The sequence below is a fragment of the Camellia sinensis genome, chromosome 11, assembly GCF_055761805.1.
Source record: "Camellia sinensis isolate YWXY chromosome 11, ASM5576180v1, whole genome shotgun sequence".
NCBI lineage: Eukaryota > Viridiplantae > Streptophyta > Magnoliopsida > Ericales > Theaceae > Camellia > Camellia sinensis.
Window position 1 is genome coordinate 9,491,178 of NC_138971.1, and position 72,089 is coordinate 9,563,266.

At 38.7% G+C, this 72,089-nt stretch overlaps 1 protein-coding gene and 1 pseudogene across 2 annotated transcripts in view; both read right to left on the reverse strand.

The window, feature by feature from the left end:
* Nucleotides 1-2,307, reverse strand: part of LOC114257435 (thioredoxin-like protein YLS8) — a 7,731-nt gene extending 5,424 nt beyond the window's left edge. The window contains exon 1 of the mRNA XM_028197195.2: nucleotides 2,064-2,307. Within this exon, the coding sequence (XP_028052996.1) occupies nucleotides 2,064-2,183 (120 nt within the window). The 5' untranslated portion in view covers nucleotides 2,184-2,307. The remainder of the gene's footprint in view (nucleotides 1-2,063) is intronic.
* Nucleotides 2,308-6,105: 3,798 nt separating this feature from the next.
* On the reverse strand, nucleotides 6,106-41,080 carry LOC114257451 (uncharacterized; annotated as a pseudogene). Its single transcript, XR_014344534.1, has 6 exons — nucleotides 41,068-41,080; nucleotides 40,873-40,973; nucleotides 40,121-40,756; nucleotides 15,508-15,620; nucleotides 7,307-7,550; nucleotides 6,106-6,210 (listed from the first exon to the last, which is right to left on the reverse strand). The product of XR_014344534.1 is annotated as an uncharacterized LOC114257451 (transcript).
* Between the last annotated feature and the right edge of the window lie 31,009 nt (nucleotides 41,081-72,089).

Genomic DNA, 72,089 nt, shown 5'->3' on the forward strand with positions numbered 1-72,089 from the left:
AAAAAAAAAAAAATTCATTCTTATTTGATGACGTGCACTCTTTGTCAAACATAATAAGGAAGAATGCAACTGTGTAGAAGTGCCCTCTCTATTTTCCTCAAATTACCTAAAACAGGCCCCAATTCAATCTTCGCATCTCTGGCCTGTCAACCTTGAAGATTCACAACAACTTCATGCCAAAAAAGCACATTCATACAAAATAAATTCATAGGCTTCGTTTGGGAAGAAGGGTTGGGTTGGGTTGGGTTTGGGGCTGTTTTAGCCACAAAAAGATAAAATAAACTTTTTAACCCAATAAGATAAAACATCACATCCAACCTATAATCATTACATTCTTTCTTTTACAAAAAGTCCAAAAAGCTAAAAAACCCTTCCCAAACAAGGCTTTTTAGCCCCAGGCTAAAATAACCAAAAAGCCAAAAGGCCAACCCACTTCCCAAACGAACCCATAGTATCCCACATGATATAATTCGCTTATAACGAAGTTGCAACCTATTAACAGGCACAGTGCTTTTCTCATCTACTTTGCACCTAAAATACACCATTGTAACACAGGGATGTACGTTTGAAACAAAACAGATAAGAGGGGAAAGTTAGTTTCCATTTTTTCCTGGCTACTCTATGGAGGATGAGGTCATGCAAGTTACAAAATAAACAGAGATTGGGGCAATAAGAGATGGGAATGGGCAGGTTTATTAAGGATAATCTAGCGCAGGCAAGGTGACACATTCTTTAGGAGCAAGTATTAGGAGTAGAGCAGAGCACAAGATTAGGTTGGTAAAAGATAAACAACCTAAACATAAGAGAGAATTTCCAATCTTGGAAATGGGAGAAAAGGGTAAAAAAAGTTCGGCCAAGTACATTTCCACTAGTAAAAAATAAAATTAATGCCATAGGATTCTTTGGAATTGCTGAACTATCCAAGACACCACTATAACCTATATTCTGGACCAATTTGATTATTCAGTACCGCTACCCAATTAATGGTCATTCTGAGACCAGATGATATAGATGGAAATTCACAAAATTACTCAACTTGAGACTTCCATTACAAAAATTAGAGAAAGATAAACACAAGGCAAAATCACACCAACACAGAACATGAATCATATTGGGCTGTGTGCTATGGCCAGGGAAAAACCAGCTTTTGCCAAAGCAAGGCACAACTACTCAATACATTTAATCTACAGTCCATTGCATTAGCAAAAGCATGTTCTGCTCTGGCAATAAGGCTTCCCTTTTCAGGAACACAAACAAATCACAATTGTGATGGAAGGTCCAATTCAGCAGAGAACAAGGACAACCAAACACAAAAGAAACATTTATATGCATGCTAGGCAGTGGCTCACGCGTGCCAAATAAGATATCTTTATGAGGATGAAATAGTTGGATAACATGCTGCAATCCTAATAAACAAACTCTTTAGTAAAAATTTAAGTGAAGATTTACATAACCACCAAGTAAAATTTACTTATATAAGTTTGCAGGGTATCATACCCACTGCCTCTACAATAAGGTAGTTTTTGGATCTTCAAAAGGGTAAAGGGAAAGAAAAAGTCAATGAAGCATAAGCTTAAAAAACAAAAAAAAAAAAAAAAAAAAAAAAAAAAGAATCCAATTTTCCCTTTTCCTTTTTATTTCAAACCCCTCCACAAATTCAAGATCCAAAGACACCAGACCTTGTTTCTCCACCATTCAGACAAAGCTACATAAATGAATAAATAAAGTGATAATAATAATAATTGTGAATGATAATTAGAGGTGATAAAGAATGAATTTTTAAAATCCATAGGCAATGAGTCGGTAGGTATAAATTATAGAGAAAATGAAAGGATCCATACGAAGAAGAAAGTGGTATGTGAAATTAGACCTAGAAAACTAAGCAAACTAAACCCTAAAGAAGAAGAAGAAGAAGAAGAAGAAGAAGAAGGTGGGTATGTACACAATTAAACTGAAATTAGACCTACAAAACAAAGCAAAACAACAAAACAAGGAATTCACATATCTTCAATACCTCATGAAAATTAGAATTCATACATACATACATATATGTATAGAGATACCTGCATGCAGGTTTCGTCCCAATCATGGCCGAATCGGATGATGACGAGGCGTTCTTCTTCGGCCAGGATCGCCTGATCCACCGCCCATCCCGAGTGCAAGTGCGGCAGCAAGTACGACATCCTCTCTCTCTAAATCAATCTCTCTCTCTCTCTCAAATTTCTCTTTCTCTTAAATTTGTTTCTCAATTCAATTCCACTTTGATGCAAAGAGACTCTTGTCGGTGAGCATCCCTACGCAACTAAAACCTAACTAGAGTTGTGGCTTTGTATGTTTATTTTTAAATTATTTTTGGATGATTTTTATTTATTTTTTAATTTTTTTTATATATACATTAAGATTAAATGTATCTAAAAATTGAAAATTTTTATTTAAAATATGAAAAAAAAATTACTAAAAATAAAACGAAAACTTGAACACAAATGCACACATTTTTGTTCTAATTTTTGTTTGTTTTTAGTAATTTTTTTAATATTTTAGTCAATTTATTTTACTTTTTAAATATATCTTGATTAGATTCATTTAAAATGAAGAATTTATTAGAAAATTCTTTTGTTAGTATTTGTATCCTAATTAGAAAATTCTATAAGATATTCGGGCATGTTTGATTGGGTGGATTAAAGTATGGGATTGAGATTATTTATCTGTGGGCCCAATTATCCTATGTTTGTTTTAACATTTTGGTTTAGCATAATTAATCCAATGGATAATTAATCCAACAAATTTGTAGGATTATTAGTAATGGAGTAGGGGTGGGATTATTAATCCAATGGATATTAATCCAATTGGATAGTGAATACCACACTAACTTAATAGGATTATTAATACTTCACTATTAGTTTTGTGAATCAAACATGACCTTCGTGTACTCTAATAAATTTTATTATTTTGGACATTTAATCCACCAAATCATAATTATCATATTTAAGATATTTTATAGATAATTTTATCCTTACAAATATTTTTTGAACACTTAGCAACTTGATAATGTAAACATTTACATTAAATAAATTTAACAGTGTGTGTGTTGACAGTGTGTGCGTTCACATTGACAATGTGAACATTTACACTATCAATATGAATATTAATACGCATTTCACCATATTATTAGAGATATTTTGGTAATTATATTACTCATAGAACTTATTAAAATATAAAAAAATAATTTAGACTAAATAGAACATAAATAGGTGAAGAGGGATTTATGAATAAATGTTTAATTTTCCTAATATTTTAGTCAATTTATTTTCCTTTTTTAAATACATCTAGATTAATTATAAAAAAAAAATTGATGAAAATATATTTTCAAAAAAAATTACTAAAAATAAACGACAACTCATCTAAAATCAATTTTTACAAAATCAAACCAAACATGATTAATTTTTTAGTCCTCAAATAAGTTATGCATGCCATTTTGTTCTTGTATTAATTTAATTTCGTTAAAAAAGAGTGTTTCAATTTAATTCTTAATTAAAAGGGGAATTTTTTTTAAGGTCTCTAATAATAGTAATTTAGAGGATAAAGGATACCAAAAAAAAAAAAAAAGAAAGAAGAATGATGTCTCAAGTCTCTCAACTAATAACGCCCGCTTTTTATTTACTTCTTGGACCAAAATACCCTTCACTATTAACGGGGAACTTGAACTGCATTCTGACGACTAGTCAGTTCCACACTTCACATCCAACTATCTTCACGAGCAAGAGAAGAGCAGAATTAGGGTTTTTGAATTATCTTCACTATCGACATTAGGGTTTCATCATCTTCTGCGAAAATCTTTGGGCATTCCTTCCTCACAAATTTTTCTGACCCATTTTCACTGTTCATCGTGATCACAGTTCATTTTCATCACAGTGTATCTTCATTTCAGGATATATCAGTTCGTAATTAGGGTTTCATACTCACTCTGGTAAGTTTTTCTACAATCCAACGAGTTTTTCTCTGGAAACACAGTTAATTGCATTTTATATTAGCCTTCCATTAATTAGGGTTTCAATTTCGTAATAAAAGCTACATGAATTTGAAAAATGTTATTTCTCTGTGTTTTGAACTTATTCTTGAACATTGTTGTGTGATTTTGTCTGTAAATTTCTCTAGTTTCATAATTTCTCTGGCATTTGCTTGATTTATGTTTTTTCTTTGAATTTTTTTTAGCATGTTTATTCCCCCATTTTGTCTAGCATGGTTAATTTCTTTGTATTTCTCTGTGTAATTTTCAAATTCAGTTCATTCAAATTTCTCTACTCTATAAATTTCTCTAGCATTTTAATTTTCTCTGGAATGTGTAATTTTCTCAGGCATTTTCATTTTTTATGCTTGCTAAATTTATGTTTCTTTTTTGAATTTTCTCTGGCTATATTTTACATCTATATGTAATTTTACTCTCTTGTCTGTGTCTATGTTTCTATGGCATTTATAATTTTCTCTAGCAATATCACTTTTCTCCCTTGTGTGTGTCTCTCATGTTTAATTTTCTATGATTATGTCTGTAAATTTCTTTGCCATTTTCATATTATGGAATGGAAATTTTCTCTGGCTTGCCATGTTTAATTTTCTCTGAAATGAGTAATTTTCTCTGTCATTTTCATTTCTGTGCTTGCTAGATTTATGTTTCTTTTTTGAATTTTCTCTGACTATATTTTACGTCTATATGTAATTTTTGACAATTATTCAAAATTTCTCTGTGATGTTTATGTTGCTTTGTTTATTTTCTCTGGAAATGGAAATGAACTGTGCTTGCATGTATTCGACACTACTTCTCTCCCTTGTGTCTGTCTTCCATGTTTTTAATTTTCAGTGTCTAATTTTCTCTAACATTTATAATTTTCTCTGGCCACCTTAGTTTTCTCCTTATGTGTAACTTTCTCTAGCATGTTCAATTTTCTCTGGGATTTAATGTTGACATCTTTATGTTTTCATTGTCTAGAAATGGCGAAACGTAAAACCAGCAAAACACCAAAAACACCAAGAAATAAACAGAAACTCTCTGAGTCTTCTTATGCTCTTAGATCAAAAAGTAGCAAAACACCACAAACTCCTCGCCAAAAAACACAAGTCCAAGGTGACGAAGTAACAAGCATCAAGATGAGTACTCCAACTTCAAAAGACTCAAGCTCAAAGGGGAAAAAACCTATTAAACTCTAAAGAAAGAGAGCTCATGACAGCATTCAATACCGATCCAACCTCTTATATGTTGTCTCCTTTTTTGAAACACATAAATTCAATTCAAACCACCTTGAAGAGCTTCAAAAGACTCCATTCTGGTATTTGATCCAAGCTCTAACCACTGAAAGGATGGATCCAAGGAAGTCTAAGAAATCTGATGATGATGTAATTTCAATAATCCAACGTTACAATGAAAAAATGAATGCATTCATAATTGGTAAAAAGAACTTGACCTTTACAACCAACGACATGACCTTGATTTCCAAAGGAGCCATGTCACTAAAATACTCAAAAAATCCAAACACTGCATTCCTAAGGTGAAGATTCCCAAAGGACACAAGGCTCACTGGTTATGTTCTTAAGAATGCCTTGGTCAAAGCAATGAAAGGCAAGCAACCAACTAACTTCAAAGATGTAGCAATCATTGTTACCTTGTACTTGTGTCTCACTCTATTTTTTGCAACAAGTGGGAATTTAATAGTGTGGGTTTTTATCAAGTACGTCGAACCTCTTGAATCAATAAAGCAGTATGATTGGCCAGAACCAATCACAGCAACATTGATCGATTCTATTACAGCATTGCACAATACTCCGAAAAAAGTTACGGGATGTGTCATTACATTGCTAGTAAGTAGAATTTCCATTCAAATTTACAGTTATGATACTTACAAATTTGTGTATTTAGAAAAATTAATTACTTCAATTACCATCACAGTATTGGCTATGTGAACATGCGAATATCATTGATTAGGAAGACAGTAACACAACTGAATTCCCAAGATGTACCAAGTGGAACCTGCAAAGCTTGACCAAACAGCTACAAAAGACACCAGTCTACTCTCTTGCACCTCGACAGGTTAGATTCCTATCACCACTAATATCTCAATGAAACTCCAAAATTTCTCTAATCACTGATGAGAAGAAAGTTGAAAGCAGGAATCCAAGAAACATATCTTTAGACAAGCATTTGGCATCGTTTTCAGTTTTCTATCTTAAGAAACAGAAAAAAGCTGAAAACACATTTGGCAAATTGTTTTTGGAAACGTTTTCTGTAATCACTCCATTTTTTAGGAAACAGCTATAGTTGTTTTTGTGAGTTTTGGATAACTGTTTTTGCAAAAACAAAAAAAATGAAAAAAATATAAAATGGATGGGTGTTCTTCAATGTTTTATTATTTTGTTCCCAATGACGTAAAAACAAAAAACAAAAACGAAAAAGATGAACATGATACCAAACAGCCCCAACTTCGAAAAGAAAAAAAACATGGTACTCAACTAGCCCCAACTTCGAAAAGAAAAAAAACATGGTACTCAACTTGTTCATGTAGCTTGTACTATAAATGATTACTAGTATCATCATGACAAAATTTGAGAGAACTTATATTTATCCACTAGTATCATCATGACAAAATTTGAGAGAACTTATATTTATCCACAAAAAAAAAAAAAAAAAATGTGATGACTTTCATCATTATGACAAAATTTGTATCTAGATCTCACTTTACTAGCCAAGAGGAATGTACAGGTAATGCGACTGATTTGAGGAAGTCACCAGTGTCCCCAATGACATTTATTATGGGAGAGCAACAGTAGCTATGGCAAAAAAAAACATTTGATGAATTGGGCAGGAGTACAAAAACATTCATCTAAAATACAAATATCAGGTTTTATTTATTTTCTTTCTTATTCTCTCTTATCCTTTTTTACCCTTAATCTACCAGAACAGTTCAGGAAAAATCGGGTTGAATATCATACCTTGAAATTATCTGAACTACCAGCAAGAAAAACTAGCAAAATCACAAAACTGAGGCCATGTTTGTTTGGGCAGACTAGATTAGCATTCCCATGACTAATAGTCCTAGGACTACGAATCCGTTGGATTATGTATCCTATCTTAACTAATAGTCAAGTTTAAAATAATTAGTCCATACTTCAATTGTTTAACCAAACATCGGATTAATAATTTTATTGGACTATTAATCCAATCCCAAGCTCATGTCCACCCAAACAAACATGGCCTGAGTGTATGCTATCATAGCTTTTAATAATTGTATATAACATTGCGAATTGAGAGGCCAAATACCTGTGGAAGTGCAGCAAATAAGAGAGCTCTAACTTTCAGTAAAGTAATATTTCCAGCTTGTATTAGAGATTCAACTTGAGCAATGGCTTCTTGTAATGTCAGCAGCTGCTCTACTGCATTTTTATTTGGGGGAATGGTAATTTTAAATGCTTCCACTGGCCTCTCTTTCTTTTTATGCCCATACCAGAGCATGAGAACTGCAAGAATTACAAAAATGGAGGGCAATATATACCTGATCCATCCCCTGCAAATCATAATGAGTCATTTTATTAAATTTTCTTTCTTCAAGAAGAAGTAAATAGACCAAAAAAACAGTCCACCGAAGGGATATTAGAAGGATGTCAAACCTACATCAGTAAAATCCCATCTTAGAATTAGCATGAAAAAGGCCAATTTCTTTAAACTAACTTCCTTTTTATACTTTAAAATTAGAAGGAAAGGAAAAGAAGTTAAATTCTCAATTCCACCATTTTGAGGAACATTTTGGCCTGCAATCTGTTATCCACAAGCATTAACTGTAGAATTACAACACAAGGCTTCAAAATATATTCTTTCACAAAAGCAAAAAAATAAAATAAAATTGGGGCTTTCTAGGGAAGGCTTTCTGTTGACTTGAAAGATCTTTGATGGAAGTTAACGAAGATAAAATACAGAAGTATGATAGAATATCTATCATCCAAATAAATCATTTTTCGTACTTCAGAAAAGGCTTTAATCCAATTACAAATGACTTCTCCATTCATAATAATGTCAATAGCAAGTGAAACACAATTGCTTAATCTTCCTATTCTAATTTAATTGATATCAATTTCCAACACCAGGGGCCTCCCCTGTTTTTGTGTTATTACTACACATCTTTCTAACGAGAAAAGAGAACACTTCAAATAAAGCCCGAGGAAAGAAAGTTCTGTTTTACCAATTTTATCTTTATTCGTCTACTATAAACTAAAATTCAATCTCCCAGCAATGAACCTTTAAAATTGTTAGCCTTATAGCTATTCTACAAATAATAAATATAGAATTCAATTTTGTTCTATAATATGCCACACACTTCTCCACTTGAGTCAACCTACTTTGATTCTATGAATCAAATCATCTCTAACCTCACCATCATTATTATTAATCAAACTTAAGTAAAGAAAATGTTCACTATATCTGATCTTATGGCTTTTAACCTAACTTCTTCATTATTTCCAGTTCTATTGTTGCTGAAGTCACATTCCATATATTCAGTTTTGTTCTTACTAACTTTAAACCATTTTGACTCGAGTGCTTCGGACTAGGCCTGTCATTATTTGTTAGCTTTTTAGTTGGCTGATTTCCGGTTGACAAAACGTCTGAGTCTGTATTTTTGGATTTTTCTTGTTTTGGGGTTTGAGTCTTAGACTAGTTGAGCTCATTTTGTTGTGCTTGGGTTCTTGTTGGTGGAAGAATCTTCCAAGTCTCAAAGGTTTGTGACCCAGCCACACTTCACAAACTGGTTTTATGGTTTGCACTCGCTTTCCACCCCGTTCGGTCGCTCAAGCTCTGGTTTTCCTACAATGCCCCGCTCGATTCAAGCTCGACAGTCGCTCGAGCGCTACAACCCCTGAGTTGTTCGCTTGTTTCGAGCTCGACAGTTACTCGAGCGCTTTCATTGCTTCATGTTCTGCTCGACACGCGCTCTATAGTTGCTCAAGCGCTGGAACTCCTGTATTATGCGCTTGCTTCACACTCTACAGGGGCTCAAGCGCTGAAATTCCTGTAAAGCGGGATCAATAGGCGCTCAACAACCATTCAAGCACCAACGACTTGTAGCTCGTGTGTTTTTGAGCTTTTTGTGACTCTTTTGCCCCTTAACTGTTTCTTGATCAAATATGATCTCATCGTTTTGGTAGAGATTCGAGAATACAAGCTTAGATACACTTTCTCTCTCTACTTGGTTGATTTAAGCTTGTGCTCCAAGAATCCATGGATAAGGGTTTCAACCTAGAGATGGGTTCAAGATTTCTATCTTTATTTCTCTCTAGATTGATTGTTTTTCAACTCATTTTTCTTAAATCATACACGTACTCTTTTTATCCTTTAATCACCATGGTCAATTGAAGATTGAAGCCATTGATTTGGAGATTGGAGCTCAAAGGTTCATGGCGATTTGTGAATCAACAGTGCCTGTTCTTGCAAGGCCGCTACGGAGCAGAGATCTAGCTCTTGAAGCTTGTGGTGAGGCTCAACTATAGGGAGGCTAGTGATTTAGTCTCCTTGTTGTCTCGCATTGATCATTTATCAATGGATTCATCCTCAAGTGATAAATTGGTTTGGCTCTTGCATATTTCCGGTATCTTTTCTTGCAAATCCTTTTTCACAAAAATCATTGAGAAGCCAAATATTCCATTTTTTTCTCTACACAAAAGAATCTGGAAATCTTTTGCGCCTCTCAAAGTGAAGTTTTTTATATGGTCTTTGATTCATGGAAGCATTTTGACCAATGATGTCCTTCAAAATAGGAGGCCTAATCGTTATCTTTTTCCTCAATGGTGCATTATGTGTAAGGAAGAGGGGGAGACTCTAGATCATCTTTTTTTTTTTTGCATTGCCCAGTGGCAAGGAGTTTGTGGCAGCAGTTTTTTTCATGGGGTGGCCTTGATTGGGTGGCACCGGAATCAAGTAGTTCAATGCTCTCTATGGATTTTTTATTTTTGGCTCAAATAAAAAAGCAAAGGTGTTGTTGGGGCTTTATGTAGCTTTTGCTTTATTCCGGGTCATATGGTTGGAAAGGAATGCGAGCATCTTTGAGGATAAGTGTTGATGTCTTTTTGATGTGGGAGAAAATGAGATTCCTAGTAATTCCTATTTGAGTCTTGTAATTGGTCGATTCATTGATCTAGTAAAATTCGGTGTTGGGGTCACGGTTTTCATCCTGTGAGAGGGTTTCATCATAAGGTTTCCATATAAATTGTGCATCTCTTATATTGTTTCATTATTGTCTATTGAGAAATCATGTGGGGTTTTGGTTGATAATTGTTGATTGTTCTTGATTTGATTTTTGGATATTGGAATCACTTAGAACAATCATTGGGAAATCATTGGGAATTTCATTATTAATAAAATAAAATTTCAACAATGAACAATCATATGATGAATGTCATTAGGAGATTGTACATGAAGACCAAGCCTATTGAAGAGTCAAGTTGGGATGAAAAGAAGCAGGCAGCCTGGCCACCACTATCTTCATGTAAAATTTATTTAAGATGGCATCACAACTACCCTATCCACTAGCCAACCTGGTCCGTCTGTCTTTGGACCAAAATATGAAGAGAATCCATGAAACTTGAACTTAAAAATTCCCTTTGGGTTATTAAGCATTGCCTCCATTTTTTTTTTTCATATCAAGCAATCACATCCAATATCCACTGATTGATGAAGGCCTTTACTGCTGCTTTTCTCTTTGAAAAATCAAGTCACCTAATATCCAAGAAAGATGAGAAGCATAAAGTCAAAATTCAAGCCTGCTTACAACCTACTCCAATTATTTTAAGCCTTTACCGTTCAAAATGCTCTTCATGTTTTTCCATCATTGCTCATTCATTCCTGTTATGCTCAAAGAAATGAAAACCAAGTTCATAAATTTCTAACATTGAAAGTGTTGAGCATCTCCAAGAGGATAGTTAAACAAGGCTTGTTAGGCATTTTAGCCAATGTAAGTCTAATTTTGAGCTCTAATGGGCTAGCTACTTTACCATCCTATTTTTTTGGTGGTTACAATTGAAGAGCCCTAGAGGCTCTCTAAACAATTATGTATGTATATATTTTAGATTTTTGTATATTTATGTCTTGGATTTGGGATTTTATATTATATATATATATATGTGTGTGTGTGTGTGTGCGTGTGTGTGTGTATGTAGCAATTTTATATGTTCTTTTAATTCTGTTTGATGAATTACGGAATAACTTATTTTGTATTTGTATTTTTTTTCTCCTCATTCTATAGGTTTTGTATGCTTGTATGGGCAAATTTATTATTACTGCAAATTTATTTAGTAAAATATCAACAATTAGTATTTTTGTATTTTAAAAATTAATTAAGTTAGTTTAAATGATTAGCTAAAATAAAGAGCGTGGTTGGATAACACAATAGCTAAAGTAATTAGGTAAAACAAAGAGTGTACTTTTTTTTGTACTTTAGCTAGTGAAAAGTAGAGAGTGTGGTTGGAGTTGCTCTAAGGGGGCTTTTCCTTAAATAAGCTAAAATACCAAGCTATTTTCCAAACCAGGCCTAGTTTTGACGGATTTCCCAAAATAAGCTAAAACGTGGTTAGAAACCACGCTTTCACCGTTTTTATAGCCCAACCGCGGAAAATTTGTAAAATCATAAAAGCGTTTTAATTAAGAAAACATTGTTACAAATTACATTTTTTAGGAAATTTGATTTATACAGAAAGCGTTGTGTCTAATCACGCTTTTAAATTATTTTTTTTTTCTTCAGAAAACGTGGTTTACAACCACACTTTTAGGACAGCGTGGTTTCTAACCACGCTTTTAAATAAATTTTTATTTTCCAGAAAACGTGGTTCACAAACACGCTTTTACTGACTAAAGAAAGCGTGGATGATAACCACGCTTTTAACCGAACACGAACAATGCTATTATTATTATTATTATTATTATTATTATTATTATTATTATTATTATTATTTAATCTAGATTATATAGTTCGCTCAGTCATCTTATAGATCTCTGTATATAAATTATTCATATAAAATATCATATTAATAAACAATCTTAGCTACCAAATTTTATTATTTTAATATATAAAAATAAATTATGTAATTTTGAAATTATGTAATTTTGAAATTATGTTTCGCATCCATTTTTTTTTTAAAAAAAAAATGATAAAATTATATGTACGATTATCAAATCAATTTGACATTTACATAAATAATTTATACATAAAAATTTTAAAAAATAAACAACATGTATTGTCTAAAGAGTAGTGAATTGTGTAAAAAAGATAAATTAAATATTTGGTTAATTTACCTGATATTTTTTAAATTGTTATTTAAATATAAAATTTTAAATAAATTTTTATTTTGTTATATAATTTTAAAAAGATTGATGATGGACAAAAATAAAAAATAAAAAATAAAAAATTAAAAAAGAAGAAGAAAATAATGGCCTCGAGACACGCACCCTCTCAGAGAACATTTTGTGCAGTTTCGGAGAGATTTTGTCAGGGCTTTTCCCAAACTAAGCCCCTATACTGATTTATTTCCGAAACTAAGCCTACTTTTGCAGAATTTTCGAAACTAAATATTTGTTATTCCCTTAAATTTTTGTTGCCACGAAATATTTAAATAAAACTTCACACAGCATATATAAAGTATCTAATTTGCTAATTACTACTACGAATAGAAAAACAAAATAAAGGTATAACTATAACACCTATAACACTTTAAAATGCCGTAGCTAGTTCAAACATAAGTATCCCGCAAAAATAATTTGTGGAAGCATTGAACATAACACATAACATAAAATAAAGTGACGAGTACAATACTTAACAGTTACTTAGACAAATATTAGACAAACCTTTCACAAACTCATTGTCGAAAGAGTTATTTTAACACACACAACACATTATTATGAATAACCTAATATAATTTAGTAGACAGATAGACGCCTAATCCTCGCTCAAATCGGCAAGCTCAGAGTCCGAACAATCAGAGAGCTCAGGGTCAAAAAGAAGTGCAGGATCGTCCTTGATAGCCTTGATAGCCGTAGCATTTGGTGCTGTTCTGTTCTTCTTGGCATCCAACTTAAGTATAGATAGTTTCATATCGCGGGCTGACCTACGGCGTACTTACGAAATCTCACGTCGAAGTCTTTCACATAGTTGATCAACATTATGTGGATCTTCCTTTTGGATCTGAACTGAACGTGCTTTCGGCACCTTCAGTCGATTTTCCCGACATAATCTTTCCATTTGCACTCGCTCTCTAAATAGTGCGGGCCACTTCAGAAGTCTAGCGTCTGCTAAACCATATCCTGTTTGATTATCAGATGAATCCTCCACCAAACCACATGGATCTCGATAGTACTTGGGCATGACAAAATGTCGCTTCCCAAACTTATCATGATAAGCACAAGAAAAAAAATACAAAAAAGAATTTTCTATAATTTTTTTTATAGAAAGTATGATTACACAAAAAAAAATACAAAAAAAAAATAAAAATAAAATCCAAGACATTCATTTTATATTGTTTTTTTTAAGAGCACTGAATTTTATTTTAAATAACAAACACACAAAATTAAGTAAACAAACAAATCAAATTTTAAAATACTGAATTTATACACCAAAAAAAACAAAAAACAAAAGATTAAAAAAGTGAAATGGGAAAAAGTCCCAAACTATCTAAGAACATTGAATTATTTAAGAACATTGAATTTTTTAAACACACACCAAAAATTTAAGAACACTTTTTTGTTTTTTTTTTTTTTAAACACACAAAATGAAGACATCACAAAAATAAACACTGATTTTTTAAGCAGACACAGAAAATTTAAGAACATTGGTTTTAATTTTTCAAACACACAGAACATGAAGGCAACAAACAAATAAATCAAATCAATAAATTTTAAAACATTTAGAGGTAAAGAGATTTCATATACACTTTAAATTTACAAACACTTAAAACGCTGATTATATTAACAAATAAATCAAACCAATAATTTTTAAAAAGAAATTATGAACACTGATTGTATTAACAAATAAATCAAACTAATAAAAAAAATCTATAATTTTTTAATAATAATAATAATAATAATAATACCAAACAAATGAAATGTACATATAGATACAGATATGAAACCCTAACCCTAATTTCAAACAAAAACTTTGGGTTAGAACATTTTCACAATTCAAAACCCTAATTTCTGAAACCCTAACCCTAATTTCTTATTTCACAATTCAAACCCCTAACCCTAATTTCTGATTTCACATTCAATTGAAAACCCTAAAACATTTTCACAATTCAAAACCCTAATTTCTTATTTTACAATTCAAAATCCTAACCCTAATTTCCGATTTCACATTCAATTGAAAACCCTACAAGATTTTCACAATTCAAAACCACAAGATTTTACCAATTCAAAACCACAATTTCAATTCACAAAGCCTATTCTACCTACATTGATATCAATTTCAATTCACAACATTTTCACATTCACAAACCCTATTCTACCAACATTTTCATCAATTCACAATATTTTCACATTCACAAACCCTTTTCTACCCACATTCACATTTTCACAAACACAATAAATACATATAAAATTCAAACTGAGAGAGAGAGAGACAGATAGTCATACCAACGAGAGAGAGAGCAGAGAGCGACCCAGAGAGAGAGAGAGAAAGCAGTAAGCCCACGGATGGAAAGAGAGAGTGAGAGCAGAGAGAGAGTGTGAGACCAGAGAGAGCGAGAGCAGAGACAGAGTGAGAGCAGAGAGTGAGAGACAGCAGATCGGAAGGAAAAAAAAGAAAGTGTAAAAGCGTGGTTGCAAATGAGGGGGGTGGAATTTTTTTTATGAGTTATAAAAGCGTGATTACGAACCACGCTTTCATTTAAAACCGAATTTTCGTTAAAAGCGTTGTTATCATCCACGCTTTCTTTAGTCAACAATAAAAGCATGGTTCGTAACCACGTTTTTAAAAAAAAAAAATTATTTAAAGCGTGGTTAGAAACAACGCTTTCTGTATAAATCAAATTTCTTTGAAAACGTGGTTTGTAACCACACTTTCTTAATTAAAAGCATGGTTTGTAACCACGGTTTTACGATTTTACAAATTTTCCACGATTGGGCTACAAAAACGGTGAAAGCGTCATTTCTAACCACGTTTCAGCTTATTTTGGGAAATCCGTCAAAACTAGGCCTAGTTTGAAAAATAGCTTGGTATTTTAGCTTAATTAGGGAAAAACCTCTTCCTTAAGTTCAAGTCTGACACAATACGTCTCATAGTAGGAAGTAAATTTTTCATTCGTTTCAAAGTATAATGAATTGACTTATGTACATTCTTTCATTCTTTCTTTCTTTTCTTTTTTTGATAAGATATTTAGATTCCTTCAGAAGATACCAATAATATAAAATATTAATCTATGTTAAACAAACTTGGGATCAAGATTTTTTCCACCAGCGGAAACACGAAATTCAAGTTGAAAGTAAATTACCTAAAAATTGAATAGCTGATCATCACCAGAAACATTGTTGATTTCCAAGGGTCTTGCCATGTAGCCAAAACTTGAAGGCGGTTGAATGATTCAATAAGTGGGAAAAGCAACTCCTGCAAAGGAAAGTAGCTCGAACATGTCATCCTAAGGAATAATGCATCAAAATCGTACCAAGCTATCTTAAGACCATTAAGCTGTTGAGAATCAACAACCAAAATCATGATGGAGTTCTATGGAACCCAAAACACCAAGGAATCAAATCCTTGATGACTTGTGTCAACGTGTATGAGTGAGCCATAGAACCTGAGTAAATTGTAAGTTGGTAACCAGTCATATCTAATCTAAAAATTTAAATCTATGGACCAGCTATATGATTAAGGCCGAAATGTACATCATTGAGGTCGTTAATTAGAATCTCTTAACTTCACTTGCTGGTCAAACCGTATATTTTATGTGTGTTGAGTGTCAATCAGGTTATACATCGTCGGAGCATAAAATGAGCAAAAAGACAGAATTTGGCAGAGTTGACTTTTTCCGCACGTGCGTTGACTTTTTCCGCACGTGCGTTGACTTTCCCGCACGTGCGTTGACTTTCCCGCACGTGCGTTGACTTTCCCGTACGTGCGTTGACTTTTCCTGGGAAAGTCAAACCGACGTTTTAAACCTGTTTGGACGAGATTGGAAGGATAAAAAGAGGAGAAAAAGGCTGGATTAGGGTTCTGAAATTGTTTGGACCTAAAGAGGGAGGCTAGGGTTTGCAAAAGAAGAAGAAACAAAAAGCTTCAAGGATGTCTCCCATGGTGATTCCTTCTCTTTCTACTTCCTTCCACTCCTCCATGAGTGGCTAGTCTTCTTTTCTAGGGTTTTGATGAAACCCTAGCCATGTAATTATGTAGCTTTCTTTTTTTGATTTTAAATTATGTAAAGGTTTGAACCATTGTATGGTGTTTTAGAAATTCTTTATATATGATCTTCATTATCTTTTCAAATATTTGACTTTCTGTGATTGTTGAATATTATCCATACATGAGTTTTCTTTTCCTTCACATTCAAGGTATGGGACGAACCATGCTACGAGGAACGAGTCGTATCACTACCCTAGTTTAGAGTGAACGATTCGTATTGCTTGAGATGGTTCGTGCTCGTACATTGAATGTGATAATCTTCTTGTTAAATGCTTTGAGCTTGTAGTTGTGAAGCATTAATTCGTTCAAACCATAGCATAATTAATTTCAATTGGAAACCCTAATTATGTGGTTAGTGGTGAATTCTCTACCCTAGGATTTTTCCCCAATTTAGTAAATCCAATTTCATTTAATATTGATAATTTAATTCCTTAGTTTAATTTATTTGTTAATTAAATTAGGTTATGATCATTCAATCTTTTTATCAAAATTAATTTAGGAATTTAACAATTAAATTAGTTTAATTTCACAATAGTCCCTGTGGATCGATACCTGGACTTGCCATTATTCTGATAGAATTTGGTATAGTTTAGTATTTAATTTTGGTGTGTTCAACGACCAACCAAAATTTTGGCGCCGTTGCCGGGGACTTCTGGCGAAATTAGTTAATTTAAAGTTACATTCTTATTTTAATTTTTAGTTTAGGATTTTATGCTTTTGGTGTTGCTAAGTGTGCAGAGTGTTTGAAATTGGAGCTATCATTGAAGTGTAAGCGGAGCGCAGCCGAGCTTAAATAAAAAAAAACCGCAGCACTAAAGTGAGTAAACAGAAGCAAACACTCACAAGCAAAGCACCAAAGTGCTAAAACAGAAGTCAAAGCTCAAACAGAGGTTGGGGACAACGTCTACACGTCAACCATCCGTAAGACGAGTAAAGCGTTTTCGTTAAACCGCTGTGAGTATTTCTTCCTTTGGTATTTTGCTTTCATACTTAGTGCACAGAGTCGGAACTTGTTGTGTGTGTTTGGGTAGTGTATGCACGGGCGTCGTTCTTGTCGCCCTGAATTGTGGAGTTTGGACCTTGAACTAGAAAGGACCCTTAGGAGACTTAGGACCTCTGCTCGTATTCCTAGGCTTGAATATTCATACATTGAGCCATTAGAGATGGCAGATCCTAATATCCCGAATGAGCCTAACCGGACACTTAAGGATTATTTTACACCCACTGCATATACATCACCATCATGCATCCAATTGCCCAACACCACTGCTGCTCATTATGAGATTAAGTCCAGCACCATACAAATGCTCCCATCATTTTATGGACTAACTCATGATGACCCTTATAAGCATTTGAATGAATTTCTGGAAATTTGCTCGACAGTAAGGATCCAGAATTTAACAAATGAGGCCTTAATGTTGCGATTGTTTCCATTCTCGTTAAAGGATAAAGCCAAACACTGGCTAAATTCTTTACCTGCTAATTCAATCACAACTTGGGACCAATTACAGCAACGGTTCTTGGAGAAGTATTTTCCCATAGGTAAAACCAACCAACTTAGGCGAGCCATCACAAACTTTGCTCAAATGGATGGCGAGCAATTCCATGAGACTTGGGAAAGACTTCGAGACCTTCTCCAACAGTGTCCCCACCACCAAGTGCCTAATTGGCAACTTGTTCAAACATTTTATTATGGCTTAACTGAGCCACACCGCCAAATGGTGGATTCGTCCAGTGGTGGGACATTTATGTCTAAAAATGATGCTGAGGCATGGCAATTGTTTGAGAACCTAAGTGATAATTCCCTTCACCATGCCTCCGCAGCCCGGCAAGTCCGGCAACCCATGGTTGGAGCCCCGAAAAGAGGGGGCATTTATGAGGTCGGGCAAAACCTAGAGTTAGCCCAACAAGTAGAGGCATTGTCCCGCAAAATGGACCAATTATTAGTTACGGGACATGCTCCTACCCAACATGATCAGCCTCAATTTCACGAGGCATGTGTTATTTGTGCGAGCCCTGCTCATGACTTGAGTGAGTACCCTTCGGCATCACAATTTCCGGAGTTAGTCCAAGAGCATGTGAATGCGGCTCAAGGATTCTCCAACCCGGGTAATAACCCATACTCCAACACATATAATCCGGGATGGAGAAATCACCCTAATTTCTCATGGAGGCCCCCTTCACAAGGCACTTCTTACAATCCGCCACCACCAAGGCAGAATTTCAATAATTTTGCCAACCAATCATCTTACCGACCACCGCAACCGTATAGACCCCCATAACCATACCGTCAACCACAACCCCCGCTTGTCCCTCAGGGCAACTCTGCCTTTGAGACTCAGGTGTTGGAAGTTCTTTCAGAACTTAAGGGGTTAGCACCGATAGTTCACTCCCACACTCACTCTATTGCCAAGATAGAGACCCAATTGGGTCAAATGGCTAACAACATGAATCGGAGAGATGAGGGAAAATTACCAAGTCAAACTGTGGCTAACCCTAAGGGACAATACGGGGCAGAGAGTTCGGGTGGGAATGGTAAGCAACATGAGCAAGTGCAGGCGGTGGTTGCTCTAAGAAGTGGTAGGGAGTTAGAGCCTCAATCTGTTGCGTCTGATGTAACTAGAGTTAGGAAGGGTGACCACGGTGGTTCACCAAGTGAAAGCAAGGGTGAGGGGGAAACACTTAAGAGGGATGAGTTAGTCCCTAGCACTACATATGTGCCTAAGGCACCCTTTCCCCAGTGCCTTGATACACCGTCCCCTTTTAATAAGAAGGCGGCATCTATGGAGGCAATGATGGAGGTCTTTAAACAGGTAAAAATCAACCTTCCCCTGTTGGAGGCGATTAAGCAAGTACCATCATATGCCAGATTTCTGAAGGACCTTTGTACGCAAAAGCGTAAATCTAGGACACATGTGTCCCAAAAGGTCCTACTCATGGAGCAAGTAAGCTCCATCTTGTTGAATGACACACCTCCTAAGCTTAAGGACCCAGGCGCCCCAACCATTGCATGCATTATAGGGGACCACTTCATTGATAGGGCCTTATTGGATTTAGGGGCTAGTGTTAATTTGTTGCCGTACTCTGTGTACGAGGAATTTGGGCTTGGCGTGTTGAAGCCCACGACTGTTACTCTTCAGTTGGCTGACTGGTCCCTCAAAGTGCCACGGGGCATGATTGAGGATGTGCTAGTTAAGGTTGATAGGTTCTACTTCCCTGTTGACTTTTTGGTATTAGATATGGAACCGGTAGCCAGTTCTAGGAAACAAATCCCGGTGATTTTGGGTTGACCTTTCTTGGCTACGGCCAATGCATGCATTAATTGTCGGACCGGGGTTATGGAAGTTTCATTTGGTAGCATGCAAGTGAAACTTAATGTTTTCCAAGCATCACAACAACCTCATGAGAGAGAGGAGTGCTTATTAGTGGATGTTGTGGATGAGATTGTTGAGGAGGCTTTGCCCTCCATTCTTGTAGAGGACCCTTTGGAGGCTTGTCTAGCTCATTTTGGGTTTGAAAATTTTGATATAGATGGGTCAGTTGAGGAGGTGAATGTCTTGCTTAATTCTTCTTCTACACCGGATTTTCCTCCATGGAAAGCCCGGTTTGAGTCACTTCCTCCTCTGTCGAGAGAGCCTGCCACACCTTCTTTGGTCACACCACCTACACTTGAGTTGAAGCCACTTCCGGCCACACTCAAGTATGCATTTTTAGGGCCCCAAGATACTTTACCGGTCATCATTGCATCTGACTTGACTGCAGCGCAGGAGAGTCAGTTAATGAGTGTTCTAGTGGCACATCGGAGTGCTATAGGGTGGTCAGTGGCTGATTTGAAAGGGATAGATCCCTCCGTGTGCATGCATTATATACACCTAGAAGAGGACACCAAACCTTCTCGCGAGATGCAACGGAGACTGAATCCTAACATGAAAGAGGTGGTGAAGAAGGAGGTTTTGAAATTGTTGGATGCGGGTATTATATACCCCATTTCAGATAGCAAGTGGGTAAGTCCCACACAAGTAGTGCCCAAGAAATCGGGCATCACTATTGTTGAGAATGAAGGAGGAGAGTTAGTCCCCACACGGACCACTACTGGGTAGCGAGTGTGCATTGATTATAGGAGACTAAATTCCTCGACTAGGAAGGACCATTTTCCCTTACCTTTCATTGACCAAATCCTAGAGCGGTTAGCGGGGCAGGGTTTCTATTGTTTTCTTGATGGCTATTCGGGGTATAATCAAGTCCCGGTGTACCTCGCTGACCAGGAAAAGACCACATTTACATGCCCTTTTGGCACTTTTGCCTACAGGTGCATGCCCTTTGGGCTGTGTAATGCACCGGCGACTTTTCAACGGTGTATGATGGCTATTTTCTCCGACATGGTGGAGAAATTCTTAGAGGTTTTTATGGATGATTTTTCGGTGTTTGGACCGTCTTTTGAGGAATGCCTTAGGAACTTAACTAGAGTGTTAGAACGATGTACTGAGGCAAACCTAATCTTGAGTTGGGAAAATAGCCATTTTATGGTTCGTGAGGGTATAGTGTTGGGACACATTGTGTCCCCTCGAGGTATAGAAGTTGACAAGGCTAAGGTCGACATCATTGCAGGCCTTCCTCCACCCAATTCTGTGCGTCAAATTAGGTCTTTCCTAGGGCATGCAGGTTTTTACCGTAGGTTCATCAAAGACTTTAGTAAGATATCACGTCCTTTGTGTAGTTTACTAGTTAAGGATGCGCCTTTTGTCTTTGATGAAGCATGCTTAAAGGCATTCGAAACACTAAGAATGGCTTTGACCACCGCCCCAATCATGAAATCACCAGATTGGTCTCTTCCTTTTGAAATCATGTGTGATGCTTCTGATTATGCTGTCGGGGCTGTGTTGGGCCAAAGGGTCAATAAGGCACCATTTGCTATATATTATGCTAGTCGAACTCTCTCGGATGCTCAATTGAACTACACTACTACCGAGAAAGAGTTGCTAGCTGTGGTCTTTGCCTTAGACAAATTCCGATCTTATCTCCTAGGTTCCAAGGTCATAGTCTTCACTGATCATGCCGCTTTGCGGTATTTACTATCTAAGAAAGAGACCAAACTTAGGTTGATTAGATGGATTTTGTTGCTTCAGGAATTTGATTTAGAGATCCGTGATAAGAAAGGATCTGAGAATGTGGTGGCAGATCATCTCTCTCGAATCCTCGTTGAGTATAATAGCGACCCTCTTATTTTGCATGATTCGTTTCCGGACGAACAACTTTTTGAGCTGTCACAAGCGAGCCCCCCGTGGTTCGCACATATTGTGAATTACTTGGCCATTGGGCAAACTCCGCAGAATTGGTCTAAGCAAGACAAAGACCGATTCTTTTCACAGGTCATGTATTACTTTTGGGAGGATCCGGAGTTGTTTAAATATTGCTCCGACCAAGTGATCCGACGGTGTGTGCCGAAGAGTGAGGTGCATAGCATTCTTACATTTTGTCATTCTTCTGCATGTGGCGGTCATTTTAGTGGGCATAAAACGGCCGCCAAGATTTTACAAAGCGGGTTTTATTGGCCCACAATTTTTAAAGATGCCCATCAATTTTATAGAACTTGTTTGCGCTGTCAGCAAATGGGTTCGATGTCTCGGCGTGACATGATGCCAATGTCCCCTATTCTTGTGGTAGAAATATTTGATGTTTGGGGAATTGATTTTATGGGCCCGTTCCCGTCGTCGTTCGGGTTTGAGTACATTCTCTTGGCAGTAGATTATGTGTCGAAGTGGGTGGAGGCAATAGCTACCCGAACAAACGATCATAGAGTGGTAATCAAATTTTTGCATGAAAATATCTTTAGTCGTTTTGGGTTCCCTAGAGCCATAATAAGTGATCAGGGTACACATTTTTGTAACCGGTTCTTTGAGTCGGTAGTTAAGAAATACTCTATCACTCATAAAGTTGGCACTCCATACCACCCTCAAACTAGTGGCCAAGTAGAAGTCTCGAATAGAGAGGTAAAGCACATAATTGAGAAAACGGTGAGACCGGATAGGAAAGATTGATCACAACGGTTAATTGATGCATTATGGGCTTACCGCACTGCTTATAAGACACCCATTGGGATGTCACCATATAGAGCAGTGTTTGGCAAAGCTTGTCATCTCCCGGTTGAACTTGAGCATCGAGCATTGTGGGCCATAAAGAAATTTAACTTCGATATGGCCGCGGCTGGGCTCAATCGAAAATTGCAACTCAATGAGCTGGAGGAAATCCGGAATGATGCATATGAGAGTTCGAGAGTTTTTAAAGCTCGGACTAAGGAATTCCATGACAAGCACATTAATAGAAAATCTTTTGAACCCAACCAAAAAGTGTGGCTTTTTAATTCAAAATTGAGACTCTTTCCGGGTAAGCTAAGATCAAGATGGGATGGCCCTTTTGAGGTTGTTGAGGCATTTAGTCACGGCGCCGTTGAGGTGCGGGATCCAAGAACTGGCCACACTTTCAAAGTGAATGGCCAAAGATTGAAACCATATATAGAGGGGATTGGGAATGGGGATATGATTGAGTCCATTGCCTTGATGGACCCATTTTACTATGATTGATAAATTGATTCCTTGTTCTCTTTTCTTTCCCTTCTATGCTATTTTGTTTTTCTGTGTTCTCGTTATGCTTTATTTGTGTCTAGGAGACTTTAAATCCTCTAAAGGTGTAATTCCTTTGGTGTTTGCCGTGCCCGAACGGCATCTGACGGTCTGGTATAGCCACCTAACTGGGTTTGTAGTGAGTTCCTAGGAGACCAACTGAGACGGTGGAAACTAGAGTTCGAATGGCAAAGCCTAGAACACAAAGGTTTGGGATTTCCGAGACTAAAGTCTGGTTTAAATACCCAGGGGTATGGAGATTGCTTCAAAACTACCTCGGCTTGAACTCTGTATGGCAGCCCCATAGATTGAGGTAGCTTTATGCGCCTCGATTCTGGATACCAAATCAACCTAGTCTGTCACCCTGTTGGAGAATAGGGAAAGTTACAAATACAGTTAGGGAGAAAAGTAGTACCCGTGGTTTTCGCGTGAAGATCATACCTTTAGTGGGCATTCCGTGTTTTTTTTTTTTTTGTGCTATATTTATTCCGGATGTCAATTAAAAGTAGAAATATTTATTTTCAGTGTTTAAAACCATACTTTCATGTTTATTTTCTATGTTTATACTTGATCATTTAAAAAAAAAAAAAAAAAAAAAAAATGAAATCGCCGCACGTGCGGCATGGGCCCCGCACGTGCGGGAAAAGTGGCAAAAACCGAGCTTGCATTATGCTTTAAAGGCAGGTGCGGGACGGATGTGCGTTGACCAAGCCGCACGTGCGGCGTGACTCCCGCACGTGCGGGACGCCGATTTGCAAAAAAAAAAAAAAAAACGGAGTTGAAATCGCCGCACGTGCGGCTTGGGCCCCGCACGTGCGGGAAAAATTCAAAAGCATCAGCCTCCCACTCTGCTAAATATGCAGGTGCGGAGGGACGTGCGTGAACAGCCGCACGTGCGGCTTGACTCCCGCACGTGCGGGACGAAGCAATTTAAACAAAAAAAAAAAAAAGAAGAGAGAAGCGCGGGGATGGAATCGCCGCACGTGCGGCCTTGACCCCCGCACGTGCGGGGAAAAAAAAAAATGTTTTGTTTCCTTATTATTTTTATTCTCATTTACTAATTTTTATTTTATTTTAATTTTCGTTTCAAAAAAAAAAAAAAAAAAGGGGGTTGTTTTGTTGTCTTATTATTATTTTTATTTATTTATTTTATTTATTTTATTTTTATTTTATTTTTATTTTTTTTATTTTTATTTTTTATTTTTCATTTACTAATTTTATTTTATTTTAATTTTCGTACCCAATAAAAAAAAAAAAAAAAACAAACAAACAAACAAACAAACAAACCACCTTATCTACTCTCTCTCTCCCAATCACTCTCACACTCTCAGATCTCTATCTCTCTCTCTCTCTCTCTCTCTCTCTCTTATCCCCACAAACCCATCTTCTTCTTCTTCTTCTTCTTCTTCTTCTTCCCTTTTCTTCTTCTTTCTTCTTCCTCACCACCATCATCTCACCGCCGGCACCACTTCCCTCTCCGTCCGGCGAAACTCCGGCAACCACCATTTTTTCCGGCGAACTTCCATTTTTTTTCTCTCTTTCTCCACTTTTTCAAGGTAAATTTTTCTTTTTTCTTCTTTTCTTTTGTAAGAGGAGCTAATTTAAGCCCACTAAATTATTTAGGCCCAATAGCCCAAGATTAGTGGGCCCGAATTTATCGCAAGTCCAAGATTGGTGGGCTTGGATTTATCGCCGTCAAACGGGCTGAATGGCTCTAAGCCTCGAAAGGGTTCGGATCCACGAACCTAGAGACTTACTCGGGCCCGGACTCGAAAGGGTATTAAGCAAGCCTAGAGATCCGAGGCACTCGGACTCGAAAGGATTCGGATCCACGAATCTAGAGATCTGAAGTACTTGGCTTCGAACGGATTTAGACGCAATCTAGAAGTCGCTCCGTTAATGAGTCCCAGAACACTTGCGGGCTCGGAGCTTTCCGGGATCTACGCACCAGAACCATGGGCGTAATGGAGTTCGAACAAAGGACCCGATCCCGAGGACGGTGAGTGGAGATAAATTCACTCTTCGGTTAAACTAGCCTATACCCGGGTCGAGGTGGCACGACCCCGGGGGGTCCATGAGACTCGGCAATATTTTGCGGCAGGACGTCCTCTGGGACTACCCCTGACCCTTTGGGATGATTGGGGATCATTGGTTAGGTGTGGCTAAGAAGAAGGGTTCGCCGAGGGATTGATCTCCTCTTCGGGGTTTTCTCATCCTCGGAGAAGTCACCTCCTCGGAGAGGTCACCTCCTCGGACAAGGTGGTTAGAGAGAATATCCCCCATGTGCCTTGCACATGGGCTCCATCCTACATCATGAGGTGCCTATAAATAGCACCCACCCATAGCTTTACAAGGGATGGATTTTGGAGATTTTTAACTCTTGGGAAAGAACTAATTTCCCTTCTCCATTATCAACCTTGAAAGTGAAAGTGGGAGATCAATGGGAGAGCCTTGCCATTATTCTATTCTCTAGCCATTTTGCCTTCTTCTTCACCCAATCTCTTATCTCCATCATCTCCTTTGTTGTTGTGTTCCTAAGTTGAGATTATTGAAGAATCTAAGCCTCTCATCATATTCTAGAGAATTTGAAGTTGTTCTTCAAGGATCTTTGAAGATCTTCGAATTTTTCAACTCCTTTCTTGAACCCTCTCCTACATTTTGGCGACTCTGCTGGGGAGGCGGATTGGTTAATGGTCTCAACGAGATCTGGAATCCACACAACTCCAACAAGGATGGCGGGAGAAGATGAAGTTCACCAACAAGGATCCTCTAATGGTGGTGATGACAGAACCATGGCTCCAGATCAACCACTTTTACTGGAAGCCATTCAAGGACTTCAAAATACTCAGCAAGAGATTCTTACCACTCTTCAGAATCTCACTCACACCATGTTGGTGATGAGTTCTAACTTTGCACCGGCGCCAAACGGAAATCAAACTGGTGGTGGAGTTATTCCCGCCGGAGTGCAAAATCAAATCCAAGGAGAAGTAGGCCCCAATCAGCCTATGGCTCATAGCAACACGGCCACAGTAACACATGCTCAAACCACAGTAGGCGGCGGCAGTTTGCCCATGCCCGGGCTCCATGGTGTGCCAAGCCAAGATCCAATGGTGACTAGGGGAGTTTCTGGTGTAATGAATGGTGCTCCGGCGACTGTTGGTGTCCAGGAAAACATAAGGAGCATGATGGCGCAAAAGGGAGCTCTGCCCGTACCTAATCTTGTTACGCCACCAGTAAATGTTACCCAAGCACCAAGCGGGCCTCCTTTGGTGCCAACAACAAATCTGCAAGCACAACCCGGTATAGCAGTGCCGTACGGAGGACTTTACGGGCCTCAATTCAATGTCCCATCACCAACTGGCTTGTCTATAGGCGCTGATGGCCAATATCGTCAAATGTCCTCACCAATGATGAATTTGCAGCACCAGAATGGCCAAGTCGCCCCTAGTTCAGTCTTCGGGTCCACAAGCCAAGTCCCGGGAATACCACCATCAAACTCTCTCCCTCAGCAGTTTCTCACTCTCGCCGATGTACAGGCCATGTTCGATCTCGAACGGGGCAAGAGGACCTTACCCTTTTTGCCTGATCCAGACGTCAAGCCGCCTTACCCTATTGAGATGCTGAGCTATCCATACCCTGAGGGGTATACAGTGCCGAAGTTCATCAAGTTCGACGGCAAACAAGGAAATGCCCGAGAACATGTTGTGCGATTCATCGAGACTCTGGGTATTCATGGTTCAAACCACGTCCTCCGACTGAGAGAATTCTCTAAGTCCCTCACCGACCGAGCATATAGTTGGTATGTTAATTTGGCCCCAAACTCTGTTCGAAGTTGGGAGGAAATGGTTAACAAATTCCACTCCAAGTTCTTTCAAGTGGCGGAGAGGGTGACCACACTTACATTGTGTAAAGAGAAGCAACAAGAAAGTGAAGACATCCTTGACTACGTCAAAAGGTTTCAGGACAAGGCCGTAGATTGTCATGAAGCAGTCGAGGAGAGTTATCTGGTTCAGATCTGTCTAGAAGGGGCATTGAGCAGATACAAAATGTTTCTAGTTAATCACAAGCTACCCACCTTCTCGGCATTAATAGAAGCAGCTCGGAACATTAGCATTCCTCATGCTCAGGAGTCCGGATTTAAGGCCAGTTACAAGACTAGTTTCAAATCGTCTCGTGGACCTATTGTTGCTGCTGCCTTGCCTTATGTCGAAGAAATGCCTTCAAAAAAGGACCGTGAGAGCCCTGAATTTTGTGTCTACCATCGTACATTTAAACATCCGACAGAGAAGTGTTGGACTCTCAGGAAAATCTTCAGAGATAAAGTCGAGGCAGACGAATTGAGGTTCAAAAAGCAAGGGACTCAAGACATCCGAGAACAACCATATGCTCAACACCGAGACAAGGGCAAGAATGTTGCTATGATAGCTTATGAAGGCCCGATGATCGAAGCTATCGCTAATCTCGATGACGATGATTGTTATCTGGACGACATCCTCGAGCCAGAGGGTGAGCAAGTTTACTATGGAAGTGCTCTCGATCCAGAGGGCAGAACATTTATGACTCATGACGAAGATCCCTTTGATCTAGAAGGAGGAGAAGAGTACTACGGAAGAGGAGGACACTATGTTTATGTGGCATCTTATTTTGAAGAGACCGAGGAGATGGTTAACTACGAGCCTCCAAGAGTGAAAAAAGATCCTGATCACTATGCCAAAACCTTGCAAGACTGTGTAAAGTTCAAGCAGTTCTTTGACCAGCTTGGACTTTCCAAGGAGGCAAGAACAGAAATCACCAAGTCTATCATTAATATAGCCGAGGCACACCATGAGGAATGCATGTCGACTGAGGGATCTATCCCGAGGAAGGCAAAAGAGCAATCTAGTGCAATTACTTTCTCCGAGGTTGATCGGAAGTATCCTTTTTCTCACAATCGCCCGCTTTATGTGACTGCTTTTATTAACGGGGTTGAGTTCAAAAGGGCCTTTCTAGATAGTGGAGCCTCTATCAACATTATGACTCGCGCTACTCTAGAAAAGGCCGGAATCTCTGAAGAACGCATTGTGAAGCAGCCGATAGTCATCACTGGCTTCGGTGGAGAAAGGAGAGTTACTATCGGATGCGTAACAGTCGATTTAGCCGTCGGAGAGATTCGCTCGGCCACCAAGTTCCATATTATCGATTCTGAGGCAAATTATCACATCATTCTAGGGAGGACCTGGATGCATAGATATGGGGCTGTACCATCAAGTTATCATCAGTGTGTTAAGGCTAAATGGGGAAAGAAGACGGTGACAATTCAGGCTACAGAAAGGCCTTTCGAGATCCATGAAGCTCATTATTCTGATGCCATCTACTTCACCGAACTGGCTGTCGAAGAAGTTCCCACCACCTCTAAGCCTCGAGGGGTCAAAATTCCTCGTTGGGAGGATATCAAAGATGACAAGGAGTCGATGGCAGAATCAAGTAAGCGGGCGATGTCTAGACCAGAAAGTCCGCATATTCCTCGGAAGGTGATGAAAGTTCGAGAAGGAGGCAAGATGGTGTACTATTTATGAAGGTGCGGGGAGTCGGTTTCTTCAGTCACCGACTCCGAGTCAAAAGAAGAGCCTCCTGACAATGATATAGTAATAAAGCTTGAAGTGGCTCCAGAATGTATGCAAGATGGGCCGAAGCCTCAGCCCGAACAACTTATTGAAATAGATCTGAGTGATGGACAAGATGCACCGAGGCCGGTATTCGTAAGTTCGAGCCTTAGCCCAGAGAAGCGGGAACAGTTGTTAAAGTTGATAAGCCGATACTCAGATGTGTTTGCTTGGTCATATAAGGAAATGCCCGGACTAGATCCTGACCTAGTCTCCCACTATCTTGATGTGTTCCCAAACTCCAAGCCAATTAAGCAAGCTGCTCGAAAATATCATCCAGATCTCGAAGAGAAGATTAAGGAGGAGATTGAAAAACTTCAACAGGCTGGTTTCATCCGGCCAATACAGTACCCCACGTGGTTAGCAAACATCGTGCCAGTAAAGAAGAAGAATGGCCAAATCAGAGTATGTGTAGACTTTCGAGATATGAACAAATCTTGCCCGAAGGATGAATTCCCTCTTCCTCACATCGACACCCTCGTGGATACTACCTTGGGACACCAGATGTTCTCATTCATGGATGGATTCAGTGGATACAATCAGATTAAGATGGCTGAAGAGGACGCAGAAAAGACTGCTTTTAGAACACCTCTCGGAAACTTCTTCTATACAGTCATGCCTTTCGGACTCAAGAATGCCGGTGCAACTTACCAAAGGGCTATGACTGCAATCTTTCATGACATGATCCATCATGAGGTGGAAGATTATGTCGATGATCTAGTGGTGAAACCCAAGAAAGAAGATGACCATCTCCGAGACCTTGAGAAGGTATTCAAGAGGTGCCAGAAATTCGAATTGAGGATGAATCCTCTCAAATGTGCTTTCGGGGTGATGGCCGGGAAGTTCCTCGGGTTTCTTGTACATAGGCATGGTATCGAGACAGATGAAGACAAGGTCAAGTCTATCAAAGCAATGCCTCCCCCACATTCTCAGAAGGAGTTAAAGAAGTTCCTCGGGAAGGTGTCTTATATTCGGAGGTTTATCCCAGCACTGGCAGAGATCTCTGCACCTTTCGGCTCTTTATTAAAAGGAGATGCCAAGTTCGAGTGGAACCAGGAGCACCAAAAGGCCTTCGAGAGAATCAAGGCAGCCTTGACCTCGCCTCAGACCATGATAGCCCTGCAGCCCGGGGTGCCTCTAATGTTGTACTTAACTTCAACCCCCAAGTCCATAGGGGCATTATTGGTCCAAGATGTAGATGGAGCAGAACGTCCGGTGTATTACATCAGCCAGAAGATTCGAGGAGCAGAAGTCCAATATACTCCGATAGAGAGACATTGCTTAGCTTGGGTATTTACCGCCCAAAAGCTCAGACATTACTTCTTAGCACATCAGATTCGGATCCGGAGGGACTCAAAGCTGATAGTGAAGCAAGTTTCAGGACAATTCGTCTTAAAGGAACCTGCCTTGGCCACATATCGAACAGCAGTCCAAAGGCTTCTTGACAAATTTCAGAAGGTCGAAATAGAGCATGTGCCTCTCTCCGACAACAAGTTTTCAGATGCCCTCTCAACATTAGGGGCAAGAGTTGACATTCCAGAGGAAGAGGCAACAATTGTTATCAAGAAGAGAACGGAACCTTCAATAATACCCGAAGACAAAGACCTTCCGGAGGACTGGAGAGGAGAAGTCCTCGAACAACTCAGAAGCAAAGTTAGAAAACTGACTATGGCCAAGCTTGCCCAATTCACAATTATTCAAGGTGAACTTTACTTCCGAGGAGGTACCGGATTCCTAGCCCGGTGTGTTGGCCAACAAGAAGCGAGCTTCCGACTACAACAGATCCATGAAAAGTCTTGCGGAGATGTGGATATCAGTCTGTACAGAAAGATCCAAAGACATGGCTATGATGGTGCATGATGGCCACAACCCGAGCAGCTGGTGAAAGTTTTCCAAATGATCTTGCAACTCTAGGGGCAAATTTCAATATTCCGTGGAAGAAGTCTATCTATGACATTTACAGTTTGCATTTACTACATTGTCCAAGAAGTTCTATCTTTCTTATGTTATGAAGAAATTTATTTCCTCTATATTATGTATCTCCATTAGAAGTTATTTTCTCTACATTGTATATCTTCATTGTGTTATGTTGCTTGAAACAGTTTTCAATTTTTTACTGCCCCTCGAAGAAGAAAGGGGAATAGTAGACTCGGCTACCAACCTGAAGAGACCTTTCTTGACGTAGTAGAAGTATACTCCCACTCAGACCTCCGAAGAGCAGCTATTGCTTCCATCAATGTAAGCTTTGAGGATCTTTCTTGCTAAAGTAGAGTGTGTTCTCCGCCTCAGACTTTCGAAGAACAGATCTCGCTTCCGCCAGTGCGAGCTTTGAGGAATAGCCTTTGCTTCCATTAGCTGCCGAAGTAGAAGTGTGCATCCACTCGGACTTCCGAGAGACAGCCTTGTTTCTGCTCGGACTTCTGAGGGAGAGCCTTCCGAGGGACAACTCTTGCTCTCATTAGTGCGGGTCCGAAGAACAGCCCTTGATTTCATCAATACGAGCTCCGAGGATCTTTCTTTTCAAAGTAGAGTGGACTCTTACTCGAACTCCCGAGGGATAGCCTTTGCTTCCATTAGCTGCCGAAGTAGAAGTGCACATCCACTCGGACTTCCGAGAGACAGCCTTGTTTCTGCTCGGACTTCTGAGGGAGAGCCTTCCGAGGGACAGCCTCGTTTCTGCTCGGACTTCTGGGGGACAGCCTTGTTTTCACTCGAACTTCTGAGAGACAATCTTTACTACTGTTGGTGCAAGCTTGGTAGACTCGGTTATCTTCCAGAGGAATCTTTCTTGCCAAAGTAGGGTGTGTGCTACCTTCGGACTCCCGAGGGACAGTCTTGCTTTTGTTCGGACCTCCGAGGAACAGCCCTTGCTCTCATTAGTGCGGGTTCCAAGGGCCCCGAGGTCGTGGATTTCAATCAAGAATTCATTTGCCTGAAATAGCAAAGCCGACAACTGAGACAAACAATATTAATTTCAGATCATGATTCAGGCATTATCAGAATGGGGCAACATCAACAAATAATAATTATCTATTTAAGCTACAACAATTTTATTACTCTGAGCAAGTTCATGAAAATGCAACAATCAAGTTTTTGTCTCTCCGGGCTGGTTCCTCTCAAGCCGACGTAAAACTACAACGGTCACACAAAATTTTGGCATCAGCTATGTATTTCTCAAGCATCCACAAGTTAAACAAACAACAATATATCATCTTTATTATTCAACGAGGTATTTCATCATATCAACAAGTCCTACGATGAATTCTACATCAGGAGTTCGAGCATGATATCTAATATTCTCGGGGTTGCAACAATCAATCATTCGATAACAAAATTTATATTCAACAAGAGGAAGAGAGAGCCGAATTTCATACTCACAAATTTGGGACTATTAGAGGGGTGAAGTCCGAAGCCGATGTTGGAATTCAAGTTGAAATCAGAAAGGTTTTATAGACTGTAATCAACAGGACTGAGCTAGGCTGGGCAAGACCACGCACGTTGCGTTGAGTGGGCGAACGTGCGTGGTCGGCGTCAGACAAGTTGAAGCCGGAATCAACGCTGGTACCACAGAAGAGTCAGCAACCACACACGTTGCGTTGAGAGGGCGAACGTGTGTGGTTTGCATTGGACCGTCGAAGCCGGAGGAAGAGTTTTAGCAAAGAGAGGCCGATGGTAGGCTGGTTCGGTCTTGGCGCAAGGCATCAAGCGTGACATCATTCCTATCACATCTCCACCCTTGACATCAATATTTCAATGCAAGCATCAAATATTCTATTTATGTTAGATTTGTCAACATGAGTTCAAGATTTGGTAACAGTGGTTCAAACACATAAGTGAGCAGTAAAATTTCATCATTCTCGGATTTAACAAGTCTCAGCAGTATAGTTCAGATCCCAAGTGAGGATTCAAAATGTATTTCATCAAGCATTATCAACAGATATTTATGTTCAAACTCGGTGATTCAGCTACTCTATAAAACAAAGATTAGCAAAATTCAATATCGGAGCATTTCTTTTCTCTCCATGACCAAGCACTAGCTATTTAGAAGTCAAGAACACAAATCCCAAATTTATTCTTTGCAAGCCCAGGTTCATGAGCAACAAAAAAAAATACATATATACATATTTATGTATCAGAAAAATCAAAAAAAAAAATATTCAAGAATGGGGTTTCAGCAACATTTGCTCACAAACCGAGAATGACAGCGCGGGCATTGGGCAACTGGGCAAACCGGCACCGCGCTGAGTCGGCGGTGTGGTTGGTGTTGATTAATCACGGCTGGAACCAAGGGCGATGAATTTCAGTGGGTGTGAAATCAAGGCCAAGATCTGGGGGTTCGGAACTCTGAAAAGTGTTGATAAGCTGAGAGGGAGGACCGGTGATGAGCTAAATAGCGCTGGGCAAGACAACGCATGTCGCGTTGAACGGGCAACATGCGTGGTCAGCGTCGGACAATCGGGGCAGGAAGCAAAGAGGCAAAGAGAGGGCCAGCGGTAGGTCGGGTCGGTGATAAGGACGACGCCGTCACCGGGAGTTGCAGCAGACGTTGACGTGAACCAGTGTTAGCCGAAGCTGTGGCTGTTAACGGTGGTCAGCGTTGATCAAATCATGGCTGAAGGTAGTGGCGAGGTTGCAGGACGTTAGCAGCATGAGCAAGCAGCTACCATGGCGAGCTGGTTCCAGTACTGGCCAACCGTGGCAGTGGCGTGGGTCTTCGATGGTGTTGCTTGGAGCTGCGCCGACCAGCATGCAAATGGCGTTAGCCTCAGATTTGTTGAAGAACAAAAAGCCTGGGTTGGTCTCTGTTTTAGAGAGAGGGGCGGCTGAGTATAGGGTTTGATAAAAAGAGACTAGGTCAAAAATTTATGGTCCTATAAAAATAAATAATGGGCCTTATCCTTCTAAAATAAAAAATGATGGTCGGTGTGCTTTATTTGCTTGGAATGAAAAATATATATATATATATTGAGATGTAAAAAAAAAAAAAAAAAAAAAAAAAAAAAAAAAAAAAAAAAAAAAGTACAAAAAAATTAAATTTTTGCTTGTCAATTTTTTTTGTAAATTGAAGTGCGTCATCAACTTTATCTATAGGCTCTGTCGTGACAACATGTTTTTTTTTTGGGAAACGTGATGCGAAGCAGGGTCGAAGAAATGACAGTATGCATGTCCAAGAAAATTACAATTTCTCGCACACGCAAGGGGCAAATGTAAGAGGAGCTAATTTAAGCCCACTAAATTATTTAGGCCCAATAGCCCAAGATTAGTGGGCCCGAATTTATCGCAAGTCCAAGATTGGTGGGCTTGGATTTATCGCCGTCAAACGGGCTGAATGGCTCTAAGCCTCGAAAGGGTTCGGATCCACGAACCTAGAGACTTACTCGGGCCCGGACTCGAAAGGGTATTAAGCAAGCCTAGAGATCCGAGGCACTCGGACTCGAAAGGATTCGGATCCACGAATCTAGAGATCTGAAGTACTTGGCTTCGAACGGATTTAGACGCAATCTAGAAGTCGCTCCGTTAATGAGTCCCAGAACACTTGCGGGCTCGGAGCTTTCCGGGATCTACGCACCAGAACCATGGGCGTAATGGAGTTCGAACAAAGGACCCGATCCCGAGGACGGTGAGTGGAGATAAATTCACTCTTCGGTTAAACTAGCCTATACCCGGGTCGAGGTGGCACGACCCCGGGGGGTCCATGAGACTCGGCAATATTTTGCGGCAGGACGTCCTCTGGGACTACCCCTGACCCTTTGGGATGATTGGGGATCATTGGTTAGGTGTGGCTAAGAAGAAGGGTTCGCCGAGGGATTGATCTCCTCTTCGGGGTTTTCTCATCCTCGGAGAAGTCACCTCCTCGGAGAGGTCACCTCCTCGGACAAGGTGGTTAGAGAGAATATCCCCCATGTGCCTTGCACATGGGCTCCATCCTACATCATGAGGTGCCTATAAATAGCACCCACCCATAGCTTTACAAGGGATGGATTTTGGAGATTTTTAACTCTTGGGAAAGAACTAATTTCCCTTCTCCATTATCAACCTTGAAAGTGAAAGTGGGAGATCAATGGGAGAGCCTTGCCATTATTCTATTCTCTAGCCATTTTGCCTTCTTCTTCACCCAATCTCTTATCTCCATCATCTCCTTTGTTGTTGTGTTCCTAAGTTGAGATTATTGAAGAATCTAAGCCTCTCATCATATTCTAGAGAATTTGAAGTTGTTCTTCAAGGATCTTTGAAGATCTTCGAATTTTTCAACTCCTTTCTTGAACCCTCTCCTACATCTTTCTTTTGCATAGATTTGTGAAAGTAGAACTTATTTTGTTTGATTGATTTATTTATTTATTTTATCTGGATCTAGTGTTAAAAATATATATATATATATATATATCTTAGAATGCATGTTTGTTAAAATGCTTGTTTGTTAGTTTCTTTTCTTTTATTTATTTATTTATGTTTTTTTTATGCCTATTATTATTTTTAGAATGCATGTTTGTTAGTTTCTTTACAAAAAAAAAAAAAAAAAAAAAACGAAAACCAGACTCAACTCGAGTAAGGGGAAAGATGAAGCCGCACGTGCGGCTTGACTCCCGCACGTGCGCAAAAAAAAAAAAAAAAAAAAAAAAAAAAAAAAAAAAGCCTCAGAAATCATGGTGCTAACAATAATCTTAATTTAGTTATTTTATTTTATTTTATTTGCTATATTTGTTTAGTTTAAATTACTTCTTAATGATTCTAGTTAGTTTAATTAGTTAATAGATTTTGGTTTTATTTTTATTTTTATTATACTTGTGTAGTTAATGATGTTCTTATTATTTTTCTTCTATACTGTAATTGTTCATTTAATTAATAAGTAGTTTAGTTTGTATTTTATTTTATTTTCTTCTCTTCTATTAACCAAATAAAAAAAATAAAAAATAAAAAAATAACTAAATAAAATAAAAATATCAGTTAGTTTAGGTTATTTTATTTTATACTTTAGTCTCTTTTGTAGTTTAGTTATTTTATAGTTTAGTTTAGTTTAATTTTGTTTTTAGTTTAGTTAATTTAATTTAAGGTCATTTTTTTTTTGTTTTATTCATTTATTTCATTATTTTCGTTTTTATTTACCAAAAAAAAAAAAAAACAAAAGGTGGGAATTGCATGTGGTACATTAATGGGCAACTTTGTTCTTTCATAATTTAGTTGGTTCTCATGCTGGTTTTACGGGTATCTGTATTTCTTATTGGTGTGTGCAGGATATGAGTCGCCGTGTCACTGCTCGGGCCTCCAAAAAGGCCAGGGGTGCCTCCTCTTCGGCGCCACCACCACCACCATCACCACCATCCTCGCCACCACCACCAGGAGACTTGCCTCGGCCGGAGTGGGCTTCACGGCCTCTTCATAAGCTCACACAGTTCAACCTGCCATTTTTTCAGCAGGACGAGGACACTACTTGGGCGGTTGAGCAGCTCCGACTCCGGCAACAGTTGGGCATTTGTGCTGTGACAGCGCCCACTTATCCTCGTCTGGTGCGCCTATTCTACCAGAACCTGCATGAGACACCCACTGCGGTTGGCCTGCTCTCTGACATTGATGGTCATGTTGTTCACATCACCTCGGCCATGATTGCCAAAGTGTTAGAGTTTTTCGCCAAACCGGAAGATCAGCCTTTCCCGGAAGTTGAGGATCACCAACCCGTACCTCGCCTCATCCAGCAATACTTCCCGGGAGCCCACGGTGACCCCAGTTTCACATGCTTGCGGCGAAGCAAGCTACCTAGCCGCTTGCTTCTCCTTGATTCCGTGGTCCATAAGAATGTCCTTCCACTTGGGCATCGAGCTGAGCGCCGTTTGGAGTTTGTGCGGGTTTTACACGGGTATCAGCTCGGCTATCAGGTCCCGCTTGAGGATTTCATTTTGCTGCATTTGCAGAAATTTCTACGGGAGGCAGTTCGACCTACTCCTCTGCAGAACCTGACTTGGCCCCTACCATTCGCCAATTTGTTGACACTGGTGTTTGAGCTGAACCACCTCCCCATTGCTGAGGATGAGGAGATTGATCGAGGGTATCCGACATTCGGCCGGCGGGAATGGCAGCACAGCATATCTCGCATCCCGCAGCCGGTGGGTGCCCCGGTTGAGGAGGCCCAGGACCCCGTCCATGACCACCCGGCTCATCCTGTTCCCCCTGTGCCTCCCCAAGGGGACCCACTTTACATGACTCGCGAGGAGTACTTACAGCTTCAGCACTCTGTCGATCAGGTCCATCATACTCTTCATGATCACCACCAGAGTCTCATGGAGTTGCGCACGGATTTCCAGGCTTTTCGCGACTATTCTCAGGCGCGTTTCGACCAGCTCCACGCCGACAACCTCGCCATCCAGCAACAGGGTCAGGATAATGCCTTCGAGACGCGCGCTTTGATGCAAGCCTTGTTTGCCCAACATTTCCCACCACCACCACCACCGGCTTCTCCCTAGTACCAGCCTGTCTATTGCTTTATCTCTTTTATTTTTATTTTTATTTTCCTTTTTCTTCAAAAAAAAAAAAAAAAAAAAAAAACACCAAGAGAGTGAAGTGTGTATATGTTACTCTCTGCCTACCTGGATGTGCACCTACAATTCTGGTAATTTTCTCTCATTTCTCTTTACTTTTCCATTGAGGACAATGTCATATTCAAGTTGGGGGATGAGGGTTATATTTTATTTTGTGCATTCCTATTTGGCTCATAATTCATACTTATACCTATTTCACTTAACTGCATTACTTCACCTGATGTGACTTTTTGCTAGTAGGGTGATGATATTTGCATATGTTATTTGGAGATCATAGTAGACTTGTATGAAAAGGATTTATTGGGTAGATACTTGCATGCCATGTTTGCACGAGGAGAGTTGTCTGTGTTTGTGATTTTAGTACACTTGTCATGAGTATGTCTTAATTCACATGAACACACTATCATAGCGGTGATCTTTTTATTATAATCCCTAGTGTACATCATTGATAATAGCTATAGTTGCAGAAAAGAATAAATGAGGAGCCAAGATTCCTATATAAAAAAAAAAAAAAAAACTTAACTGGTTTGGGTCCGTAGCCTTTTTAACTCGAGTTATTAAGCCCGTAGGGGTGTCTCTACACTTAATGCCCTAAAACCGTCTGGTTTGGGAGTCATTGGCCCAAAACTTGCTACATGGGTTAATTAGAAAGCTTAAGGGACTTGGACATTGCACAGTTAAGGAAAAATAAGAAGAATGACTTGTTCAGATTCGTAGCCTTTTCAACTCGAGTTATTAAGCCCGTAGGGGTGTCTTTACACATAGTGCCCTAAAACCATCTGGTTTGGGAGTCATTGGCCCAATGCTCGTTACACGGGTTGATTAGAAAGCTTAAGGGATCAAGACATTGCACAGTCATTTAAAAAAAAAAAAAAAAAAAAAAAAAAAAAAACTTTTTAAAATCTTGGCTGCAACAGGTTAGCTTTTCTGTATATGATGGGTGTTATTATGAGTTACACTGGGATATTATAGTGGATAGTTAACTAATATGGAGATTGCACTTTACACCGAGGGTACTCATGACTTGTCTACTAGCATACACAAGTATAGTGAACTTTACTTTTGTATTAACTGAATTGTGGTTTTGACTCAATAGGTTCCTTCATGCTTGTCCACTGTGTCTTTAATGACTCATGATGTCTAAATATCACACTGTAGTGGCACATAAGTTGATTGTTAGGTGGAGTAATGTGGTCATTTGTTGTTGAGTATATATGAATATGTTGATGTTTGTGGGTATCATTTCTGGAAACCCTCACGAGACTTTACTCGTCCACTTGGGGTAACCTTGTGGTTTAAAGGCTTGTTGCATATGCTAAATGCAACCGTTTTCCCACGAAAGAGGAAATAGATAGATTTTGTTTAATTTTATTTTATTTTACTTGCTTGAGGACTAGCAAGTAGTAAGTTGGGGGATGTGATTAAGGCCGAAATGTACATCATTGAGGCCGTTAATTAGAATCTCTTAACTTCACTTGCTGGTCAAACCGTATATTTTATGTGTGTTGAGTGTCAATCAGGTTATATATCGTCGGAGCATAAAATGAGCAAAAAGACAGAATTTGGCAGAGTTGACTTTTCCCGCACGTGCGTTGACTTTTTCCGCACGTGCGTTGACTTTTTCCGCACGTGCGTTGACTTTCCCGCACGTGCGTTGACTTTTCCTGGGAAAGTCAAACCGACGTTTTAAACCTGTTTGGACGAGATTGGAAGGATAACAAGAGGAGAAAAAGGCTGGATTAGGGTTCTGAAATTGTTTGGACCTAAAGAGGGAGGCTAGGGTTTGCAAAAGAGGAAGAAACAAAAAGCTTCAAGGATGTCTCCTATGGTGATTCCTTCTCTTTCTACTTCCTTCCACTCCTCCATGAGTGGCTAGTCTTCTTTTCTAGGATTTTGATGAAACCCTAGCCATGTAATTATGTAGCTTTCTTTTTTTGATTTTAAATTATGTAAAGGTTTGAACCATTGTATGGTGTTTTAGAAATTCTTTATATATGATCTTCATTATCTTTTCAAATATTTGACTTTCTGTGATTGTTGAATATTATCCATACATGAGTTTTCTTTTCCTTTACATTCAAGGTATGGGACGAACCATGCTACGAGGAACGAGTCGTATCACTACCCTAGTTTAGAGTGAACGATTCGTATTGCTTGAGATGGTTCGTGCTCGTACATTGAATGTGATAATCTTCTTGTTAAATGCTTTGAGCTTGTAGTTGTGAAGCATTAATTCGTTCAAACCATAGCATAATTAATTTCAATTGGAAACCCTAATTATGTGGTTAGTGGTGAATTCTCTACCCTAGGATTTTTCCCCAATTTAGTAAATCCAATTTCATTTAATATTGATAATTTAATTCCTTAGTTTAATTTATTTGTTAATTAAATTAGGTTATGATCATTCAATCTTTTTATCAAAATTAATTTAGGAATTTAACAATTAAATTAGTTTAATTTCACAATAGTCCCTGTGGATCGATACCTGGACTTGCCATTATTCTGATAGAATTTGGTATAGTTTAGTATTTAATTTTGGTGTGTTCAACGACCAACCAATATATCAAGTGAAGAATATGTGGGAAAATATCAGATAGGTTTATCTAACATGGAAAAATAGTTGCTTAACTTCTCCTCATTGTGTTCATAGTCTAGTTGACTGGGACCCTTCAGTATTTTTAAAAGCTGCCATCTACCTAAAGGAGAATGAGTAAAAAGTCTCCCTTTTCTTCAAACACAAAGACTAAACCAAACATGGTTTCTGTGATAAAAAATAATAATAATACAATTTTTACACCTATCTAACTAAATGCAGATGATCTTAAAAATCAAAATAAAAAGTAAAAATCAATTTTTACTAGAAATTATTGTTCTGGCACAAGAAAGCCAAACAAATAGAAACTATTTTTATGAACCTTCATTACAGCTAGATTGGTATCAATGCCCTCCACTTTTACTTGGTCCACAGTTGTTTGTGCAGCTTATGCCCTTTCCGTGTTCCGCTTGGAATGTTTCACTGCGTTTTCTAATGGATTTATTTCACCAATGCAAACATCTATAGCTGCATCAAACGCTTCCCCATCAACATCTTTCCAGTGTTCTGATATAAGCCCAAATCTGTGTAGTGTCAAAACTGGAACTGGGAGTTTCAACCCTTGTTTTGCATTTAAAACCCCAATTGAATCGCGTTGGCAAGTGCTGGCATTCAAAAGCACCAAACGAATTGATAGAGTTTCCAAGATCACATCTTTCCCCGGAAGACTTTCAGCCAAGTTAAAACATAGTAAGGTTCTGTAATGGGATGAGAAGGTACGAAACGCTTCTCTCACCGCACGATATCGAAAAATACCTAGGATTGCCCTTGCAAGTGCTTCAGATTGTTGAGTCCCTTTGAGATTATACTTCTTAATGAACCTGTGAGCACGGAGGATCTCAAGACAGACATCCAACCAGTAGTCCCGTCGTGAATTGCCTTTGAATTCAGGAAACTCCAAATAAACAGGCTCTGCTCTGTACAAAAATTTAGTCAAAATCTCAAGATTTGTACCAGTATGCAAGTTTCAAACAAATAAATGTAAACAGAAAACATACATAGATGTTGATTTGTACATCACAGCTTTGTAAAGAGACGAGCACCCAATGGTCTGGTTAATTCAGGCCTTATGACCTGCTTCATGTCCATTGCCAATTCATATCTGACAGCTTTGTCATATAAACCAACTCCCAAAGACTCAAAGTACAGCGCATAATTGGTCAGTGTCAACCGCCCTGCCAAATAGATAAATTTTAAAAATAACAAACACATTCCAGAGAGGATAATGATGAAAACATACTGTCAGAGCCTGGCAACAAAGTTCAACACTTGAATCAGCCATTGACTAGGTTGTGTAGACTCAACAATTGTTTCATGTAAATACTTTATGCTTCTGTATCGTAGATTAGATATGCAGCATTGAACTACAATGAACACAAGAATTTAGGATGACAAGGTGTCACAGGCCGACTCTTTTGAATGCACAGCAGAATATATTTTTGCCAGTGATGCGCTTGAACTCCAAGATCGCCAAGACGCCTCTTGCCACACAACTGCACACCTTAATGTTATCAGCAGTGTTGCCCACAATTGAGCCACTTAAGGTTCCCAACTGTGTGCTAGCATAAGCCCTCGACCTAGCTAACAAGCTTCCAACGCATGTTAGGATCTCTTGTTGCGCACATCTCGAATAGTCACGAGGCTCTCCTGTACCCCACACATGACTATAGGTCACTTGCGCACCCACAACATAGTCCTCGTGCATGCTTGACATGCTAACCGTCTACCAAGGGCCATTGCGCACCCAAGGCCATTGCGCACCCAAGGCGTTGCACTAACGTGTTGCACGAGAAAGGCAACATTGGTACGTAGCCCACAAGTAGCATTACACCTTCCCACAAGCTTAGCACAAGGTGCGTCGCATGACATAGAGCTTCATGCCTTTCAAATTAATATTCCCATGAGTAGTGGCGTTGCCATCGAACAACTTACTTTAAGCCACAAGACCCCCACGAGCATGGCCAAATCCAAGCGTATGTTGTGACTCGTGATTTGGCACACGAGGCTTTGTTGGCACCTCGATAGCCCATTCGGTTTAGGATGACAACCCAAGATGCTACAATAACGGGTGCGTGTCCCAAATCTTGCGCCAAGGAGGTGTGCACAGTGTCGGCATACATGCCCTTTGATGATACTGTCCACTGGGCTTCCAAAACCATATGGAGACCAAAGACGCCGCTGTGGATGCCAAAGTCCGGCCCTATGGATGCCAAAGTCCGGCCCCCAAGTTGCCTTGAGGTTGCCCACTTCGAATAAGGAGACAAGTAGAAGCACACCTTACACCCTTATAATAGTATTTTGAGTCATTTGTTGACTAAGAAAAGGAAACACCACTCTTGTTTGAGGAGTCATAAAGATTTTTCATTAATTTCACAGATTATGAAAAATCACAATTTTAAATTGTAGAAACTACAATTTTTTTTTTTTGGATCGGCAAAGAAAAATCTTTATTGATGAAAGTATGCAAAAAGGATACAGAACATCAATAAAGAGGAGCTTGGAGCTAACTGAAGCTCCAAGCGCCAGTTGGTGAGAAACCAACAAACAATAGAAAAAAAACAAAAATAAAAGAAAGCAGACCAACTAAGCTTCACCCAAACTCCAAAGAAGAGAAGCAGAGCAGACTGCAGATCAGCTTATTGCACTGAGAATAAACACCAATAACGGAGCAGACTCCACCAAAATCTGTATGGAACAAAACAGCACCAAAATCTGTTCAGGAACATAGGGAAATCAAGAAAAGAACCACCAAAAACCAGTAATTGGGCTTGAGACACCACTGCTGAATGGGGCAGCACCGCAGAACAACTGCTGTTGCACGGCCAGGAAGAAATAGAGTGAAGCCCAGTGACTAAAACAGATAGAGAGACTTGGATCAATTTCCACACTTCAAAATGAGGCAGCACTGCAGAACTTTACAACACAGATTCAGATAAAAAAAATTACAGTACACAGATTCATAGCACTTGCTAGTTTGAAATGGAGCACACTGTAGGACTTCACCACACAGATTCAGAGCAACCCTGCCTACAACCTTGCCTACACATCACAAGCTGACAAAGCTAGACCAGCAGTAAGCAAACAACTCTGCCAATTGCAGTCCTCACTGAATGAAGTCATTAGGAACCCAGACTAAACAGCACTTAACACAGCTTCCCTGCATCCAAATGACTATACCTCTGCTAACACAGCACGAGCTCACAAGGCCAGACCAGCAGTAAAAATTGGAACAGAGTTGCACCAATACAAACCAACACAATACACACTTCAGAACACTGGCTACAGCTATTCAGCAACACACAGAATGCAGATATTCACCCAAGCTACCACTACAAATCCACAACAGACCCAAGAGCATCAGCAGTTCAACACCTACCAACTACCACTACATATCAGCAACAAACCCACCCAAGCACCTCCTAATTTGCCTCAAATTAGTAATAAAATCCTGCTCAGAAAAATGGAAATCCCTGAGGTGTGGTTTTACCCAATAAGCAATCCTATACTTAATTAACTCACAGAGATCCTCTTCATTTGGTACTTTTGCTCTGAAAACACAGTCATTCCTGCATCTCCAGACTGACCACATCACTGCCAAAGGAATTGCCCCTCAAATCATCATTTCTTTCTTCTTTAGCTTCCTCCCTGCCCACCACAGAAGAAGACTGTCCACAGTCCATGGCAATGCAGTTTGGATATCCCACCACTTTAACATTCTAGCCCAGATCTTCCACACAAAGGGACACCAAATCAAGACATGGTTCACTGATTCGCTACCACTATTACAGAACACACAGTTTGTAGGGTCATTAGGTCTAATCACACCCAATTTTTGTAGGAACTCTCTTGTCTTGATTCTCCCTTTCCAAGCAAACCACCCAAGCACCTGCACCTTTGGAGGGACATATTTGAGCCAAATCAATTTAGTTGTATTTAGGGTGGCACCAGCATTACCTACAACAAACTTTTGCAGATCTGCAACTTTTAGGACCCCATGAGTTGAAGCTGACCAAACAGGTTGATCTGTACCCTCTACACATACAGCAAGCGCTGCCACCAGAATATTATTAAGCCTAACCAATTCCAGCACCTCCCATTCATAAAGTTCTCTTCTAAAAGCAAAGGACCAATCACCTGCTGTGGTTTTCTTTATAGAAACTACATAACTCCATGAATTCCCAATAAAAATCTGATCTCAAAACTCCATTGTTTGACCCCCCAAAACCCTATGCCAAAGGTTTAGCCACGATGTCTCACCGAGTCGCCTAACATGCACCACATACAGATTGGGTGGGCACACATAGTGCTCGGCATGCAACTCGATATGCACACATTGGAATACTTGGGGCCTATGAAGCACCGACACTGCAAAATAAATGTTGTACCGGTGTTGGACACGAGGACATGTATGGGACACGCGGCATGCCACATTATTTAATTAATTTGCTTTCAAGAGACACGCTGGGAACACTGAAGGAAACACCAACTAGTTCCCCCCCACCATTTTCTTTAACTTTTTTGATGGATGTGAGATGTTGAATGTTATTACCTTTTGCTTAGATTTAAATACTTAATAGAGCATCCATAAAAAAATATATAAAAATGATAAGTGTCAATTTAAAAGTGATTTTTTTAAATATCAAACAAACTAATTTTAGTTTTTGTTAACTTCGATTGTTTATGGATATAATATTAATCTACATAAAAATATATGAAAAAAATATTTTATTGCCGTGTTCCCGTTGTGTCCGTGTCCCTATTTTTTTGAAATCACCATGTCCGTATCCATGCTCGTGCTCGTGCCTGTGCCTGTGTCCATATCCATGCTTCTTAGCTTAGGGCCATCCTTCCAAGAGACATTGGGGCGTCAAATCATTTTGACTTGGAATCTCGATGCCACATGCATGGGCACTTCCAAAGACCTTGACGAAGCACTCCAAAGGTCACCACATATGCAAGCATCACGGGGTTGGACTACAAAGGTCAACTGACACAAGGCCAAGCCATCTTAGGTAGACTGAACTCAATATTTGAATTGTTCCCTTAAACTCTATGGAGGACAATTCTAATCATCTCATTGTCACAATGGAACAGATCATCTGGTATTAGTAAAAAACTCATTGAGACAATGTCTCCATAATGAGCAATAATTATATTCATGAGCATATCAATGAGACTGATCTTCATAGCACACAGTCAGAGTGGGCTACAGAGTCATATTTGAATAGCTATATAACAATAGCCAAGTTAAAACCAATCTCACAAAAGGTTTGATCAAATTACAATCATAAATGAAGGACTCACCAGGCCATGCTGATATTCCAATATGTTGCAGAACTGGTTATGTGGGAACTGTACCATCAACATCTAAAATGAACTTGATGATACAGCGGGTTCCAGATGGAATGGGTCGGACTGATCCACGCTCCTCAAGCCTGTGTCCGAATGACCAAGTCCACCAGAAGACCTGCACAAGAGTTCAACGGGGAACGGGAAGTCCCCTAGCGAACCCTCTGACGAGCAAGTTAGAGAGAGAGGTGGAAGGTAGAGAAAGATTAGAGTTAGAAAAGCTTAACCTTCTTCTTGTCTTTGACGTTTGCTTATATCCTCTAGTAATCATTTCGTTGTCCCCTCTGACCTGTCACCTTGGCCGAAAGTCTATGGTCTAACTTACCTTGTTCATGGTGAAGGCGTTCTGTCCTGACGGAGAGGGGTTATCGCAATAAATGCTGTAAAGGGCTTCATTAATGGCGATGTGCAGTGGCAATAACTTTGTAGATCTTTGTCTGCTTATGTGGCTTGCCCTTCTCTTGCCATGTGTCTTGATGTCATTGGTTCTCATTGCTACTTGGGGCTTCAGCAATGCTGGGCTTTAGTATTTGAGTTATGTATTGGGCCCTAAATGGTGGGCTATAATCTTTATGGGCCTACCCATGTCAGAACTCACCCTCAGCAAGCTGAAGGTTGGATGCAGATTGAGGCCCCAGTGTACTTTTCAATGCTTTGATTACCCTGCAATAAAAATAGGAGCAATTGACTTGAGTATTCAATCAGAATCGTCTTATTATCCTTGAACTCTTGTCTATCTCTTCTTTTCTCTTCCAGATTTAGTTTTTAGTACAACAAAGTAAACCAAATAAATATTTGTTCCCAAGGATTAATTAAAAAGAACAAACATGCCTTTAATATAGTCAATATGAAGATTGCTTAAGCAATTAATTTATACCAAACCTAAATTTATTTTATTTTGTAGATATACCAAACCTAAAATATGTAGTCCTCAAAGAACAAAATTTTCTATTGTTTCCATCAAAACGACAGACTCGTTTCCATTTCTTAAGAGACCAAAACCAAACACAATCAGATAACATTATTACAACGTTTCCACCAAAAGAAAGAACTCATCAAAAGACAACGAAACATATTGAAATAATAACTTGCGATGACACAAATTTGGAATCTTTCAGAGATGTTTTTACAGATAGTAAATTTTTAAGGGAAAAAAAGAGATAAAATGTCTTATTTTACTATATTAATAAGAGTTATTATAATAATATTAGTATAGTAATAATATTTTACTTACAAAAAATATGAATATAGAAATACTATTATCATTACTATCTTAGTAAATTTGTTTAATCTTATTTTGTTGGAATCTCACACAGTAACAGAATTATATGTACTTGTATTTGATAAACTCAATATATTTGACAAAACTTCAACAAATTTTTGTTCATGGCAACATTTACTTTTTAATTTTACATTTGTTCCTTATGTGAATCTAAAAGTCTAAATATGTTTAATTAATCAATTATTAGGCTTTTATACATTTAGATAAGTTTTATTTTGTGTTTTAAATGTTTTCATGTATGTTCAATTTCTTTTCTTATTTTTTGAAACGCTTCCAAAATGTTTCCATTTCCATGCTAACTGAAACAATACATTAAAACGAAATTTTGATCCTAGGTGGTCCTTGACGACTAAGAGGATTGAACAAAAAGTTTCTAGCCATGCATAAAAAATAATCAACCTCATCCAAACAAGAGAACTGAAAAGGTTCTTGAAGGTGCACCGTAAGATTCGATAACACCTGATGCATAAAAATTTTGATCCTGGATTATTAGAGTTACTACAAACGAATTAAGACATCCAAAGAAGACCCTGAAAGTATGGGGTTAAGGTGGCAAGTGTCAGTACAAACTACGCCCAAATAATTCACGAATTCCACTGAACCCCACTTCCGCATCCCCCCCCCCCCCCCCCCCCCCCCCCCAACCAAAAAAAAAAAAAAAAAACTTGCACTTAAACAAGTGTTCTTAGCTCGAGGAGCTGACCATACTTCTCAAGTGTTCGAAGGTACTTGTCATATATGAGAAAATGAAGTCGATGACCAGAAGAACTAGTCAGTGCATCAAAAAGATTGTGGACAGTGATTATATCTGCAATAACAGCACAGGCAGGAGCTATCCGTGCAAAAGCCTCTGTCCCAACAGTCTTCTTGTCATCAACCTGATGAAAAGTGAAATGAATGAGCACACAAGACCGACACAACAAACTGCTAAGGATTTACCCTAAACCAACTTACCCAAAAGAAAGAGTTACCCTACACCAAATATTACCGTCAGTGAAAAAAGGCCTTATATTTTCAAAGCAACAAAATAAAAATGAGAAGACCACCTGAACAGCCATTTTTGTGGAACTAGAATAAAATAATGACCACCCATCCTCATCCTCCACTTCCTGGTTACTGCAAGAAGCAGTTTCCTGTCATTGGGAAAAGTTAAGGCTGCATTTACAATCCAGAAATGAAAAAACATTTTCATTCCATACTGTTAGAAATTGGGCGCCCATGTGGCATGACCCTTAGAACCTTTTGAACCTCATCCAAATGGGTTTTTGAATTTAAATTCAAACCTATTTGAATGAGCCACTCAGGATATATATCTATCATATCATGATATGGATAGATGATATAGATATCAGATATTATCTCATTTAACCAATGGATAAATGAGATAAATATAATATATATCTGATATATGGTTATGGGTAACCAAGAGAGAAAACAACGTAGGTTTTGTTTTCTACCCATAAACTGACTCTCTCCCAAGAAACAACGATCAAGTCAATTGCACTGTGGTTTGTGTGGGTGATATTCACCATTGTAATATCACCCCACTGCTGGGATTGATTTATCAGACTCTGGAAGCACGTGATTTATCCACGAGGTTCTATCATCGAAAGGTATGATATGATTATTTTATCCGCTGCATAATTGTATGTTTTAATTTACATTGGTATCAGAGCCATTGATGGATATTTTCGTGTTTCTATTTTTACATGCGTATATATACATGTATATGCATGAATATTAATGGAGGAGGAAGATGTAGTGCATGGTTTTCTTTTTTGCATTTTAACTCCATTTAGATTGAGAGAGTGATATACCTCAATTTTATGTTGCTTAAATGTTATTTTTTATGCTATAAATATTTTTATTGTGAAAAATGGAGTCCGTCAGTACAAAAATCGGACCGGAAAACACCCGGGAAGGCGGCGCGTGTGATTCACGCGCTGTATGGCGCCGAGCCGCGCCACCACGCGCCACCACGCGCCGAGCGCGTTAGGCACGCGCCCCCACGCGCCACACGCGCGATCTGTCAGCTTCCTTCCACACGCGCGCGTTAGCCGCGCCGCTTCCAACCGCGCCACGTGTGCGACACACGCGCGCCATGTGCCGCGCCGCGCCGACTCGCGCCGAGTTGCGCTGAGCCGCGAGCCGAGCCGTTTTTCCCCCTGGCTTGGCTCTAAGGCTCTGTTTGTTTGTTTTTTTAATTCTGAATTGCGTTAATTGGCCATAATTTATTCGTTATAGCTTTGTTTTAAGCATGGTTGGTACCCTTAGACTCAGAATTAATTTTTCTACATTCTGTAAAATTTTGAAAATTTTACGAAAATAAAAAATATTTATTCTGTGTTAATAATTCATTTTTTATGCTTTAAAATGATGCTGGTATTGCATAAATAATTTTCTGGGGTTGAAATTTTTATTGTGGACTTCTGAAATGTTTTAATATCTACTGGTAATATTGTCTCATTTTATCAGTTTCTGGATTTTTTATTTCTAATTTTATGTGTATTTATTAGTCATTTAAAATTCCAGAATATTTCAGAAAAAATTTCAGAATATTTCAGAACAATGTACATTTTAATTATGGCATAATCTGAATATTGTTTCTATTTACTAGTTTCTGGATTTTTTTTATTTCTAATTTTATGTGTGTTTAATTAGTTATTTAAAATTCCAGAAAATACCAGAAAATTTCAGGATGATGTACTTTCTGTTATGGCATAATTTAAATATTGAATACAGCATATTTTTTTGGGTTTGTAATATGTTGTAATTAGAAGAGCATGATTATTTATTTATTTATTAGAATTCCATTATTAAATAAATATAGCATGAGTTATTTGTAGATTTACATTAAAATGCTATTGTATGGAATTTATCATGCTTTGTATATGCCATAGTCAGTGGGAGGTTATTCGGTTGAGAGAAATCTTTGTAGATTAACTCCCGAAAACCAATATTTTGCGCATAAATTAAACTAAATTTTGGATAATTGTCACTTGTGGCGCAAGAGATGATTACGAGCATAGCGGATTTTCGATCTTGCGACTTGTGTAATATTGTCACTATTTAATTTAGATTTTTGCGGCAAAATTATATTATGCTAATCAAATTAATCCCAATGCGAATTTCTCTCTAAATTGATTTAGCTTATGGAAGTTAATTTGGTTGACCTAGACTTAGTAGAGATGTTCAAATGTGAACAAACTAATCCCATTCTTTAGATGAGAAAAAGTCTTGGAGACTTTAGGTCAAACCTTAATTGAGCCAAAGTAAGGAAACATGACTCAAAGTCGCCGTGTTTTTGTTGCCTTGTTTGGCACAATAAAAACTAATGTGTGCGCTATAGTTAGCGGCACGCTACATAGTTTTGGTTGGCGAGTTTTGGAGTTATGAAATTAGTAAGCCCTCAATAGATCTGTATATGATCTTGACTAATGAGCTGCGCGGATTGACTTTGTAATTTGACTTGCAAATAATGTTACATCATTGGATGAAGTAACATTCAAGAGTCACGTCATCCAAGAAATGCGAGCTTAAATAAATTAGTCATTAAGTGTAAGACGAGTAGCCAGAACGAGCAGTGTTTTGCTCTCTACCCAATTATTGGGAGTGGATTGAGCGAAATTTCATGCACTATAATAGTGTGCGTTGAAATATCACGTAAAGTTAAAAGATTAGCGCTTAGAAGCTGCAAAATCTATTAACACTGAGTGAAAAGATTAGCGCTTAGTGGCTGCAAAATCTATTAGCATTGCCAACTTGTCTAAGTGTGGACACTTACTGTTTCCACACTTGAGTGTGAAACATGGATGAGGTGCTTCTTTGTGTGATTCCTTTACTAGGCTAACATTTTTGAATAACATTTACCACTAAGCGCAAACGTTGCAGCATAGTAATAAAAAGGTTAAGGCTGACAAGGTTGTTATGACTCTAAGAATTTAACGCATCGCTTGTAAGAGCATTGTGTTGAATTAGACTCTTTAGCCTAATTCGCGCTTAAGTTACTTCAGGAGCTATCATAGTTGATAGCTTATTCTCTCCTTCTTGTGGATAGTAGAATTAATTGCAAGTAACTATGAAGCGAGAAATAGAGATGGCAACAGGAGTATCGTCATCTTTCAACTAGATGTATTAAAGTGTATGGAGAATAAAATTGACTTGAAGGTGCAGGGGATTAGCACTTACTAGTTAAATTTACGACTTAGGCGCAGTTGATATCTCCATGACATCCTTTTTATGATCTAGTAAATATGACTTAGTCGTGAGTCATTACCTAGTTGGGCCTAAACCTTTAAAACTTGTCTTCGAGAACTCACACATTAAGATGATTGGAATTAGTTTATGACATTGGTCATGAACCAGTGGCTTATTATACTTAATCACATTAATGAGATGATGACACGATGGTTTGAGTAGGCCTTCTCGGGCCCACTCGCTTATGACATCCTGCTCTCATGTGAATGTGTAACTTTGTTCGCAATGGGTGCGCACAAGTAAGTAGGAAAGCCGCAGAAGGTCATTTGTTTTGGCGCATTTAGTCCACTATGATATTTTGTGACTAGATATGTGTGAGGGTATGATAGCTAAGCCTCAATCTCGACACATTTATAGATTACGATACGCATCTGAGTCAAGACTATTTGATCTCCCATAAGTCAAAAGTTTTGAGATGATTTTTGACATTGCACATATGAGGTCGAGATCAATTAGATAAGAGTTTTTTGTGCTTTTAGTTTTGACCAAGGTGGCGAGTATCTATTTGAGTTATTTTTTCAGAAAAACTCTGTGAAGAGAGATGGATGCTTAGAACATTGATTATTCCTAGTACTCAACAACACACTGGTGTAGTAGAGATAAGGAATTAAATATTGTTAATGTTAGGTAGATAATGGCGCAAAATGTTTCCCAATTGGGAATTGCACTAGTTTGTTGCCTATATCCCTAACTAAGTGTCCTCCATATCAGTTTTTACACTCCATTTTGAGTAATGGGTTAGCAGAGAGCCATCTATGGGCGATCTGTAACCATTAAGCAGCTTATCTTTATTCTACTTCTCATAAGATTGCGAAGTTAAGACCTAGGGTTCTATAGCGCATTATTGTATGCTGTCTTGTAAACACAAAGGGTCGTGTGGCGCATTATTGTATGCGGTCATGCAAACCCTCCGGGTCATGTGCATATAGGTAAGCAGCTTTGTGGTAGTGTAACTAAGTCACATAAAGTTTTATTAGTAAAGGTGACGTGAATAGAGTTTTCGGAACTCTATAAGATGGAGAATTCCAAGCATAACGCTCTATGTAGCCTAGTTGAGAATGGAAAGAAATTTCCAATATCCTAGGGACAGTGGGAGCGATGTGTCTACTAATGGATTACTCCATTAGAACAGAATACTCTACATTCTTAGTTGCGTGGTAGCAAATGTGAAAATTTTCCACGTCATCACTGGGTGATTGAGAGGGAAACATTCATGATTGCTCCGCAAGATGATAAAGAGCCTAGGATAATGCCAAAGGCTCTAGTTTCCTGTTTTTAGAAAGTGGATCAATGTTGCGCAGTTTAAGACAAAGTCTTTGAGGATTAACCATTTTTATAATTTGGTTGACTTTCCATTATGACGCAAAACTGTTATAAAGTTATGCATAATTTGGACAGTCATTGTTGAGGCATAAGGCTCGCTAGATACCGAATGGTCGCACCATTGAGGAAAGTGTAGACCATGAGAAGACTTCCTCCTGGGGAGTGAGGTTATTTTGACTTAGGCTATAATTGACATAAGTTCGGAACATTGATTTGTGGACATTGTGACCCGATTTCTCATTAGAGAATTGGATAAGTAGATCCGTAGGGATTTACCTTCTGCTTTTATGGTGAAAAGTTAGGAGCGCAAAAAGGTTGCTAGTTCCAATAAATCTTTTACAGCCTAAAGCAGTTATCCAAACAGTGGTTCTTAGATTTCGTCAAGCCATGATAGGGCAACGATGATCGACGAAGACCACTGAGGCATGATCAATGGTCCAAAAAGAAGTTTTTCCTTACTTAGTCATTATGAGCCAGGAATTTATAAGGTTGTCGCCACCTAGGGTGGGCAGTCCTCCATTTTAGATATGATGGACATGGGTGATGTAATTCATATGCTCGGATGTACGATCCTTAGGGATTGTTTTAGGAAAATTCTCGGTTTGTCTTCGATGACTTACATAAGGAATATCTTAGAACGATTCTAGATGCAAAATTGCAAACCCATTGACTTACCTATCGGTAAAAGCCAGAGCCTTAGCTATTGAGTGAATCCTCAGATTGTCTTTGGGAGAAACAGATGACCTATATTCCTTGATCTTTTCTTTGTTGTGGGAGCCTAAAGTACGCTATGTGGGCGTATTCGGCATGATAAGTGTTATCTTTGATAAATGGTTAACTGAGTTGTTCAGACATTGACCTTGCTCATTAGACTGTGGATAAAATGCTTTATTAGAAGCATATTAATTTGCTCCTTGTAAAATTCAATGCGCTAGTTGGGCGCATCTGCGCTAGTTGGGCGCATTAAGAATGGACGCAAATTGGTCACCAAAAATATCTTTAGAGAGGTTATTGCGCAAGAGGTAGTGATCTTAAATCATTTCATGTGAGGCGCACATGGTGGATTCCGTTGTATATACTTATCGCAAGAGGTGCTGATAAGGCTTATGTTTGGAATCTATAATTGCGCAAGCTGTGGTCAATTTTTTTTTTTTTTTAAAATCGATCACTTATTTTGAGATGATGGGATGTTGACACTATTACGGTTTGTGTCATAATGATTAGCAAATGATGATGTCAGCAGGCAAGATTGGCTCACTCACACGAGCAATCGCCCTTGACGCTTGGGAGCGAGCAAGGATGAGACTGGTGGTTTATTTTATTCGGAGCCAAGAGAGGCTTAAATCATCCACTATGTATGTCGCCTTGGTTATAACCAAGATGAGGTCGTGTTAAGGACCAAACATGGATGTTAGTACCCACTTTCCATGTTGTGCCTGTTATGATTAGCCAGATGCGAGATCTCATTTGGCGCCTAGAAGGCGAGCAAATAGAGAATTCGGGTTAGGCGCTAGAAAGCGACTAGACTAATATCTGTACGGTGTATCGAGTATGATGTCACTCTTTATGGAAGAGTTACTCCACCGTAACATGTATTCATACTATATGTGCTTAGCGACCGAGTAATGAGGTGAGAGAATGGATCCCTGCTTCCTCACCGTGTGAGTCTTACGAGTCATTATTGATATGACTTTCATTTATATACCCTTTTGTGACTTTTGACTATGTCATAAGGTAAGGGGTTGATGTTCTGCTACTTTGGTATGTTGCCTGCGGTCATGTATGATTCGGCCTTAAGGGACATCACTGGGAAAGCGGTCAATCCTAAACTAAATGGCATGAGGGCAAAGGGAAGATCATCTAGTATTACACCACTGTTGTATATTCACTGCCGGCAACTCACATCGCTCTGTATGAGAGGCGAATTGAGTGTGAATATATTGCAAGAATTGAGAGGGTCAAACATGCTCTTTTTGAGGGATTAGAGATGTTTTTTGGACCGGTGTAATTAGATGGGTCTGGGGTATATGAGACACTATTTCTATTCTTTTTGGGTTGATGTCTCTATGCTGGCTCATTTTGAGTTTCTAGTATAGAGCTCCCACATGCAGGTGTTCTCAGCAGTCGCACGGTGCAGTGGCTAGTATGAGATTGTTTATTTTTGGGGAGATTGAGATTGAGACGTGGCAGTGTCATGCCAACTCATGTCCGAGTGGGAGATGTTAGAAATTGGGCGCCCATGTGGCATGACCCTTAGAACCTTTTGAACCTCATCCAAATGGGTTTTTGAATTTAAATTCAAACCTATTTGGATGAGCCACTCAGGATATATATCTATCATATCATGATATGGATAGATGATATAGATATCAGATATTATCTCATTTAACCAATGGATAAATGAGATAAATATAATATATATCTGATATATGGTTATGGGTAACCAAGAGAGAAAACAACGTAGGTTTTGTTTTCTACCCATAAACTGACTCTCTCCCAAGAAACAACGATCAAGTCAATTGCACTGTGGTTTGTGTGGGTGATATTCACCATTGTAATATCACCCCACTGCTGGGATTGATTTATCAGACTCTGGAAGCACGTGATTTATCCACGAGGTTCTATCATCGAAAGGTATGATATGATTATTTTATCCGCTGCATAATTGTATGTTTTAATTTACACATACTCTGAAATTCCTAACAAACAATCAAGAAAAGGCACCACTAACAATATGAAACATTAAAAGTTCGCCAAAATATTCAGAGAAAATATGATAGGTTTCCTACTGTGTCTGGGAAACACGCCTAGGAATTATGAAAGTGTGTTAGAAAACACGCCTTTACTTAAGAAAGCGCTGCTAGCGCTTTCAGCATATTTCTGGCCCAGGCAATGGAATTATGAATGCGTGGTTAGAAAATACGCCTTTACTTAAGAAAGCACTGTTACTATGAACGCTTTCAAGTAATGATAGCACGATTTGGAAACACGCTTTTAACAGAAACCCGTTATGAAATGGCTCACCCCCCTCATTTGCAACCACGCTTTCTCCCTCCTCTCTTTCTTTTCTCCCAAAACCCCAACCAGAGGCAACCTTCCTCCCTCTCTCTGTTGCTCTCTGCTTTCTCTCTCTCTCTGGGTCACTCACAGTCACTCTCCCTCTCTCTGTCGCTCTCTGCTTTCTCTCTATGTCTCTAGGTCGCTTATAGTGACTCTCCCTCTCTCTGTCGCTCACTGCACCATCCTCTCTCTTTCTGAGCTCATCTCTCTCACAGGTATGTGGCACTGTCTCTCTCTCTCTTTCTCTCTCTCTCTCTCTCTCACATTTTGAATTTTATTTATGTTGATTTTGCTTGTGAAAATGCGAATGTGGGTAGAATAGTGAGAGAGGAAGTTTGGAAGATACCAATGTGGGTAAGGGCTAGGGTTCTGTGAATTCAAATTGGGGTTTTGAGAGAGTTAGGGCTAGGGTTCTGTGAATTCAATCCAATGGTACATAGCTTATGCCAAAGTGATAATCAATTTTTTCCAAAGAAATGTGAATTCAATCCAGTGGTACCCCATTTTTTTGAGATGTATTATAGAACTTTTCTAAATTATTTATATATTATGCTTTCATCATGCAAATCTTTGATAACAACTAAATAATGATGGTGAGATTTAAATGAGGAGGAAGAACCCAATCTAAGGTAATGAGAGGATTTGATAATAAATTGGGAAATATGAGCACCTTTGTAAGGTGACAATGTAAACAAAAGTAGGGCGATAATGGATTGAAAAAAAATACATTTGAAGGCCAAACATTTTATGAATGCTGAAGCATGGTCGGAGTGTTTCATTGTGAAAAGGAAATACATTTGAGTTTGTGGTTACTCCTCTTATATTGCCACTTTGGCACTGTCTTATCTTTGCCTAACAGTGTCCACATTCCCCTGGAAAATAAGATGCATGGGTTCATGGGCTAAAATTAGTTCACTGTAATTCTCATCAGAAAGCATGTTGCAGTGCCTTATTGCTCCCCATTTACCCTCAGATAGCAAATCACTGGGACAACACTTCTTTTAGGAGTTGAAGGCTTTATTCTATTATTTGCAGGATTATTTCACCAAGTATTACATGCTTATTCTAAACCAATTTTATTTAGGATGCCCTTGTGGAAGATAATAAATTGCAAGACTTGATGACTATTATTGCTAAGTTATTGGTAGATTAAGAAGCTGTGAATGGCATGCTTATTTACCAGATTCTGGTTTTTATTTTTGGATAGAGATCTTATTTATTCACATGTTTTAAACCTGCCCTTTAAATCCTTCTCATGAAAGTGATATGGAAAGGAGCATGGTGTAATTACAGATCTTTTGTGAGCTGAAAGTTCTTTACATCTAAATGAGATAGATGCAGGAAACTTGTTCTGTATTTTAGTTAATTGCAAGAAAGAGGAATAGGTAAACGATTATTGTAATAGTTTGAAAGGAAAGTTGAATTTTAAAAGGAAGTCACTTGGGATAAATGTGATGTCAGAATAGTGTATATTTTCTTTCTACATCTCTAGTAGTTTAAAATTTTTATTCTAAAGACCACAGTGTCCTATACTTTCATAGTCTTCATATTTTTATGTGAATCTTTGTTCATTATATTTCTCTGCTATAGGAATTCTTAAACTAAATGATACACTGAAACATTTTCTTCCTTCAAATTTTAGAATGAGATTTTCGTCTAATAACTTCATAGTTCGAGAATACTTCTGAATGCTGGACTTTTTTTTTTTTGGTTTCCATTTATTAGGAAACTGAATATTTCCTCATTGAGTGGTTTTTGGTTGATAGCCTATTTTAAATGAAGGAAGTTCTTCCCTCTTTTTGACTAAACAAATTATTTGCCATTTTTTAACACATTAACTTAAGTACACTCGTCAAATTTAAAAAACTTGATTCATGTGTTGTTGGTACGACTCTGAGCATCTCTAGTATCAATCATGAAATTTAGAATTGCATTAAAGAACACAATTTGTTTACTTGTGTTAGCTTGCGCAACTCTCAATAGGCTTCAATGCTATCATCATCTCCTAAAGATACATAAGAGTATTGGGAGTGGAATATGTATACTTCTGTGTATGTTTATATTTTGTCTAGTCAAACAATTTCTCTCTGTCTTTACAAGTTCTCTATCAAACTTTCATGAAATTACACTTTATATACTTTTTACTTTTTTTTCACTATAAAATGTCATAATAAAAATTGCAAAGTATCATAACAAAAATCACAAAGTATCATAACATTATCATCCCTAACTTTAGAGTGCATATCATAAATTTATTATTCATAATTTTACCACAAAATATCATAACATACATTACAGATAATCATAATTTTTAACATAAAAAATCATAATTTTTATCATAAAAAATCATAATTTTTTTTATAATGTACATCTTTTTAAAAGGTGCATCACTACAAACAAAGTGAATAATATTAAATTTATTAATATTTTTATCATACACTGTATTTATTTGAAACGAACAAATGTATATATAAGTCTTTTGATCAAAAGAAACATAACTAAACACAGACATAAGAACACATACAATGGTGTCCATACGATTACATATTTCAACTTTTTCAAGAAAATGTAAAGTAAATACAAAAATTTTTATTCAAATTTGACATCCCACGTTAAAAAAAACAAATTTTTTTTTTTGACATCCTAAGCCCAAAATGCGGTGTCTTTCATTAATATGGCCAAAATATGCCAAATCAAATTGTATGAAATTTTTATATAAAATTTTATTTTTATATGTAAAAAATGATATTTATCATAAAATAAATATTTTTAATCTTTTAACCTTCCAATCCACATCAAAATGCCAAGTCCATAAGTACGGAGATTCTTTCTGGTTGGAAATCACAACTAGAGTTGGGTCTCTATGAGCCCACCACAGGATCACTTCATTATCTAAATCGTTTATCTTCTAAGGCTCTCTAACAGATTATCCATGCCAAATCAGGTTGATCAAATAATTATAATCACACGATCGATTCATATTTATTTTCAAAAAAAATACATGGCAAGTATAATTTTGAAAGCAGACTGTCCATTGTTTTGAGGACAAATGTGATATCATCACGTGATTACAATTATTCGATCAATCTAATTTTTTTACATAAATTGTCTACTCAAAAGTTCTTAAAAGTTGAACGGTTCAAATCATATGACAGCCCATAGAGGCCCAATTTACAAACTACAAAGAATCTCCATCTTATGCATGACTCATTAGTTCACATTATTGGAGTCAGACAAGGCACCCATCCATGCTGGTGGCAACATTCCAGTTTGCTCATGAACAGTCTTAAACAATGGTGGCAACATCCTATAAACACCAGAAACCTCCTTCATAGCACCACTATCACTACCCTTACCACCACCACCGTTAGTCCAAATACTAATTTTAGGAGGTAGCCCATGAACCGCCTCGCCATTAATCTTGGCAATCTCCTAAAACATCCCCACCATTGATCATCAAGTAATCTCTAAGAGCATTGTAATTCCTTCCCAACGCGTCCAAAAGCGTAAGTATGTAAACCCCTTGGGCTTGTGCGAGCGCTTCAAGCCCTGCAACTTCTTTTTGTTTAGCATATAATTCTCCATCGACGAGTTGTTGGTGGGCATAGAAAGCAGCCTTAGCCGTGGCTTTGTGGGCCTGGGCCTCTTTCTCTTTTGTCGTACAGAATTGCTTCGGCTGCTTTTTATATGTTGTAGAGCTCCCAGTTTGCCTCTTGTACCTTTGTTTTTCATCAAAATGGTTAATTCCAAGTTTTTTGCAGAATGTTAATTTGATATTAGTGAAATAAATGAAAAATGATATACAAGTACAATTTCTAGACTCATTATGTTTAAATGATATGATTGGTTGATAATAAAAAAAAAGATGAGAGAAAGTGTTGCATGATGATACAGAAATTTTAATGAAAATTCTAATCATACCAAAATTTTCAGACAAAATTAATGATGTACCTGTTTCACTCAACAAAGTGACATGATATAACTGTTTTACTCAATTTTTTTTAGGTATAAAAATATAGCGATCCTGGTTTCCCTTTTCTTTACTTGTTATATTCGGACTTAGGTTCCGTGGATCCTGTCATTATATATTGGTTGTTGTTGTCCTTTACTCTCTTTGTATTTTGAGTTATAGGATGTGTTGGGCGGGTCTGTTATAGGTCGGTTGAGTTTAGATGCCAAAACTAGTTGCCCAGATTTTGACCTGTCCGCTCGAGCGTGGATTCTGTTGTTGCTTGTCCGCTCGAGCGGGGGTTTTGGTGCTCGAGCGGGATTATCACCCATCCAGTATTTCCTGTGCAGTGTTGGACGCTCGAGCGTGGGATCGGACGCTCGAGCGGAAGTATGTGAGTGCCACTCGAGCGGGGAGTTAGACGCTCGAGCGGGGAACTGGTTCTGCAAAAGTACTGGGAGTGCGTATTCGACGCTTGAACGGGAGTTTGGACGCTCGAGCGGAGAGTCGACTATATCAGTCCGAGATTTCACTTTTTGGATCACTTTTTGACCTACTTTTTCTTTCTTAACTTTTAAAAACCGCCCCTTGAGAGTCTCTCTCTCTCTCTCTCTAAACTTGTCTTCTCTCTAAGAATTGATCTACCTAGGGTGAGTATCTAACCTTGGTCCTTTATTAAAGAGTTAGAGTGGGTTGAGGGCTTCGATTTAATCTGAGAAACTTGGGATTTGGAGCACGTAGGTCTTTGGTCATCTTCTCCATTCGAGTTCTTCACTTCGAGGTAGGGATTTCCTACTCCATCTTATAAGTTTTGTTCAAAGTTTTGTATTTTGATATGTTGGGGGTACTTTGGTAATTTTGGGGAAAACCCTAGTTGTTTTAATAGATTGATTTGTATAATTAATTTAAGGAAAATTGGGAAAAATTGGTTAAATTCTTGAAAGTGAGGAATTCATTGATTAAATGGTGTAGTTGGATAATTTAAATCACACGCCTATCGAATTGTTGATATATTTATTTTCAGTCTAGAAATAACTGTTTTGGGCTATCGGTGGAGGATAGTCGTGTTTGTTGTAGACATTGCATGTGGATTAGGGAAAATTGAAACTAATCAATTTGTTTAAGTCATAACTTTAGACTATTGAATTAATACAGAAAATACATGTATTGATTAAGCATTGCATATGCATATTGTTTGGGAGGAGATAGGGGATGTACTCCATGGTTTAGGGGAAGATAGGGGATGGACCTCTAAACCGGATCTTGTTTGGGAGGAGATAGGGGATGGACTCCATTAGCAACACTATTATGTGTGCTTATTATATTGAAGTGTTTTTACATGTTATTGATACAGCACTAAAATGTGTATCAAACGGGAAGTATGAAGTGTTTTGATATGAGCCTGAGTCTCATCTGTGTTGTTGATATTGGAAGTAATGTGAATATGATATATGGTTCACTGTTGTAAGTTTGGCCAGGTTCTGAGCCATATTGATAATAATGGGAATTGAAACATGTCATAGACATTAGTGTCATAAAACAGTATTAAGTTATAATTGATTATCTTGGTTAACCATCTATTGAATGCTATAGCTTTATTCAATGCTTATATTTGGTTTAGTATTTTTCTGCTGGGCTGTGGCTCACCCTATATGGGAACATCATTTTCAGGTTCAGGTAATAAGCTACCTCCAAGGACTTAGCTTGGAAGGATTTGACTTTTGGATTTTGAAGACTTCTCTTTAGTTATTTGTTTTTATTTGAGATTACATGTAAACATTCAAGCCAAGGGCTTAACTTGTAAATGAGTTAGTACTCATTTTTTTGTGTCCAAGTGTTAACTTGGAAAGATGTAAGCCCTTAGGGCATTTATTTTAATGTTACATGTGATGTCTTTCAATAAAAGTACTCTGATGAATAACTCAAATGATTCGTTTTCTTTTATTAATGCATGATAATGTTATGTATATTATGGGTTTAATTTGCGGGCGTGACAAAAAAAGTTCAGGTGAGGGAAGGTTATCTCAGTCCAGGGTTAGGGCAAGTCACCAAGGAGTACTACTGGTAGTAGTGGGAATCGAACCTAAGTCTTAAAGACGAAGAGTCTGATCCTTACCAACTTAACCAATCCCCATTGGCTGTTTTACTCAACTTTAAGTAATGCAAATTGATAGCTATTAATCACAAAAAAATGATATACAAACATACTTTATAGACCTATTTTCTAGATTGAGTAATGTGTCAATAAGATGATTGATTAATGATTAAAGAATAAATGAGAAAGAGAATTGATTTAGATATTTCAATAAAATACCACATCATTGAGTTTAAAAAAGTAGGTCTAATTTTTTAATCTAAATAGCAATACGCATCTAAATAATATGACACATCATTTTTGTAATAATATTTTAAGAAACAACATAAAATGTGTCAATTAATAAGTAAAATAGAACATTATTCCGGAAACACGTCATATTTTTTTCTTAAAATATAATTAATCAAAATAAATAGGGGAAATTGCATTAGTGGGATAGCAAAAAAATATTTGCATTTCTTGGTGGCTCAAATTTTCTATGTGCATGGGATAAAGTGATAATCAATTTTTTCTAAAGGAATGTGAATTCAATCTAGTGGTACCCCATTTTTTTGAGATGTATTATAGAACTTTTCTAAATTATTTATATATTATACTTTTTTCTCAAACGTTTGCATCGCTTATAATGTATTTTGAATAATGATATTGCTATGTGATATGATCATTTCTTCCAATATTTAATACTATAATATTTTTCTTGATTATAACAAAGGCCCAGAGAGATTCAAGTGCCATTTTTTGGGGCATTGTCACAGCAAATACCAGAGTTTCTCTTAACTCACAAATGAACATAAATTAAGAGATCAAATCCCTTAATTACGGACATACATTGTCTTAGCCCGTAAATAGCATTTGATTTTTCCTTTTGTTAACTTTGAAAGTTTGGAAATAATTAGGCTTATTAATTTTGTTGTCTGTGCTGTTTAAGTGGTTGAACCGTAAATTTCATAGGTTTACTTGTATTTAAATTATTCTTTTTGGGGTGCTACAGGACATCAACTCTTGTATTAACTCATTAATTATTTAGGTTTACTTAAAAAATTCATCATTATTATTTATTAAGACATGCACAAAATGGATGAATAAATCAAATGACATTAACATTTGATATGTTATCACATGTAATCTAAATTAATTTTTTGAGAAATCGATACAGAAATTATGAAAATTGTACAAACAAACTTGTTAGTCACCAGGAAGATTGGCGAATCAGTGAAATGAAATCTAAAAATTCCATAAACCAAACATTATGTAGAAAACAAAAATCAAATTAATAAAATGTAACAACCTGTATATATAATTTCACTTTCACTAAACCTGAAATACACTTATGTATATATAATTTAGGCACACACATCACACTTATATTGGAATAACAAAGTATTAATGACACAAACTAATCAATCCAATGTTATTGTAATAAAACCAATGCTTTTGATTTGAAAAGTAAGCCAAAAAATAAAAATAAAAACAAAAACCACCCTCACAAACATCTAACACACAAAAAGAAGTAGGATCAAATTGACCCATTTCAGTGAACCCAAAACACACGTAAGAATAATGAGTTAGTATTGTTCATTAACAATATTATTTAATGAGTTAAGTAACAATATGAAATAATATTAAGTCATTAATATTATTGTTAATATTATTAATATTGTTAATTAACGTGTAAGAATAATGAGTTAATATTGTTAATATTATTTAATGAGTTAAAATATTATTTAATGAGTTAATTAACAATATTATTGTTAATTTAATTAATGAGTTAATAAACAATATTATTTAATGAGTTCATTAACAATATTAACTCATTAATTTTTAACTCATTTAATGAGTTAACAATATTATTTAGGACATCATTAAAAGAACAATATTATTTAATGAGTTAATCAACAATATTATTTAATGAGATAATTAAAAAATCAATCATTAATTAACAATATTAATTGTAATAACTCTTGTATTAACTCATTAATTAATTATTTAGGACATCAACAATGATTACTTAAAAAATTATTCTTGTATTAATTATTTAGGTTTACTTGTATTATTGTTGGATTACAATTAATGATTACTTAAATAAAATTCTTGACTCACAAATAATTGTTATTGAATGAGTTAAAATCCATATAATTCTTTTAGAAGTAAAATCCAATATAAGTATATTGTTGATATTTTAAGTTTTTTGTTTCATTGAAGCGAGTGTATGGAGAGTGTTCCAATTATCTTCTACTGGGGGAAAACATAATTCGGGATCCCGATGAAGGTGTGTCATATGATGCTGAGCCGAAAGGGATATATGGGGTGCAATTTGGCACCACACTTAACAATTTGGAGGAGATGTTCATGTCCAAGCTGGCAAGTTACGGCAAAAGTGTCCGATTGAACTTCAAATGTAGATATATTTATCGCCAGTGGCAAGCAATCAGCAGACACAAGACATTATCAATCAATGACGATGAGACATTGAATACCGTATTAAGTATTACTGCAAGTTTCCAACCACCAAATTGTTTGGAAGTGTACATTGATAAAGAGGTTGTACGCAATGTCCTGAATATGAGACAAATGGATTCTCGTCCCTTCACTACATTGCTTACACAGGGGATTGACACGATAGCGTTTCAGTCTCCTATGTATGCATCAGATCAATGTTATTCAGTGGTCTACACACAACAGACATTTGAGGGCCATGGTGTGGAATCAAGTTCGCGTGGTGGATATGATTATGAATTTCACAATAACACAGAAGATGTGCCCACCTGCAGCCATCATACCACTCTAGTTGAAGTTGATGGGAGTATGGCGGAAAAGGTGAACTATGTGCAGTTTGTTGATACTATTGTTGACAATGACATGTATGGTCTTGATGTCGCCCTAAACGATGATGAAAATGAAATGTTTGATGAAGAAAATTTATTGGCCGGATCAGATGTTGATGATAAAGAAGATGATGCCGACGGCCCCGTTGACCCTGAAAATGTTCGCATCCCACCAAGACCTAAAATCCTTTTATATGAGAACATTCACATAGGTGGTGATTTTGACATGAGTAGCCATGATATCGTTCCCCATAACCGGATCTGGAACGCTGAAAATGCAGAGTTGGGGTCACGCCCTCAAAATAAACCCATAAATCATCCAACAATAGTATGCTTAAACATAAGAGAAAAATGCATAAATATATTCCATCAGAGTAGTCTTTGAAAAATGTATTACATGTTGACATCAAAAGTAAATGCCGTATGGGCTTACAACCTTCCAAGTCAACACTTGGTTACAAAAGGAGAGTACTAACTCTATACAAAGAAAGCCCTTGGCTTGATATACATGTAATACAACCAAAAACACAAAACAGCCCAACAGTCTCATGCCTCCCAAGCTATGTCCTTAGAGGTGGCATGCTACCTATACCTGAAAATGATGTCCCATATAGGGTGAGCCACAGCCCAGTAGAAATATACTAAACCAACTATAAACAATGACTAAAATAACAACATTCGATAGATGGTTCACACTTATATTTCCACTTATAACACGTTACAGTTTCATGACATTTAAGTCTATGTCACATTTCATTTCCCATTTCTTTCTCAACCTTGAGCTTGAAAACAAGGCTTAGAACCTAGCCAAATAACTTAATGAGATTAAGACTCATCTTTAAAACACTTTCGAAATTCATGATGGATACACATTTTGGTGTTGTATCAATAACACATAGAAACACTTCTATACTTCACAATTGATAATGGTATACATTTTAGTGCTATATCAAATCAATTCAAACACTTCCATAATCCACACTTGATACACATTGTAGTGCTATATCAATGTCACACAAAATCCGGTTTAGAGGTCCATCCCCTATCTTCCCCTAAACCGTGGAGTACATCCCATATCTCCTCCCACACACAATGTATATAAACATAGATCATATACATAATCAATCAATACCTAAAGTTAATGTATTATTCCAACCGCTATACTCGATAGCATACTCAATCGATTAGTTTTAGTTTGCCTAATCATCATGCATTGCCTACAACAATCAAGACTATCCTCCACCGATAGCCCAAAGTAGTTATTTCTAAACAGAAAATAAATGCACCAAATGGATAAAATGTCAACATTTCAACTAGGTGAGTGATAAATGATCCAACTACACCCTTTAATCCCATACGTTCCCAATTTCAACATTCTCAATTCAACTTCTCATTTCTCAAAATTAATTTTACAAATTAATTTATCAATGTAATTAGGGCATTTCCCATAATTAACAAAACAACCCTAAGGTTTCATTTCTATCAATAACCCAACATTTACCTCAATTCTCCATGCTAAACATGCATATAGGTTTATATAAGTAAAACCCCTTCTTTTGTAAAATTACATAAAGGCCCAAACTTTCTCAAAATTATCCAACAACCCCCAACATATCAAAATGCTAAAATTTAAAGACAAAGCTCATAAAGAGGAGTAGGATATCCCTACCTCGAAGTTAGAGCTCAATCGGAGAAGATGAAGAAAACGAAAATGCTCCAAACACCAAGATTCTCGGATCAAAACGTAGCTCTCAACGATCAACACACTTTTTACAAAGACCGAAGGATAGGGAGACACTCTAACTAGATCAAACCCTAGAGAGAAGGAAGATCCTAGAGAGAGAGGCTCTCAAAATCGATTTTTGGAAAGTAAGAGAGAGAAAGGAAATGTAAAAAGTGATTTAAAATTACCCAGCGGATGACTCATATACGTATGACCCGCTCGAGCGGAGAATAGAACGCTCGAGCGTCAAGCACAAAAATCTGGCCACGTTCGAGCTCAAGAAGGCCCGCTCGAGCATCAAGACACAAGAATAAAATACATCCGCTCAAGTGCGAAAACCAGTCTGCTCGAGCGTAGATTTCCCTCTCCCAGAACTTTCACAGACAAAGCACTACCCGCTCGAGTACCAAGATACCTGCTCGAGCGCATCCCGCTCGAGTGTAGGAAACCCGCTCGAGCGTGAAAAACACACCTGCAGAAGTTTTGCAAGGACACGAGATACTGGGAGTGTGTAAACCACGCTCGAGCGCAAGAAGACCCGCTCGAACGGACAACCAAAACCAAACTCCGCTCGAGCGTGACACCAAAAACCTGGGCAACTACACTTGAGACCAAAACTCAACCTACCTGTTCAGAACACGCCCAGCACATCCTATAACTCAAATACAAAGTACGAAAGGATGTAAACAAGATATAAACAACTGCTAACATCCACGGAACCAAGTCCGGATCACTGTACAACAAGGGGTAAAACCCGGAATCGCTATAACCTCCCCCCCTTAAAGAATTTCGTCCCCGAAATTAAATGCAAGTTTTCAAAAGAATAAGTTCTTCTCCATTTTAAACAATGTTACATTCAACATTCAATAACTCGACCCTTCCCGATCATTCCATCTCTTGTCAAGAGGCATTTCACAACATATACATTTCAACATGCATTTCCTTACCATTTCAACAATTTAAAATGTACATGATTCCCATTTCCATATCATATTCAATATTCATGATATAATTTCCATTTCTATAACACATTCAACATATGCAATGTTATATCAAACTTCCATTTCAAGGAAAGTTCCAAAATACTTCCATTAAACCAAAACATACATAATGTTTTACAACCTAAGGTATTTTCAATACTCTTAAGATTCAACAATACAACAAAATATACAACATATACTCAAACATCCACAAATAGATCCGGATATTTCTCTCGGACTCCAACTCACGTTCTCAAGTGGCTTCCTACAGCCCGTGATGTTTCCACAAAACTTTTACCAAAGGGATGGTCTTGCCCCGCAAGACTTGATCCCGCCTATTCAAGACCCGAACCGGTCTCTTCTCATACGAGGCATCCTCGTCAACCTCTAAGTCGGTCCAATCCAATACATGCGATGGATCCGGCTCATCCTTCCGAAGTATACTCACATGAAACACGTCATGAACTCCGGATAACTGCGGCGGCAAAGCTAAACGATAGGCAACCTCGCCAATCCTCTCAAGGATCTCCAAAGGGCCAATAAACCGAGGAGACAACTTCCCACTCTTCCTAAACCTCATCAATCCTCGCCTAGGTGATATCTTCAAAAAGACATGATCACCCACCTCAAATACCAAAGGTCTCCTCCTACGGTCGGCATAACTCTTTTGGCAACTCTGGGCTGTAACAAGCCTCCTACGGATAATCTCAACTTTCTCCGTCGTTTCCCTCACCAATTCCGGGCCCAACAAAGGTGCATCACCCACCTCGGCCCAACAAACAGGAGACCTACAAGGTCAGCCATACAAGGCCTCAAACGGTGCCATACCAATACTAGATTGAAAGTTGTTGTTGTAGGCAAACTCCACCAAGGGCAAGTGCCTCTCCCACGTCCCACTAAAGTCAAGAACACAACCTCGAAGCATATCCTCAAGGATCTAAATAGTACGCTCGGACTGCCCGTCAGTCTGACGATGATAAGCCGTACTAAAGGTCAACTTAGTGGCCAAGGCACTCTGCAAACTCTGCCACAACCTAGCAGTAAAACGAGGGTCTCTATCTGAGACGATCGTCACTGGGACCCCGTGCAACCTCACTATGTCCCGAATATACAAGTCGGCAAGATGATCTACCGAATCTCTCACGCGCATAGGGATAAAGTGCGCCGACTTAGTCAACCGGTCTACAACCACCCAAATAGCATCACTACCCCGCTGAGTCCTCGGAAGACCTACTACGAAGTCCGTAGTGACATGCTCCTACTTCCACTCGGCAATAGGCAAGGGTTGCAACAAACCCGCTGGCTTCTGATGCTCGGCCTTCACTTGCTGACAAGTAAAACACTTAGACATGAAAACTGCCACATCTTTCTTCATACCCCGCCACCAAAACTGGCGACCCCAATCCCGATACATCTTAGTGCCTCCCGGATGCACCGCAAGGCGTGAATGGTGAAACTCTCAGAGTACTTCCTCTCGGCAAAACTCCGGCACAAACAAACGGTCTCGGTATCTCACACTCTGGTCGAGATACACTGTCAAACCCTTCTCAACCTTCTCACTGAAAATCTTCTCTCGGAAAGACTCTACCTCAAGGTCACCTTCTTGTGTATCTAACACTCGAGTCATAAGTGTAGGCTGCGCAACAACCGAAAACAAGGCCGTAGCCTCAACGGATTCGTCCAAAAGCAAATCAAACTCGCCAAGTGCACCCAACATCTCCCACTCCCGGATGGCTATACAAGCTACATCACTAATGGATTTCCTGCTAAGGGCATCGACCACTACATTGGCCTTTCCCGAGTGATAATGCAACTCAAAGTCGTAGTCCTCAATGAACTCCATCCACCTTCTCTGTCTCAAATTCAAGTCCCTCTGTGTAAACAGGTACTTCAAACTCTTATGGTCCGAGAACACCTCAAACCTCTCACCATAAATGTAGTGCCTCCTAATCTTCAAGGCAAATATCACTGCTGCTAACTCTAGGTCATGTGTAGGGTAATTCCTCTCGTGTATTTTCAACTGACGTGAGCCATAGGCAACCACTTTCCCCTCTTGCATCAACACACAACCCAAACCCTCTCGTGAGGCATCACAATAGACTGCATAACCCAACCCTCTCTCCGGAATAATCAAGACCGGAGCGGTGGTCAATCTAACTTTCAGCTCTTGGAACGACTTTTCACAAGTCTCACTCCATACAAATTTGACTCCCTTCCGAGTCAGTCTAGTCAACGGCGAAGCTAACCTGGAGAAATCCTTCACAAACCGGCGGTAATACCCAGTTAATCCCTGAAAACTACGGATCTCAAACACACTCTTAGGCTGTGTCCAATCTTGCACTGCCTTAATCTTGGATGTATCAATAGACACCCTTTCTCCGGAAACCACATGGCCTAAGAACTTGACATCTCCTAGCCAGAACTCACACTTTCCAAACTTGGCATACAGCCTATGGTTTCTAAGTAACTCGAGCACCACTCTCAAGTGTTCCTCATGCTCCTCCTCTGAAGGTGAATAGATGAGACTGTCGTCCACAAAAATGACCACAAAGCGATCTAAGAATTCCCGAAATATCCGGTTCATCAAATCCATAAAGACTGCTGGCGCATTGGTGAGCCCAAGTGGCATCACCAGAAACTCATAATGGCCATACCGCGTACGGAATGTCATCTTCGGAATGTCCTCCTCCCTGACCCTCAACTGGAGGTAACTCGATCTCAAGTCTATCTTAGAGAAACAACGGGACCCCTTCAACTGGTCAAACTGATCATCTATACGGGGCATAGGGTACTTATTCTTAACCGTAGCCCGATTCAACTTCCGGTAATCTATACAAAGTCTCAAGGCACCATCTTTCTTTTTAGCAAAGAGGGTCGGTGCTCCCCACGGCGAAACACTTGGGCGAATAAAGCCCTTATCTAGCAATTCCTGGAGCTGAATCTTCAACTCACTCAACTTGGCTGGGGCAAAACGATAAGGTGCCATAGAAATCGGCGCCGTGCCGGGCACTAAATCAATAGAGAACTCGATCTCTTGGTGATGTGGCAAACTAACGAGATCCTCGGAAAAAACATCCGAACACTCACAAACCACTCTCGGCAATACAATCTGGGTCTCATCACACTCACTACTCATAAAGCTAGCAAGAAGACCACTAAGCTCACTCCGCCCTCGCGGATCATACACCGGTGGCAACACACTACCAACCCGATCCCCCAAGAAATGGAAACACTCCCCGCTCAAGGTACATACTGTAACCCTCTGGCGGTAGCAATCGATAACAGCCTGGTATGACGATAGCCAGTCCATATCCAAAATAACATCAAATCCCGACATGGGCATCACTACAAAAGGAAACGGAAGCCGGCGATCGGCGACCTCTATATCACAACCCCTACATCCTTGTTTCAAAATCAACTCACCCCCAATAGGTGACACTACACAAAGAGGAGATGCTAACTGTGCCAACTCTAATCCCAAAACAGATGCAAATACAGCAGATATAAAAGAATGAGATGCACCCGTATCAATCAATACACTAGCAACCGAGTTACAAAACAAGAAGGTACCTCTCACAACTGATGGAGAAGGTACAAGATCCTGCACGGTAACAGCGTACACGCGCCCAGTAGGCCCCTGATCCACCTGCTCACCCCTCGGAGCATACGACTGCTGCACAGACTGGGACGACGAAGCTCATGGGTTGGCCCTCGAGGCTTGTACAGACTGAGCTGGCTGAAAACCCTGCGTGTGCCTAGAACCAGACGCGCCTGAAGTGGCACTCAACTGTGGGAAAAACCTCTTTAGGTGCCCTGGCTGACCACACTGATAACAAGACAAGGGTTGGCCCCTGCCCTGACTCTGGCTCTACGGCATAACTAAAGATGAAGCAGCTCTCTGATCTCCTTCCATTTGTGGGCAAACTGAAGCCTTGTGGCCCAGCTGACGACACTTGTAACAGGTGAAATCTCCTTGATTGCCTCTCCCCGAGCCTGCACTCGGCACTGGAAAGGTCGATCTAGCAACACCCTCCTGAGACTGCTGAGGGTTAGCACCCCTCTGTCTCCTACCATCACCCTGACCATCTTGGCTCCTCTTGGAGCCTCTCTGTCCCTCGTCCTCTTGTATCATGATCTCCATATAGGCTGCAGCATCAACCAGGCGCCCATAGTCTCGGATCATAGAACCCCCAACACTCATCTTGAGGCTGCGCCTCAACCTCTTCTCAAACTCGATACAGCGGCGTTCCTCGGACACCACAAGTTCAGGTGCGAACCTGGACAAGCTAGTAAAAGCAACCTCATACTCGGCCACTGAAGAACTCAACTGCAAAAGCTGGCAGAAGTGGTCTCTCAGCTTCTCCCTGACTGCTGGAGATAAGTACTTCTCCTGAAAAGCCTCCACAAAAGCCTCCCACGTGCCAGCAATACGGCCCCTCATGTATTTCCACCACTGACCTGTACCCCCGTTAAGCTGAAAGGATGCCAAGGTCACTTTCAACGCCCCGTCCTCGATGTCAAGCATCTCGAACGTCTTATTCATCTACTCTAACCACTCGTCAGCCTTAAGTGGCTCCTTTGGATCCCCAATAAACTCGTCCGGGTTAGACCGGAAGAGCTCTCTCTTCAAGAAGGAAGGCCCTGCCTCAACAACCTGGGTCTGCACTGGAGCCTGAGTTGGATTCTTAGCTTTAAGAATACCCATAGACTCCCTCAAAGCATCGGCTATCCCTCGGGCTAAAGCGCCCATAGCCTCCTGACCTGCCGGCTAGGCCACATTGGCTTGGCCAACCCCCTCCTACTGTGCCGGAATATCATCCGGTAAAGGCATCTCCTACCTACCACATCTGCCACGTCTACTACCTCTTCCTCGTCCTGACATCCTAATAAAGGTAACGAAGAACATTAACACATTAATAAGTGTGACAAAACTAAACACTCGCGTCCTAATACATGGACAACTGTAATTCACTCCACGTAAGCATATAAACACATAAGCACTTACGAATTTCATTTCCGGATAATGATCGTCTCGAGGCATTACTAGAGTTCCGGTTAGAAACAGCATTGATCAAGTGCTTTTCCAACAAGACTCACAGAAACCCAAGGATCCAATCAACATCCTAGAAACTAAATCCCATACCCAAGTAGTCATATAAACATGTTATCAAATAAACACATAATGTCACACATAAGTCTCTAACAAGCGAGACAAACCCATTGTGATACTAATCACTTCCCACGTACCCAAGGTATTCGAACCCGGTACGCTCTGATACCAAGTTGTCACGCCCTCAAAATAAACCTATAAATCATCCAACAATAGCATGCTTAAACATAAGAGAAAAAGGCATAAATATATTCCATCAGAGTAGTCTTTACAAAATGTATTACATGTTGACATCAAAAGTAAATGCCCTATAGGCTTACAACCTTCCAAGTCAACAC